Here is a 72,089-nt window from a genome sequence, read left to right on the forward strand (position 1 = left end):
TTTACTTTTTATTTTACATATTATTTTTAGTGGAAGAGATTTTCAAAGTCTTAGATAGGAGGGAAAAGACACTACTTTTTTGAGTATTTATTATAAAATGGATGTATATAAATTTGAATTAGGTCTAATTACCTTTATTTTACAATGAAGAAACTGGGACTCAAAGAAATCAGCTACTGTGACTCAGTGAAAGTGAAAGTGTTAGTTGCTCAGTCATGTTCAACTCTTTGCAACCCCATGGGATGTAGCCCTCCAGGCTCCTTTGTCCATGGGATTCTCCAGGCAAGAATACTGGAGTGGTTTGCCATTCCCTTCCCCAGGAGATCTTCCTGAACCAGGGATCAAACTCACATGCATTGCAGGAGGATTCTTTACCATCTGAGCCACTGGGAAAGTGATTCAGTAAATATCTGTCAAAGCCAGGATTCAAACCCTTTTTACTTTCACTCTAAAACTTTGATCTTTCTTCTGTATCATGCTCATTGATGTTTAGTTGTTGTTGTTACAGTTAAAAGAGAGAGTGATCCTCCTTACTACTCTATTTAGCACATTTTTCTCTAGCTGGTGAAGCTATTCATAATCTTGCTCAGTTGACAAGTAGTACTACTATTTTTGCAGGAGTTTGAGCTCCAAAGATTATAAAGAACAGAATGATTTAATTAAAGGTTTGAAAACAGTTGATTTGAAAATGTGACGGTTTTACATGCTCAAATTTCCTCCCCCAGAACCAATCGCATCTGAAAATAAAGACTAGAACTGAAAATCCTAACTTAGCTTTTCAAACATTCACTGAGTCTGTTTTTGAATACATGTATAATAAGCAACACTTTTGTTACAAGTATATCCCCAAGAGAAAATTAGCAGAGCATATTAGATTATAAATGTTAATAAACTGGTATTAGTATTATCACTTTCAAGCAAAGCACAGGGATCCTTTGGTGCTGTTTCTGAGGCTATAGTGTCTTATCAGCTTCTGTGACAAACCACTCTTAATATCTACTGTCCATGGTAATTAGTTTATAGCCTACCAGCCATGTGTCTACACAGAAGACAACAGAGTCTATTCAAAAATGCTCCCTCCTTCTTATAAAATGCAGAAACAAGCAATTCTTATTTAACATAGATGCTAATGCAGGGAAATATAATAGCGTCTGGCTTCCAGAAGACAATAAAAATATATTACTAAATTAAATTGCACACATTTTTCGAAAGTTGGTATAAAATTTGTATCTAGCTTCAGAACTTCTAAAACACAGCCTTACCTTAATAATCCAATGAATGGGGGGAAAAAGTCTCTGAGAAAGAGAATTAGAATGCTTCAAAATGCCCCAGTCAGCTGCAGGCTTTGTACCAGTGATACCATAGCAGGACCTAGCCTGGTCAATATGTATTTTTAGCTGAACTGCCATTTCCATTACGAGAACATTTTTTTAGCACTTTATAACTAGGACATTTTCATTCTCACCATCCTGAAACTTGACAGAAATTGTCAGACCACATGTGTTTTGAAGAATACAACAGATCTACTTTGACTCATAGCCAGGTCATTTATGAGAACTCTTTACTCCAAAAACAAAGGACAGGTATTAAGATGATTTGGGTAAAAGTCTTCTTTTTTCAAAATAGTAATCATACCATATATTGCATTGCCGCCTTCTCTGATTTTGGCAAAACATCAAAGTCACCTTGTAAAGATAGGAAAATTTATAGGGGTTTGTGACACCAGCTTCATCAATTTGTTATAAGACTAATGGGAAATGACATAGGTCAGGTGCCCAGAACCGGGTCCGGCAGACAGCAGCCATCCCATTCATATGAGTTTATCTTCGCCTCTGAAAAAATAGAAGGCCACTGCTTCAGGTTATTAAAAGAAAGTAAAAGGCAATACAGCAAACCTGCATTTCAAAGGAATTCACACTTAATATGAAGTATAGTGCTTGGTAAAGATTCTGTCACATTTTAGTTAAACTAGAAAAAATATTAGAGCAATTTAGAGACAGAAGCAAATGCTAATAGCCTGGACACTTACTTTTAGCCACTCCTTAGCTAAAATTATGAATTTTATTTATTAATAAGTAATAAAATCACTAGAATTTCTCAGTATGGTTTGCTTCCTGTGAAAGAGCTGCCAAAAGTTCGTGAATAGCTAACTAAAGCAATCACATGTAAAAACAAGTGCAATAAAAAGGAGTCATAATCTCTTAGGATGTATATTTCTAGACTGCTTCTGGGAATTTGAATTAACTCTTTCACCACAAGATGATATAGCTCTATGTGATACAGTATCAGAGTAACAGAGAGCATTCTACCCAGCAACTTTGTAGAGGTGCCAGCTGAGAAGCAGGAAATAGCATAGGCTCTGGTGGAGACTTATCCAGTGTTCTTAGATGACCTATGTCATCTCTTGTCAGTCTTACTGGATAACTGAGATTGGTTTTAATTTTTTTTTTTTTTTTGGTAGATCTAGAAAGGATGTTACATGATTTTTCTGGGGTATCTGATCATGAAGAAAACTAAGGACAATATGACCTTTTTAGAATTGACTGCCACTGCTTAAATTCTGCCCCATAGGGCAAAAGTCAAATTTATTTATTTACTTATTTTCCTTTGGTGGAAAACCAGTAGATGTAATAATCTGCAATGAATCACCCCATTTCCAATGTAGAATTAGCCAAAGTTGACTGTATCCTTGGATCCCAAAGAGAACCAGCATGGGCTCATTTTCTATGACAGTGCCTGTCACTTCAAAATTAAAGTGGAAAATTGAGGCAACAAGTCGTGGAATATAAATTCATCAATACTTGCTCTTACCTCAGTTTACCAGGCTATTTTAAATGAAAGATTAAAGTGTAAACATGAATATTAGTGATTCTAATTAGAATTAGAGATTACAACATGGGGTATCATAATTCTGTGTAAATAAGATATTAAGGTAACCCCCTAAAGTAAGAGTAGATAGATCAATGAATTTGGTGTTTTTCCTCCATGATACCAAGTAAGTGATATGATAAATGACTGAACTGTAAGTCAAGCCATAGTCACACATGAATGGTGTAAAATTTGTTGAGATTAGAAGAGTGAACTAGAAAACCTTTAATGGCTTTTATGACTCAAATCATTTTTATCTTGAATATAGAATGATCAACTAATGATCATTATGCCAAAACTAAGAATAAACCAAATATAAGTGAGAATATACCAAAATTAAGTAGATGGTGGTTAAGGAAACAGAAGAGTCTCATAAATATACTTAATTTTCAGAATGCATTTGTTATTGTTGTTCAGTCACTCAGTTGTGTCTGACTCTTTGCAACCCCATAGAATGCAGCATACTCCCTGTCCTTCACCATCTCCCGGATCCTGCTGAAACTCATGTTCATTGAGTCAGTGATGCCATCCGACCATCTCATCCTCTGTCATCTCCTTCTCCTCCTGCCTTCAATCTCTCCCAGCATCAAAGTCTTTTCCACTGAGTCAATTCTTCACATCAGGTGGCCAAAGTATTGGTTCTTCAGCTTCAGCATCAATCCTGCCAATGAATATTCAGCTTGATTTCCTTTAGGACTGACTGGTTTGATCTCCTTGCTGTCCATGGGACTCTCAAGAGTCCAAGAGCGCAGTTTGAAAGCATCAATTCTTCAGTGCGCAGCCTTCTTTATAGTCCAACTCTCACATCTGTACAGAATTAATGGAAAAACCATAGCTTTGACTATATGGACCTTTGTTGGCAAAGTGATGTCTCTGCTTTTTAATATGCTGTCTCGGTTGGTCATAGCTTTTCTTCCAAGGAGCAAGAGTCTTTAATTTCACGGCAGCAGTCACCATCTGCAGTGATTCTGGAGCCCAAGAAAATAAAGTCTGTCACTATTTCCCCATCTATTTGCCATGAAGTGATGGGACCAGATGCCATGATCTTCATTTTTTGAATGTTGATTTTAAGCCAGCTTTTTCATGCTCCTCTTTCACCTTCATCAAGAGGCTCTATAGTTCCTCTTTGCTTTCTGCCATAAGAGTGGTGTTATCTGCATATCTGAGGCTATTGATATTTCTCCTAGCAGTCTTGATTCCAGCTTGTGCTTCATCTAGCCTGTCATTTTGCATGATGTACTCTGCATATAAAGTTAAATAAGCAGAGTTACAATATATGGCCTTGACAAACTCCTTTCCCAATTTTGAACCAGTCCATTGTTCCATGTTCAGTTCTAACTCTTTTATTAACCTGCATGTAGGTTTCTCAGGAGGCAGGTAGGGTTATCTGGTATTCCCATCTCTTGAAGAATTTTCCACAGTTTGTTGTGATCCACAAAGTCAAAGGCTTTAGCAGTCAATGAAGCAGAAATAGTTTTTCTGGCATTCTCTTGCTTTCTCTATGATCCAACAGTTTATGGCAATTTGATCTCTGGTTCCTCTGCCTTTTCTAAAACCAGCTTGTACATCTGCAAGTTCTCTTAAAAAATGCATAAATATCCTCTTAAGAACACTGTTATGTCTTTATATTTTTAAAAACATAGTAAACTATCTCTGTTACATTGCCAGCTTTCTGTAAAGATTACTTCTATGCAATAGCAACAAAATTTTTTTAATGTTTCATAGTTAAATAAAACCTATAAATATGGTTCATGAATTTATAGTGATGGCAAAATTCTCTCAGTTCCTCAAAGATTTAGATCAGCTCTAAGAAGTTCTGAAAAGAGCACTGAAGAGACATTTACATCAAATAACTCATTTTGAATCTGGTATCCTTTTTAGCACACAGACCAACTCTGGCTGTTCAGAATGTAAATTTTTAAAAATTTTCCTGGCCTTCTGTTTGCTTATTTTCCTTTGTTTGGTCTGTGAATATTTTAGTGAGGATTCACTTTAAAAGCAATCTCAGTCCTTGTTGTTGCTTTGCAATGTTTGAGAAAATGACTAGAGGAGCTTTAATGCTGTCTTGTTCATCAGCGTGAATCAGATAAAAGATTAAAAACAATACCTAGAGAGCAGCTCTTAACTTGGGTTTCTGTCTGTTGAATTTTAATTACATAATAAGATTCTTGTTCAGACAGAAGGTAAATAAATAAATAAGTTCATAAATTCCACTGATTTCAGCAGGCTATGTCACAGGGGATGCAGTATTTTTAAGCCAAAATATCATCAGTGTTTTACATGACTGCATTTGAGACTCCAGCCCTCCATGATTCCTTTCCAAGGCCAGCACCACCTGCGTACCACACAACCACACAAAGTCTTTGAACATTAACGGAGGAAGCAAACAGAGAAGGCAGTAAGCAGTCTCCACAGACGGCTGGTAAGGATGTGACACAGACAAGTCACAGTTTATCTTCTTGGGCCTCTCAGACATTTTAGCAAGTACCACTGGTTTCCACTGCCTTCTCTTCCGTTGTGTCTCCTACTTAGGGAGACAGAGAACAGTGGGTGTCAGAATTGAGGTGGAGGCCATGGAACGTGAAAACAGGCAGCCTTCGGTCCCTGAGTGCCAATCATTTTGCCTCTAGAGCATGTCAGAATTCCTGAAGAGACTGTATTTACTTCTCACCTGGCTGGAGAGGAAAGGAGTGTGGCACGAACATCTGTCAAGGAAATTACATATGCAAGCAATTATTGGGGCTGGGGGCATTAAGGAAAAACAATTATATGCATTTTCAGTCTAATTTGATGAGAGAGCCTTAGGTTTCTGGAGCCTTGCCAGGCCAATTGCTTGAGCTGTAAAACCTGAGGCACCTGGCTTTTCAAAGTTAAGGCACTCTCCGTTTTTAAGTCTATCGATTGGTTCACTGCAAAAGGAATGTAAAGGATGCTGCCTTTTTTAGAAGGGAGTTTGATAGAATTTGCTACAAAAACTTACATTGTAAAACAGTGCTGCAGCAGGTTTCTAGCCTTTACTCTGGTTTGCACTTGGAAATCTGTTTATATCTTCAAGATTTATGTATTTCAGTCACCTGCAAATGTTTGCTGAGTATATCCCCTCATGTCACAGTACAACGATCAACAGCAACAAAAGAAGCATAGCCCCCTTCCTCTTGGATCTCACAGTTGTGAAAGGACTGCATTGCTATACCAGTGATACATACGATAAAAGTTATTAAGGATGTCGTAGAATTATGCAACTGGGGATACAGTTTGGTTGGGGGGGAGTAGCAGAGAAAAGTTTCCTAGAGTAGTGGCTTTTAAAGTGAAGATTAAGAGATGAGTTTGAAAGGTTGTTGTTGAATCATGAGAATACACCGGGATTCTTGGCCCCCGGAGGAGAAGAATTCAATCTGGGGCCAGAGACGAGGCTTGATCGCTCAGAGCTTTTGTGTAATAAAGTTTTATTAAAGTATAAAGGAGACAGAGAAAGCTTCTGACATAGGCATCAGAAGGGGGCAGCAAGAATACCCCCCTGCTAGTCTTCAGCTGGATGTTATATAGTCACTAGCAGTCTGTTAATGAAAGAAAGGAATGTCTTAAAATTCAGAATAGCACCAGGCCCCTCACCCATAAGATGCATTTTGGGATAATCTTGGCACCAAATGGTTTATCCTGGGCCATAAAATGATTAACTTGAATCTTAAAGAAGGGCAGACCACCATACAAATAGTTTCATTTACATAGATTAGGGGAACAATATCTGAGTATAACATACTGGTTTGTCAAGTAGGTTCTGGGCCAAGAGGTGGAACCTACTTGGAGACAGAGTTTGGGGTAAAGGCATAGTACATTAGCATAGCTTAAGACAAACATTTCCATAAGAAAAAGGCATTGGTTATCTCTAGGCTCAAGAATAGCTAACTTCAGGTGAAACCAGGTGTCATTATGGCAACACAGTATTTTAAGAGAAACCTCCCTTTAAATTTGTATGGAGAAGGAAAAAAATATTGCTAGTTTGTTTCCTCCTGCAGCTTAAGAGAGATAAAAATGTCTGACACTTGCAGGCTATTTCCTCCATTTGGAGACCCCTCTCTCCTTGGGGACCCCTAGATTTCCTATCAAGCTGCCTAGGAAATTACTCTCTCAAGTTGACCAGGGGAAGAGTGATAAAGAATATTTCAAGCATTGACATGACGGTGTACATAGGCCCCTCGATAAGGAGTAATTTGGGGAGCAAGTAAAATGGGGAGGTTGGCTCAACAAGAAGCTCAAGATGAGGTCAGAGACCAGCTTGCCTGCCTAGGACTTTGTAGCCCAGAGTAAGGAGCTGGGCTTGATTTTAAGACAAAGAGTAACTGCTGAGAGATTTGAGCATAGTCATTTGAAGAGCAAGTTAATGCAGTAACAGATCTGAGCACCTACTGGATACGTCATTATGCTCAAAATTGGGATATGGTGACCGTGAGTTGGTCCCTGTCTTCAAGGAGCTCACCACTTTACATGGAAAACAGATAAGAAAAACTCTCAGTACAATGAGAGGATTTAGATTTGCATAAAGGCGTGAGCCAGTCTTCCCTTGTGTCTTAGTGGGTAAAGAATTCAAATCCTCCAGTCAATGCAAGAGATGTGGCTTGGATCCCTAGGTCAAGGAGATCCACTGGAGAAGGAAATAGCAACCCACTCCAGTGTTCTTGCCTGGAGAATCCCATGGAGCCTGTCAGGATACAGTCCATAGGGTCAGAAAAGAGTCAGGCACGACTTAGTGACTAAACAACAACAAAGGCATGAATCAAGTGCTATGTGAACTCAGAGAAGAAACCCAGAAGAGACTTTAACTCAGGATTCAAGTATCAGAATGTGTCCAGGGGAGATGGTATTTGATTCAAGTCTGGAAGAACTTGTAAAAATTGACCACATGGATCAAGGGTCAGAAGGGCCTTCCAGATATAGGGAAAAACATACCCAGTGCCCTGTTTGGCACACTTAGAGAACTGCCTGTAGATTAGGATAACTAGAGAAGGTATGAGTAGGAATGAGGCAGGAAATGTGGCTGGAGAAGTTTATGTAACATACTCTTGCCCTGTTAAGGAAAGAGATATTAAGGAATTTATATGTCGTATCACTGTCCAATTTTAGTGAGCAGTCACCAAAGAAAAATTGCAAATTTTACCTTTGAAGAGAAAAAAAGCCATTAAGTGGGCCAACTTTTAGTAATAGAAGTTACTGTCTTAACCATTTCTGTCACTTTTCAAAAGTCTACAGAAATTTATACCTATTCAACAAAATGTTAATTTATGCTTCAGGAAAAAGATCAGTGGAATGTGCATATATGTTAAGGTGATCGCTTTTTCATTTTGGATCTGAGTTCTGCATCAACCTGAAAAACGGAATAAATTCCCAAAAAAAGACATCAAATACTCAACAGAGAGAAAGAAAAAGGTCCCTATTTATCATGTTGCTCCAATCACCACTGAGTGATGTATTGTGATTACAACTTTTTTTAATTGGCAGGCTTCTGGGATGCTGTGGGAATTGGTGACACGATGATGAATCAGTTTCTCCATATTGTCTGGTTGACCCAACAAACCTAAAGCAGATATTGACATTTGTCATTCAGCAGTGGAGTCCTACAGACTTCTCTGCTGATTAGTCAAATACTTCACCTCCCTTTAATTAATGTCTTAAGAGCAGAGCCTTACAGGGATGCTCAAGGGAGCAAAGTTTTACAATATAATGGAAAAGAAAGGTTACACAGTACCAGATGAATCAGAAGAAGTGAGCATGGCGGGGGAAGGAAGAAATCAATGACAATGTTTAAACAGCTTAACCCTGTTAGCCCTGCATGTTAATAGATTATTTATGCATCACTTTGCCAGTGAGAAGTAATTAGTATGATTAGCATTTTCTGTTTATTGACTGCTCATCACAAATTGGAAAAAATGTTTATATGTATTTTTGTTTATTACCTTGAAAAATCATTGACAAGAAAGGTCAGGAGAAGAACTCATCCTCTCATAAAAACTCAAAGAATTTTATACTAAAGAAAAAAAAGAGTGCAAATGAACAGAAATATATTTCTCATTGTGCTGTGAAGAAAAAGGAAACTATTTTATTTCCAGAGAAAAGCCTTTTGAAATAGGTGGTTAAAGAAGGAGCTTTGAAGTTTGACATGAGTCTAATCTCATTCTTTAGTTAATAGTCAAGGATTTTCAAAGAGTCTTTATGATGTTTGCAGAAAATTTTCACCTCTTCTCTGTCTCCCTCCACCCTGATCATTTGGAAAGTTTCTTTTACCATACCACTTCAATCATGCCCTTTTTGGAAGACAGCTGCAAGCTAATCCCATAATAAAAGCAGTGAAACAAAGATACTTAAGGAAGGATCCAGAAAGGGTTTAGATTTCTACCTTAAGTACCTTAAAAATTCACAGATGTAGGTTAGGTATTATTTAGGGAAAATGAATGTTGGCATCTAGAGTCCTGTGAATAACAAGTCCGCAAAGATCTCTGCTGTATTTAGAAACCATAGAAGCAGGACCCAGATGTAGGATCCCAGACTTGGGAGAGATTTCCAGTTGTCCTGTCTTGGTTTTTGGCAAACTAGAAATGTAGACTCTGGAGAAAGATTTGATACAGAGTCTCAAGTAGCTTAATTTCCAGTAAGTAACCTTGGACAAGACTTACAAAGTCGAAGCACCCTAGAGACGAGTTTTATTTTGTTTTGCTTTTTTAAATCTCTCCGTGCCTCCATCTACCTACCTACCCATCATCTGTATAAATACAAGTAAATTGTCCTTCCCTTCACGTTTCCATCCACCTGGCCCAACTATTCATTGTTTAAATGAGACTGGTAGAGCAAAGAAGGGTCATAACACTTCCTGTTGCTGCTAAGCCTCCAACTTGCTAGGAATATGATGATTTTCTTTACTCTTACTGAAGCAACCGCTGAATTCAGGATAGGATTATGCATTTGGAAGTCATATTGTTGAAAAATAAGTGCTTAGGATTCACATGACTTTAAAAGGCAGTGTTACCTTTTAGGAAAATATTTAGGAAGAGTTTCTTGTGATATAAAATCACATTTTCTTCCTAGGAATAAAACAAAGAACTGTCTCATCTATTTTTAGAATATGTTCTTCTGAAATCTAGTCCTGATCATCAGATTGAATACTAATGTCTGAAATCTATGGTTCTCTAAAGTTAAAGGAGATAACTGCCAAAACAAAAATTATGCTGCAAAACCAATATGAAAAGAAAAATCAACATGAGAAAGGTTTATACAGATTTTATTCTTTAAAACATCCTGAAAAAAGCTCTAACATCAATTGTATCTAGTTATAGTTAAATGTGATTTTCATTTTATCAAAGAAACATATGATATACATAGATTATAAAAGGCAAGTAATAGTACAAACCTTATAAAAATCACCACAAATCCCATTTTCAAAAGCAACCCCTTTCATTTTTTATTCCCTCTCCCTCTTATTTCTAATTCTATTATTAAATAACAAAATAACATAAAATTTATTGGTTTTTAATTTTAGCCATTATTTTCTTTTTGTTTTCTATTATAAAGGATTAGCATTTAGATATTTTTTTGTGTGTGTTAATACACATTTAAGCATTTCCCCTTGTCTATAGTATCCAAACCATTTTTGGCTCAATCAATATTCAGTGTTTATCTTATTTTAACTAAGGAAATCTTATACACAGAGGAGTTACATGGTATATTATGATTATATGTTTTAAACATTTGTTTTTCCCTGAAGTTAACAGTTTTGCACATATACACACACACACACATACATACAATTTTCTATTACTGGCTGCCGATTCTGGCAACTTTACCTCTCACTTATCTTTCAAGACCCATTTTTTTTTTTTTTCATTAACACTTTCATCTTTTTCAAATAAATAGAAAGGTTGCCCACATCAAGTATATTTTCTACCCCAAACATACCATTTTTATAGAAAACATGTAAGCTCTGTATGCATATTTTGATTATCGACTCCAGATTTATTTATCTTTGCGGCTAAGGAGACCATATCTTTTCCAGCTTACTGTGAAGAGGCCTTTTCTAATCAGTGTGGATTTCTTTTTTTTTTTTTATTTTAAATCAATTTATTCATTTTAATTGGAGGATAATTACTTTCCAGAATTGTGATGGTTTTTGCCACAGATCAGCGTAAATCGGCCATAGGCATACCCGTGTCCCCCCCTCATCCTGAACCCTCCTTCCACCTCCCTCCCCACCCTGTCCCTCTATGTTGCCCCAGAGCACCGGCTTTGAGTGCCCTGCTTCATGCATCGAACTTGCACTGGTCATCTATGTAGATAGCTCTTTACTGGTAGAATACTTTGCAGATGCAAGTTTAAAAATGAAGAAGGCTAACTTAAAGACTTACCTGGAAATATACTATTTTTTATTTAAACTAGTATTTCACAGTGGTGGCATCAAATCCAGTCTGAGATGAGATGAGAGTTTTTCCAGACCCTGAGCAGTTCCCTACTTGTTCTTTAATAGGGAAACACAGTATTTCTTTTTTGTCTGCATTAATATTGAAAAAAATCTTCAACACTGTCCTCCAGTGATCCATCTCCTTAAACCAGATGACTACTCTAGAAATTCTAGAACTCTTGCTGATATTTCATAGTTTGAATGTATTCTGTTTCCTTTTGTGATTCATTTTGCAGTTTAGACTTGAGGACAAGACAATAATTTTCTGTCACAATTTAAAGGCAGACATGAATGGAGAGGAATTCGAGATGTGACTAAGTGGGAGCCCAGGACCTCAGCAACAGCTGATACAGAAGGAGTCAAAGGTCATAGCAGGAAAAGCCAAGTTTTATTATGCCAAAATCTGAATCTTTTATTAACATCCTCACTGTTTACATGTAACCCATCAGCTAGAAGAATCTGCTGTTAGGTGACTCAGACATCCTGAGTCAGACCTACTGAAATTTGAGAAGCACTGGTCCAGGTCAGTTACTGACATTGAACTTGGTAGAGAGTGAAAATTATTCAAGTATTTTTCTTTATCTAGGTTAGTCAGAGAAAGGTTGGGATTTGAAATTAAGGGAAAGAAAAGAAAGTTGCTAAAACAAACTGGGAAATGTACATGCAAAAGGAAAATAGAAGCATATTAAACCAGCATTTGACATTACTTTGCCAACAAAGGTTCATCTAGTCAAGGCTATGGTTTTTCCTGTGGTCATGTATGGATGTGAGAGTTGGACTGTGAAGAAGGCTGAGCGCTGAAGAATTGATGCTTTTGAACTGTGGTGTTGGAGAAGACTCTTGAGAGTCCCTTGGACTGCAAGGAGATCCAACCAGTCCATTCTGAAGGAGATCAACCCTGGGATTTCTTTGGAAGGAATGATGCTAAAGCTGAAACTCCAGTACTTTGGCTACCTCATGCGAAGAGTTGACTCATTGGAAAAGACTCTGATGCTGGGAGGGATTGGGGGCAGGAGGAGAAGGGGACGACAGAGGATGAGATGGCTGGATGGCATCACTGACTCGATGGACGTGGGTCTGGGTGAACTCCGGGAGTTGGTGATGGACAGGGAGGCCTGGTGTGCTGCAATTCATGGGGTCTCAAAGAGTTGGACACGACTGAGCGACTGAACTGAAAGCAGCATAGTTTTGGAATGAAAAGGAGCACATTATGACTTAAGAATAGAGTGCAGGTTTAAGCTAAGACTGAAGGTGTAGCAGGGAGAATTGATGGACTTCCTCACATGTTTTACTAAGGACTTTAAACTTTCTCCTGTAGAAAATTTGGAATCCTTTGGAGAGTATTAAGAAGCAGAGCTTTGATTATGTTTTAGGCAGGTTAATTTGTCTACACTGTGGAGGATATTTGAGACTTGGAAAAGAGGCTGGAGAAAGAGACTATTTGAGAGAGATTACCATTGCCCAAAAAATGTTGATGATTTGAATTAAAAGAACAATAATGAGAATTGATAAGATGAGATACACTGGGGCCAAGTTAAGGTTGTAGAATATTAGATTTGTGTGGCTTGATGATAGAAGTAGTTGGGCAATAGAATGGATTGCAGAAAAAAGTAACTCATATGATTCTAGTTTAGTTCTCTTGTTGGTAGAGTAAGTTAAATTTTTTCATAGTATTAGTAGACTTAATTGTATCCTCACAAAATATGTGTTCAGCAAGATACTACAAAAATTACTGGAACTACCAGGGACATCATAAGGATAGAGAAATGTCATAAAATATTATAGTTTTGTAGGGGACTCTTGTCAATTGGCTACTCAGCATCCAACGCCTTCTTTCTCCTTTCTAAAGAAATTCTGATTCTGTTCATCTATTAATCTCCTGTGCAGCCCTTTTGACTCAACAGATGCTTACCTCCTTACCAACTCTGGATGGGAATTTTGGTTAATAATATAAGTGCTTGGCACTCGGTGACTCTTTTATTCATCAGGGTGTGGACAAGTGGCCTAAGTTGGTCCGGACTTTATGTTTCATGTTTGAGATAGCCAGCTCTGTTGCCTTCTCCATTTATTCATTAGCCTGTCCTTTTCTCTCTCACCTAATATGAAAGCAAGGTAGAGTTTTCCATTCTCTGTTGGCCAGCTAGGGCCATGAGGAGAACTCGTGTGAAGATGAAATGATATATGAATGAGAGATCATAGATATGAGCACAGCATAGCTCCTTGTTGATATTTCTGAGCTAGTGAGTCAAACAGCTCTGAAGTTGGCCCTACTTACCAACTTACTGTTATATGAGATGGTAAATGTCCTGTTTAAGCAAAAAGAGAGAAAGATGCTTAAGTCCTCAATTCTGGTACGTGTGACCTTTTTGGAAATGGGGTATTTGTAGACGCAAGTAGTTGAGATGAGGTCATACTAGATGAGGGTGGGTCCTGATTCAATGGATGGCATCCTTAAGAGAAGAAGCGAGTGCAAAAAGAAATGCAGAAACAAGAAGGTCATGTAAAGACCGAGGCAGAGATTGGGATTGTGCTGCTATGTGCCAGGGAGCACCAGAAGCTGCCAGATGTTGGGAGAGAAGGCAAAAACAAAATCCTCCTTCGGAGCCTTAGGAGGGAACCTGGCCCAGCCAACACTTTGATTTCTAGTCACCAGAACTGTGAGAGAATAAATTTCTGTTGTTTTAAGCCACCCAGTTTGTGGCAATTGTTATGGCCACCATAGATAGTTCTACTCATAATTTTGGAAGGATCTTTTTATAAATTTGTCTCATAAATGTAATAACAAATTGTCTAGAGCTTGTGATTAATACTCTGTCTCCCCTTTTTGGCTGAGAAAAAGGAGCAAGATGAGGTTTTTCTATTTTAAACTAATCTATCATTGTGACTGAGGAGGAAAGTGGGTAGTTTTAGTTTTCTGTTCTCAGGATAGAAGTTTGCAATGGTTGGAGCACAAACAAAACAGCATGATGTTTGAGGTACAGGTTTAAAAAGATAAGGAAATGTTTTGTTTTACCAAGTATAAGTTTTCCTCTAAGGTTAATGAGGAGAAAATTAATTAATTAAAAATAATCAACCTTCTGTAAGGTTGATAAGATTATCAAGAGTTTCATCTATAAGCTGAATTGAATAACTTTAGAAATATTAAAAGTTTATGTTATATAGTTTGCTTGATTGATCTGTAAAGCTTATTAAAGAATTAGATTGTTATTAATACCTCTTATATTCATAGACTCCATACACTGTGCAGTGTTTGATTCTTTAGGTTAAATTTATCTGGTCAGTAAAGAATGACCTCTGGAATGTCTTTAAATTGCTGGAATTTGCATAGGCTTACACTTTTGCTTTCTAATTTAAAGCCCCTGAGTTCCTTCTTTATCTCGTCTTATTTTTACTCATTACAGTCTCCCTTCATTTCCTTGAAATATGCAAATAGCCACTTTCTTATCACTTTTATAGGGAGGGAGAGCTATGATTCTTGAACACTGTTATTGATTTCTCTGTGAATCTGTACTATTCTATTTAGATGTAATTGTTTATTATTGCTTTGGGATTTAATTTTCTTGCCTTTGGAATGAAAAAACCTAGAAGTACTCCCTGGTTAGTCAAAATATTTATATTGAAAGGATGAGATACTAGCACATATGCAGTGAATTAAGCAGGCCATTTATATAATATATGTATGCATAGGCATAAACACATTTGAATCCTGAGGTACTTTTATGCTAAGGATGAACAAATGCGTATTTTAGGTTTATGTAATTATTTAAGTGTGGAGTTGGAATACACAAATTTTGATTTCTGCTCAGAGAAGGAACAAGCTAGGGTTGCTATCATCACTGCTGCATGGAAATTAACCTGAAAAAACTATAGAAGTGTTACAGGAAAACATATATTTCAGGAACCAACTTCAAAATAGAAAGCTGTAGGGGTAACAGAAGACCATCTTGAGTTGGCATGTATTGGGAAGGGATATTTAGGTACGTCCTAGGATGAAAGCCACTGAGGCAATAGTGAGAACAGGTTGGAAGAAAATGTTTAAAATTTTGTTCTTTCCTTCTCCCCTTATGGAATTGCGACAGTCGCCTTCCCCATCAGGGCAGAGTACAACAGTAACATCTGCAGTTGGCCTAGAGTAGCATCAGTGTATATGTACTGCTGACCTGAAGCTGTAATGAAAACAGGACCTACTGATCAGATCTCCTCTACCCTTCTCCTCTTGTAAGCCCATCATGGCTTATGGATTATAACCTAGTCTTTCTCTCCTAACACTGCTTCTTCCAAAGAGTTTTAGAGTAAATACTGACCGGGTAAGTTGCCAGGAGCTGTGACCACAGAGTCTGTGGTCAGCAGTTGCTCTGTGGTTCATTATTTGTGATACCTGAGGCTTTTCCCTTCTCCTCTGCTTAGATCCAGTGGGACTGAAAAAAGCAGGGGACATGGCCTTTCTCTAACAGATACTACTGGACAGGGTAGCTAAACTTCACAGAGAACGTGAGCTTATAAGCTGCAATAACTGCACATCTGGAAAGGAACCATACCTTCATAAGAGAGACAATGAGCTGGGCAATATATACCAATTGTGATGGAATTAACAATAATTTGCACTAAGGAAGATAAGTATTTTTACATAAATGGAGAAGACAGCTGGACTGTGAAAGCACGCTGCTGCTGCTGCTAAGTCACTTCAGTCGTGTCCAACTCTGTGTGACCCCATAGACGGCAGCCCACCAGGCTCCCCCGTCCCTGGGATTCTCCAGGCAAGAACACTGGAGTGGGTTGCCATTTCCTTCTCCAATGCATGAAAGTGAAAAGTGAAAGTGAAGTCGCTCAGTCGTGCCCGACTCTTCGTGACCCCATGGACTGCAGCCCACCAGGCTCCTCTGTCCATGGGACTTTCCAGGCAAGAGTACTGGAGTGGGTTGCCATTGCCTTTTCCATGTGAAAGCATGAGAAACTATGAAAAAACAAGTAGAAGTAGTAGATAAGAAAATATAATAGTTGAAATAAAGGACACGACCAAGAGCAATAAAATAATGGATTCAGCTAAATAGTGAATTAGGGAGCTAGAAGATAAGGTTGAAGAATTTTTTCAGACATAACAAGAAAAGATAAACTGGAAAAATCTATTGGGGAGCTATGAAATGTGAAAGATATATGTAGAAGTGCCAAGAAATATTTGAAGTAATAGTGACAAATTTTGCAGAGTTAAAGATAGAAGACTTCATTCTGAAAAAACATTGAATTACTTAAACCAGACACATTATAATAAAATTCAAGAATATAAAAAATGAAGAATTCCAGATGTTTTCACAGAATCAGAGAAAGTCCTGCCATAGAGATTTAAAAACAGAAAAAGAAAAAAGTTATCTACTAAAAGAAAAAAAAAATGATTGGAATCAGATTTCTCAAAGCATTACTAGATATTAGAATAAAATAGAGTAATTTTTATTGTGGTAAAATGTACATAACAAAATTTACCATTTAACCACTTTTAGGTGTACAGTTCAGTGACATTAATGTCATTCACACTGTTGTACACCAATAGAGTATTTTTAAAATAACAAGGGGAAATGATTTTAAGCTAGAATTTTATATCTTACTAAAACTTTCTATATACCCTGATGCAAAAGGGATGATGAATAGGATGGTCAAGTTACAAATACATTGATAAAAGTTATTGTGGTCTTTAAATTATGACTAAATTTGTGAAACAAAAACAATTCCAGCATATTAAATCAGGTGTTTTTGTTTTCCATGATTCAGTGTCTGAGCCTTGGATTTCTCTTGCTTAGTTGTTACTTTTTTCTTAAAAGGCTAAAATACTGAAAGCTGTTTATTTTTCTCTGCCTCTACCAGCACATAATGCCATTTTTTGGTCACTTTCTCTCCATTAGATGGTGAGAACTAGAAAAGAGAGACTGTGTTTTGGCATAGAACACAAGTATAGGAAGGCAGGAAATCAACGGGCACATGTGTCTTTGTTTGAGTTTGCTAAGGCTGCCACAACATTCAGATGGTAAAGAATCTGCCTGCAATGAAGGAGACCTGGGTTCGGTCCCTGCAGGGGAAGATCCCCTGGAGAAGGGCATGGCAAGCCACTCCAATATTCTTGCCTGGCGAATTCCTTGGACAGAGGAGTCTGGTGGGCTACAGTTCATGGGGTCATAAAGAGTTGGACACAACTGAGCAACTAACACTATACCATATACAAACACAATACCAGACTGGATGGCTTGAATAACAAACTTTCATTTTCTCACGGTTCTGAAGGCTTGAGGCCCAAGATCATAGTGTGAACAGGTTTGTTTTCTCGGAGCCTCTCTCCTGTCTGGCAGGCAGCCACAGTCTCCCTGTGCCCTGACATGGCCTTTTCTCTTTCTGTTCCTCTGAGGACACTAGTCCTATTGGATTAGGGCCTTACCCTATGACCTTGTTTAACCTTAAGAACCTCTATAAAGACTTTGTCTACCAATCAGGTTACATTTTGAGGTAGTGGGGGTTGGAACTTAAACATATGAAATTTAAGGGAGTATAACTCAGCCCATAACAGTCCTGCTTTAAAAACTTTTGCCCAAAGGACTTAAATGCTAGTATCAAGGTAACAATCCTGAGAGTCTGTGTCAGTAAGTATCAGGCACATATGCTTCTGAAAGCTTCAGGTAAATCTTCTCATTTAATGCTTACAACAAGGCTGCGAAGTAGGTGCTGCCCTCCCCCTCCCTTTTTAAAATTTTTATTGGAGTATAGTTGCATTGGCTTCCCTGGTGGCCCAGAGGGTAAAGATTCTGCTGGCACTGCAGGAGACCCAGGTTCGATCCCTGGGTCGGGAAGATTGCCCTGGAGGAGAGCCTCACAATCTACTCCAATATTCTTGCCTGGATCCCATGGACAGAGGAGCCTGGCAGGTTACAGTCTTTGGGGTCACAAAGAGTCAGACACGACTGAGTGTTCACACAACTGTAGCCAACCAGGCTCCTCTGCCCATGGGATCCTCCAGGCAAGAATACTAGAGTGGGTTGCCAGGCTCTCTTCCAGGGGATCTTCTTGACCCAGGGATCAAACCCACACCTCTTACAAGGCATCTTCTGTCTTGACAGGTGGGTTCTTCAACACTAGCACCACCTGGGAAGCCATAGTTTACAATAGTGTCAGTTTCTACTGTACAGCAAAGTGAATCAGCTACACATGTGTCTTTTCTTTTTGTGGATTCTTTCCCATTTAGGTCACCACAGAGCACTGAGTAGCATTCTCTGAACTATACTCATTAGTTCTCATTAGTTATCTATTTTATACAAAGTATCAATAGTGTATATGTCAATCTCACTCTCCAAATTCATCCAACTGCCCTTCCCCACCCCCAACCTTGGTGGCCATGCATTTATTCTCTACATCTGTGTCTATTTCTGTTTTATAAATAGATCATCTATCCTAGTTTTCTAGATTCCACATATATGTGTTAACATATGATATTTCTTTTTCTGACTTACTTCACTCCATATGACAGTCTCTAGGGCTACCCATGTCTCTTTTTTAATCTTCATTTTACAGTAGACAAAGCAGAATCTTTAGGTACCTCTCTAAAATCAAAAAGGTAGGAAAGGTGGGAACCAGGATTCAAAGCCAGGCAACCCACCTCCAGCACCTCTCCTCTCATTCCTTGATCTTGTTCTGCTCTCTTCTCAAGTTGAGGAAACTGACATACATTTATTTATTTGACTTCACAAGCAGTGTTGTTGTGGATGTTCTCTGTCAGAGCTGAGATGCTAGTTCAAAGAGCACTGGCTCACGATTCTTTGCTCACCTGACCCAAGGGCTTGTTTTGAAAGACCTTAAAGATGAGCTTAATTGAGGAGCACAGTTCTCCATGCAATATATTTTATACCAAGCAAAATAAACTCTGGAGTGTCAGTGGGAGAAGAGTTGAGAGGAAGTTTTTCCTGTTTTTATCTTTAAGAAAATGAAAAATGTGCATCAGAACACAAGCTCAGAAGCAGATCAAGGATGAGAGCTTTGAGGACAGAGGTAAATAGTTACTTCCTTGCTCCTGCAACTCCTTCTGGGTCTAGGAGTTCAGTGATGTTTTTGTAAAACCACAGAGTTCAGCGAGGCGCAATGTTAAGGTATATGTCTTGGGAGAAAAGATCTGAGAGAATTAATTTGTTGTTTAGAGGTAAAGATCAGATCCCGTAGGTTAGCTGTTCTATTTTGGGCCTGGGGAGAAGTGATGAACATTTCTATCTGTTCTAGCAGGCTGTGGAATAAGACTTGGAGTATAAACAGAAGGAAATATCACACTTCTTGCAGACAGAAATCAAAAGCAAATGGGAGCTAATCAAAGTCCAATAAAGACAATTCAGGCATTCTTCTGACCAGTTCAGGAAAGAAAAAAAAAAAAAAGAAAAATGCTGGGATTTAATTCAGTTTAAATAGGTAAAGCACATTTCGGGAAAACATACTTCAGTCTTCAACTACTTTGTAAGAATTACTTAAATTGCTTAATGTATTATATGAGGAATCTGAATTAGAATGCCAGTGAGTGATTTCTTCCTTAACTTAATCTCAAAATCCAACGTTAGACCTTTGTGAATGTATGTAGCTTTATATTCTCTAAAATATTCAACTAGCCTGTGTAAGCAAAAGAAAACTCCACTGAATTGTCTGGCTCATTCCTAAAGAATGAGATCCATGAAATAAATAGCATGAATGGCTTTATACTTTTTAAGTATCATAAGTTATTTATGAAAACATTTTATTTGTAATAGAATTAAGATAAACATATATTGAAAACGTGAGTTTCTTTCCACTCTTTCATATGATGCCTCCAGAGGTATCTACAATTATTAATTTCATGTTTTATTTCCTAATTATTTTTCATATACTTGGTATATACTCACATATACAACCATCTCATCCTCTGTCATCCCCTTCTCCTCCCACCTTCAATCTTTCCCAGCATCAGGGTCTTTTCAAGTGAGTCAGTTCTTTGCATCATGTGGCCGAAGTATTGGAGTTTCAGCTTCAGCATCAGTCCTTCCAATGAATATTCAGAACTGATTTCCTTTTGATAGACTGGTTGGATCTCCTTGCAGTCCAAGGGACTCTCAAGAGTCTTTTCCAACACCACAGTTCAAAAGCATCAATTCTTCAGTGCTCAGCTTTCTTTATAGTCCAACTCTCACATCCATACATGACCACTGGAAAAACCATAGCCTTGACTAGACAGACCTTTGTTGGGAAAGTAATGTCTCTGCTTTTTAATATGCTATCTAGGTTGGTCATAACTTTTCTCCCAAGGATCAAATGTCTTTTAATTTCATGGCCTCAGTCACCATCTGCAGTGATGTTGGAACCCCCCAAAATAAAGTCTGTCACTGTTTCCATTGGAGGTGATGGAATTCCAGTTGAACTATTTCAAATCCTAAAAGATGATGCTGTGAAAGTGCTGCACTCAATATGCCAGCAAATTTAGAAGACTCAACAGTGGCCACAGGACTGGAAAAGGTCAGTTTTCATTACAATCCCAAAGAAAGGCAATGCCAAAGAATGCTCAAACTACCGCACAATTGCACTCATCTCACATGCTAGCACAGTAATGCTCAAAATTCTCCAAGCCAGGCTTCAATAGTACGTGAACCGTGAACTTCCAGATGTTGAAGCTGGATTTAGAAAAGGCAGAGGAATCAGAGATCAAATTGCCAGCATCTGTTGGATCATCGAAAAAGCGAGAGAGTTCCAGAAAAACATCTACTTCTACTTTATTGACTATGCCAAAGCCTTTGACGGTATAGATCACAACAAACTTTCGAAAATTCTTAATGCACAGTACTATATTTTAACTATTGGCACTTTAGAACTTACTCATCTTGTCTAACTTTACACCCAGTGAACAACTCCTCTCCATATTCTCCCTCCTCCACCCACCACCATTCTCATTTGCTTCTGTAAGTTTGACTTTTAGATGCCTCATACAAGAGGAGCCAAGCAGTATTTCTCCTTCTGTGATTTATTTCACCTTTAGTATAATGTTTTCCAGATGCATCCATGTTGTTGCAAATGATACGACTTCCTTTTCTTTTAAGATTGATTGATATTCAATTGTATGCATATACTCAACAAAAGTGATTTATAGATTCAATGCTGCTGCTGCTGCTAAGTCGCTTCAGTCGTGTCCAACTCTGTGTGACCCCATAGACGGCAGCCCACCAGACTCCACTGTCCCTGGGATTCTCCAGGCAAAAACACTGGAGTGGGTTGCTATTTCCTTCTCCAATGCGTGAAACTGAAAAGTGAAAGTGAAGTCGCTCAGTCGTATCAGACTCTTCGCGACCCCATGGACCACAGCCTACCAGGCTCCTCCATCCATGGGATTTCCCAGGCAAGAGTACTGGAGTGGGGTGCCATTGCCTTCTCCAGATTCAATGCTACACCTATCAAAATGGCATCTTTTAAGGAATATCAATGGCATATTTTATAGAAATAGAAAAAAACAACCTTAAAATTCATGTGGAACCACAACAGACAGAGCCAAAATGATCTTGAGAAAAATGAATAAAGCTGGAGATGTTATACTTCCTGATTTCAAAATACATTGCAAAGCTACAGTAATTAAAATAGTATGGAACTACTCCAGTACTCTTGCCTGGAGAATCCCATGGACGGAGGAGCCTGGTGGGCTGCAGTCCATGGGGTTGCTAAAGAGTCAGACACGACTGAGCGACTTCACTTTCATTTTTCACTTTCATGCATTGAAGAAGGAAATGGCAACCCACTCCAGTGTTCTTGACTGGAGAATCCCAGGGACAGGGGAGGCTGGTGGGCTGCCCTCTATGGGGTTGCACAGAGTTGGACACAACTGAAGCGACTTAGCAGCAACAGCCTAAACTTAAACCAATAGATCAGTGGAATAGAATATACAGCCCAGAAATACTCATGAATATATAATCAGCTTATCTTAATAAGGGTGCCAAGAATACACAATGGGAAAATGATAGTTTCTTCAACAAACAGTGCTGGTAAATTGCGTATCCACAGGCCAAAGAATGAAATTGAATTCCTATCTTATACCATACACAAAAATCCACTCAAAATTGAATGAATCATTAAGCATAAGATCTAAAATTGTAACAATCTAGCAGAAAATACAGAGAGAAATCATCATGATATTGGTTCTGACAATGATCTCATTGATAGGAAACCAAAGGCAAAAACAAAAAGTAGACAAGAGAGACTGCATCAAATTCAAAAGCTTTTGCTCAGGAAATATAATGAGCAGGATAAAAGACCACCTAAGGGATGGGAAGAAATATCTGCAAATTATATATCTGATAAGTTGTAAATATCCAAAATGTATAAGGAAATCCTACAATTCAATAGCAGAAAACAAAAAACAAAAATTCCCAAGGCAACCTGATTTTTAAAAGGTCTAATGACACAATTAGACATTTCTCCAAAGATGACTCACAAATGGCCAACAGTTATATGAAGAAGTCCTCAAAACACTAATCATCAGGGCAATACAAATCAAAACTACAATGAGCCGTCACCTCATAACTGTCAGAATGACTATTATCAAAAAAGCAAAAGGTAGGTGTTAGTAAGGTTGTAGAGAAATATGAACACTTTACACGTTGTTGGTAGGAATGTAAAAAACTATTTGGTAGTTGTATGATCTTGGCAAGTTATTTAACCTTTCTGTGACTTGATTTTATCACTTGGAAACAGAGGCTAAAATGAGTACTTGTCTTATAAGGTTGTTAAGAATATACATGTTTATATTCTATAGATGTGCACACCAACAATACTTCCAAAGTGATTACTAAAAATCAGGTGATGATTTATATATAGCTAGATAGTTAGGTATCTGTATAGATATGTATTTATATTTATTTTAGCTTATATATGTCTATATATGTATATTTATATCTATATATGTCTATATATGTGGGTGTGTGTACATATACACACTCAAAACATTTCCTGGTATATACTAGTCAATTTGAAAATATTGTTCTTTTGTATTAGTGCTTAGAACATGTGCATTTTTCTGTATTCTAAATCACACTGAATATCTCAAACTTAAAGAATTTTAAACATGATAATACATGGAAAAAAATGCTATTTTTAAAGATTTCTAATTTTCTGCTCCTGATAAGGGAGTACTGTTTTATCTATGTGGGTTATTGTAATCTTCCTTTTAAGTATTGCTTGCTAATATTTTAGCCATTTTCATTGTTTTATTTACATATTATTATTCTATTTCAGTTTTTCAATATATTCTCTTTTTTGCCAACAAATCATCATATATTTTATTTTTAAAATTTATTTTCATTGAATTATAATTGATTTACAATACTATATTAGTTTCAGATGTACAACATACAGTTTCAATCTTTTTATAGGTTATATTCCAATGAACTGATTCCAATTTTAAGTTATAAAAATAGCTGTTTTTACCTGTTTTGTATATTTTTGTTTTTTTTTATTTATATATAGTATGTTATGCCTCTTAATCCCATACCCTTATCTTGCCCCTCCTATCTGGTAACCAGTAATTTGTTCTCTGTATCTGTGAGTCTTTTCTGTTTTGTTATATATTCCTTTATTTGTTTTATATTTTTATATTCCACATTTAAGTGATATCATATTTGTCTTTGACTAATTTCACTAAGTATGCTGCTGCTGCTGCTAAGTCGCTTCAGTCGTGTCCGACTCTGTGCGACCCCATGGAGGGCAGCCCACCAGGATCCACCGTCCCTGGGATTCTCCAGGCAAGAACACTAGAGTGGGTTGCCATTTCCTTCTCCGATGCATGAAAGTGAAAAGTGAAAGTAAAGTCACTCAGTCATTCCCGACTTTTAGAGACCCCATGGACTGCAGTCTACCAGGCTCCTCCGTCCATGGGATTTTCCAGGCAACAGTACTGGAGTGGGGTGCCATTGCCTTCTCTGAAGCATAATACACTCTAATTCAGGCAACATTATGGCAATGGCAGAATTTTATTTTTCTTTGTGGACGAGTAGTATTCTATTGTATATATGTATATCATATCTTCATTATTCATTCATCTGTTGATGGGCACTTGGGTTACTTTACTGACGTTTTTTGTAGTTAGCTGCAATTATTTTTAAACTTTATTTTATATTAGAACATAATTGATTAACAATATTGCATTAGTTTCAGGTATACAGCAAAGTGATGCATTTATACATATAAATGTATCTAATTTTTTTCATATTATTTTCCCATTTAGGTTATTACAGAATATTGAGCTGCATTCTCTGTGCTATATAATAGGTCCCTGTTAATTATCTATTTTAAGTATAAAAATGCATACATGTCAAACCCTAACTACCAGTCTGAATTTTGATGAGAGCCATCTTAACAGGTGTGAGGTAGTGTCTCAATGGTTTTGATTTATACTTCTCTAATGATAAGTGAGGTTGGACATTTTTTATGTGCTTGATGGCTATCTGTACGTCTTCTTCAGAAAAGTGTCTATTTGAGTCTTATGTCCATTTTTGAGTTTTTTAATATTAAATTGTATGAGCTGTTTATATACTTTATATATTAACCCCTGGATCACAATAAACTGTGGAAAATTCTGAAAGAGATGGGAATACCAGACCACCTGACCTGCCTCTCGAGAAACCTATATGCAGGTCAGGAAGCAACACCTAGAACTGGACATGGAACAACAAACTGGTTCCAAATAGGAAAAGGAGTACGTCAAGGCTGTATATTGTCAGCCTGCTTATTTAACGTCTATGCAGAATACATCATGAGAAACGCTGGGCTGCAAGAAGCACAAGCTGGAATCAAGATTGCTGGGAGAAAACATCAATAACCTTAGATATGCAGATGACACCACCCTTATGGCAGAAAGTGAAGAGGAACTAAAAAGCCTCTTGATGAAAGTGAAAGAGGAGAGTGGAAAAGTTGCCTTAAAGCTAAACATTCAGAAAATGAAGATCATGGCATCTGGTCCCATTACTTCATGGGAAATAGATGGGGAAACAGTGGAAACAGTGTCAGACTTTATTTTGGGGGGCTCCAAAATCACTGCAGATGGTGACTGCAGCCATGAAATTAAAAACACTTATTCCTTGGAAGGAAAGTTATGACCAACCTAGATAGCATATTCAAAAGCAGAGACATTACTTTGCCAACAGAGATTCGTCTAGTCAAGGCTATGGTTTTTCCACTGGTCATGTATGGATGTGAAAGTTGGACTGTGAAGAAAGCTGAGCACCGAAGAATTGATGCTTTTGAACTGTGCTGTTGGAGAAGACTCTTGAGAGTCTCTTGGACTGCAAGGAGATCCAACCAGTCCATTCTAAAGGAGATCAGTCCTGGGTGTTCATTGGAAGGACTGATGCTGAAGCTGAAACTCCAATACTTTGGCCACATCATGCGAAGAGTTGACTCATTGGAAAAGACACTGATGATGGGAGGGATTGGGGGCAGGAGGAGAAGAGGACGACAGAGGATGAGATGGCTGGATGGCATCACCGACTCAAAGGACATGAGTTTGAGTGAACTCTGGGAGTTGGTGATGGACAGGGAGGCCTGGCATGCTGCAGTTCATGGGGTCACAAAGAGTCGGACACGACTAAAGCAACTTAGCAGCAGCAGCAGCAATGGTTATATAATTTGCAAATATTTTCTCCCTCTCCGTAGGTTGTCTTTTTATTTTGTTTATCCTTTCCTTTTCTGTGCAAAAAGCTTTTAAGTTTAATTAGGTCACATTTATTTATTTTTACTTTTGTTTCTTTTGCCTTAGAAGACATATTCAAAAAATATTGTTACAGTTTATGTCAAAGAATGTTCTGCATGTGATCTCTTCTAGGAGTTTTATGGTTTCAGATCTTACATTCAATATAATTTGAGTATATTGTTGTATATGATGCATGTAGTGTTCTACTCTTTCTTTTACATGTAGCTGTCCTATTTTCCCAGCTCCAGTTATTGAAAATACTCTGTTTCTCTATTATATGTTCCTGCCTTCTTTGTCATATTTTAATCTAACATAGTGCATGGGTTTACTTCTGGGTTTATTGTCTGTGTGTCTGTTTATGTGCCAGTCCCACATGGTTTTGATCACTGTAGCTTTGTAGTATAGTGTGAAGGCTTGGAAGATGATGCCTCTAACTTTGTTCTTTTTCCTCAAGATAGTTTTGGCAATTCCAGGTCTTTTGTGCCTCCACATAAGTTTTAGGATAATTTATTCTAGTTCTACGGAAAATGTCATAGGTTTTTTGAAAGGAATTGTATTAAATCTATAGATTGCTTTAAGTAATATGGACAGTACACCAATATTAATTCTTCCAATCTAAGAACAAGGTATAGCTTTCCATTTTTGGTATGATTTTCAAATCCCTTCATTAATATTTTATGATTTCACAGTGTAGGTCTTCCACCTCCTTGGTTAAGTTTCTTTCTAGTATTATTTCTGGTGTGATTGTAAATGGAACTTTAAAATAGTTTCTCTAATAATTCATTATTAGTGTATAGAAAAACAATAGACTTCTAGATATTAATCATGTAACTTTGTTTAATTCATTTATTCAACTTATGTTGAATTCTTTGTTTTATGGTGGAGACCTTAGGGTTTTCTATATATAGTATCATATCATCTTTAAATAGCAGCAGTTTTACTTCTTCCTGTCTAATTTGGAGGCCTTTTATATTTCTTTCATGTGTATTTGTTTTATGTTGTGTGGCTAGGACTTCAAATACTATGTTAAATAAAGAAGGTAAGAGTGAGTATCCATGTCTTTTTCCTAATTTTAGAGTAAAACCTATTATACAGAGTGAAGTAAGCCAGAAAGAAAAACACCAATACAGTATACTAACGCATATATATGGAATTTAGAAAGATGGTAACAATAACCCTGTGTACGAGACAGCAAAAGAGACACTGATGTATAGATCAGTCTTATGGACTCTGTGGGAGAGGGAGAGGGTGGGGAGATTTGGGAGAATGGCATTGAAACATGTATAATATCATGTATGAAATGAGTCGCCAGTCCAGATTCGATGCACAATACTGCATGCTTGGGGCTGGTGCACTGGGATGACCCAGAGGGATGGAATGGGGAGGGAGGAGGGAGGAGGGTTCAGGATGAGGAACACATGTATACCTGTGGTGGATTCATTTCGATGTTTGGCAAAACTAATATGATATTGTAAAGTTTAAAAATAAAATAAAATTAAAAAAAAAAGAGTAAAAGATTTCAGCTTTTCAGTTTCGAGTATGATGTTAGCTATGGGTTTGTCATAAATGACTTTAATTATATTGGGTTTTATTCCCACTATACCAGCTTTAATGAGAGTTTCAATCATGAATGGATATTAAATTTTGTCAAATACTTTCTCTGAGTCTATTGTCATTATCACATGATTTTATTCTTCCTTATGTTAATATGGTGTATCACTTTAATTAATTTGCAGATTGAACTATCTTTGCATCCCTAGAATAAATCTCACTTACATGGAGCATAATCTTTTATATATATAGTGTTCGATTCAGTTTGCTAGTATTTGTTAAGGATTATTGCCTGTAATTAGAGAAGGAAATGGCAACCCACTCCAGTGTTCTTGCCTGGAGAATCCCAGGGACAGGGGAGCCCATTGGGCTGCCATCTATGGGGTCGCACAGAGTTGGACACGACTGACGTGACTTAGCAGCAGCAGCATTGCCTGTAAATTCATCAGAAATATTGTCTTATAGTTTTCTTTTTTGTAGTGTCTTTATCTGGTTTTGGTATCAGGGTAATAATAGCATCATGGAATGAATTTGCAAGTGTTTCTTCCTCTGCAGTTTTTTTAATTAATCGCTATAGCTCTTTATATGATTGGTGGAATTCACCTGTGAAATCATCTGGTTCTGAACTTTTGTTTGCTGAGAAATTTTTTTTTTTTAATTAAAATTTTTCTTTCACTCCTAGTGATTCATCTTTATAGATTGTCTAATTTTTCTTGATTCAGCCTTGGGTGTTTATATGCTTCTAGAAATGTATCCATTTCTTCTAGGTTGTCCTGTTTATTGGCTTGTAACTCTTCATAGTTTTATCTTATAATTTTTTGTAACTCTGTGCAATCAGTTGTTATTTTCCCTCTTTAATTTCTTATTTTATTTGAGGCCTCTCTGTTTACTTATTGGTAAGCCTGGCTTCAGGTTTATCAATTTTGTTTATCTTTTCAAAGAACAAGTTCTTGGTTTCATTAATACTTTCTATTGCATTTTTTGTCTGTATTTTATATTTTCCGGATCTTTATTGTTTCCTTCTTTCTGCGGACTTTTGGCTTTTTTTTTGTTTTCTACTTCTTTAGATAGAAAGTTAGATTGTTCATTTTAGATTTTTTTGTTTCTTGACATACGACTGTAAAGCTGTATACTTATCTTGTAGAACTGCTTTTGCTGTATCTCATATATTTTGGAAAGCTGTGTTTTACATTTTCATTTGTCTTGTCTTTCTTCATGTATTTTCTGATTTCATCTTTGATTTCTTTACTGACCTTTTTTTTTTTTAGTAATATTTTGTTGTCTCCATGTATCTGTGCTTTTCCCGTTTTTCTTCCTGTAATTGATTTCTAATTTTATACCATAGTAGTCAGATAGAATGCCTGATAAAAGTTCTATTCAACTAAATTTCTTGAGACTTGTTTTTGTGTCAAGTATATGATCTCTTCTGGAAAACATTCCATGTGCAGTTGAAAAGAATGTGAAATTTGTTCTTTTGGGATGGGATGTCCATATCCATTAAGTCCTACTCATCTGTTGTGTAATTTAAGGTCACCGTTGCCTTATTTATGTTCTATATGGATGAACTGTTCACTGATATAAGTGAGGAACTAATATCCCTATTTTTGTTGTATTGTTGTATATTGTCTTCTGTATATATTTATGTGTGCCTGTATTTGATGCATCTAAGTTAATGACTGTAATATCCTCTTCTTGTATGAGTTCCTTTATCATTATATAATGCCTTTATTTGTCTATTTTTCGTTTTAAAGTGTATTTTGACTGATAATGAGTACTAATGCCACCTCCTTTCTTATTATTTATGTTTGCATGAAATATCTTTTTCCATCCCCTCTCTTTCAGTCTGTGTGTGTCTTTAGTTCTTATATGAATCTCATAATTAGCATGTAAATGTGTTTTATTTTATTACCCAATCAGCCACCCCGTGTCTTTTGATTTAGTTGCTCAGTCATGTTCAACTCTTTGTGACCCCATGGACTGCAGCAAGCCAGGCTTCCTTGTCCTTACTATCTCCTGGAGTTTGCTCAAACTCATGTCCATTGAGTTGGTGATACCATCCAACCATCTCATTCTCTGTCACTCCCTTCTCCTCCTGCCTTCAATCTTTCTCAGCATCAGGGTCTTTTCCAATAAGTTGGCTCTTCACATCAGGTGGCCAAAGTATTATAGCTTTAGCTTCAGCTTCAGCTTCACTCTGATGAATATTCAGGGTTGATTTCCTTTAGGATTTACTGGTTTGATCTCCTTGAAGCTCAAGGAACTCTTAAGAGTCTTCTCAAGCACCATGGTTTGAAATTATCAATTCTTTGGTACTCAGCCTTCTTTATGGTTCAGCTCTCACATCTGTATATGACTACCAGAAAAACCATAGCTTTGACTATACGGACCTTTGTTGGCAAAGTGATATCTCTGCTTTTTTTTTTTTTAATTTTATTTTATTTTTAAACTTTACATAATTGTATTAGTTTTGCCAAATATCAAAATGAACCCACCACAGGTATACATGTGTTCCCCATCCTGAACCCTCCTCCCTCCTCCCTCCCCATTCCATCCCTCTGGGTCATCCCAGTGCACCAGCCCCAAGCATCCAGTATCGTGCATCGAACCTGGACTGGCAACTCATTTCATACATGATATTTTACATGTTTCAATGCCATTCTCCCAAATCTTCCCACCCTCTCCCTCTCTCACAGAGTCCATAAGACTGTTCTATACATCAGTGTCTCTTTTGCTGTCTCGTACACAGGGTTATTGTTACCATCTTTCTAAATTCCATATATATGCATTAGTATACTGTATTGGTGTTTTTCTTTCTGGCTTACTTCACTCTGTATAATAGGCTCCAGTTTCATCCACCTCATTAGAACTGATTCAAATGTATTCTTTTTAATGGCTGAGTAATACTCCATTGTGTATATGTACCACAGCTTTCTTATCCATTCATCTGCTGATGGACACCATACACAAAAATAAACTCAAAATGGATTAAAGATCTAAACGTAAGACCAGAAACTATAAAAGTCCTAGAGGAGAACATAGGCAAAACACTCTCTGACATACATCACAGCAGGATCCTCTATGACCCACCTCCCAGAATAATGGAAATAAAAGCAAAAATAAAGAAATGGGACCTAATTAACCTTAAAAGCTTCTGCACATCAAAGGAAACTATTAGCAAGGTGAAAAGACAGCCTTCAGAATGGGAGAAGATAATAGCAAATGAAGCAACTGACAAACAACTAATCTCAAGAATATACAAGCAACTCCTACAGCTCAACTCCAGAAAAATAAATGACCCAATCAACAAATGGGCCAAAGAACTAAATAGACATTTCTCCAAAGAAGACATACAGATGGCTAACAAACACATGAAAAGATGCTCAACATCACTCATTATCAGAGAAATGCAAATCAAAACCACTATGAGGTACCATTTCACACCAGTCAGAATGGCTGTGATCCAAAAGTCAACAAGTAATAAATGCTGGAGAGGGTGTGGAGAAAAGGGAACCCTCTTACACTGTTGGTGGGAATGCAAACTAGTACAGCCACTATGGAGAACAGTGTGGAGATTCCTTAAAAAACTGGAAATAGACCTGCCTTATGATCCAGCAATCCCACTGCTGGGCATACACACTGAGGAAACCAGAAGGGAAAGAGACACGAGTACCCCAACGTTCATCGCAGCACTGTTTATAATAGCCAGGACATGGAAGCAACCTAGATGTCCATCAGCAGATGAATGGATAAGAAAGGTGTGGTACATATACACAATGGAGTATTACTCAGCCATTAAAAAGAATACATTTGAATCAGTTCTAATGAGGTGGATGAAACTGGAGCCTATTATACAGAGTGAAGTAAGCCAGAAAGAAAAACACCAATACAGTATACTAATGCATATATATGGAATTTAGAAAGATGGTAACAATAACCCTGTGTACGAGACAGCAAAAGAGACACTGATGTATAGAACAGTCTTATGGACTCTGTGGGAGAGGGAGAGGGTGGGAAGATTTGGGAGAATGGCATTGAAACATGTAAAATATCATGTATGAAATGAGTTGCCAGTCTAGGTTCGATGCACGATACTGGATGCTTGGGGCTGGTGCACTGGGACGACCCAGAGGGATGGAATGGGGAGGGAGGAGGGAGGAGGGTTCAGGATGGGGAACACATGTATACCTGTGGCAGATTCATTTTGATATTTGGCAAAACTAATACAGTTATGTAAAGTTTAAAAATAAAATAAAATTAAAAAAAAAATAAAGAACTACAAAAATAAATAAATAAATAAAAAAAAATAAAAATTTCCAAACATTATAGTTTATCTTTAATGTTCAACCATCTCTATGACATCCACAGTAAAAATGTCTTTATTAAAATGAAAACACCAATACAGTATACTAATGCATATATATGGAATTTAGAAAGATGGTAACAATAACCCTGTATAAGAGACAGCAAAAGAGACACTGATGTATAGAACAGTCTTTTGGACTCTGTGGGAGAGGGAGAGGGTGAGATGATTTGGGAGAATGGCATTTAAATATGTATAATATCTTATATGAAATGAGTCACCAGTCAAGATTCGATGCACAATACTGGATGCTTGGGACTGGTGCACTGGGACGACCCAGGAAGATGGTATGGGGAGGAAGGAGGGAGGAGGGTTCAGGATGGGGAGCACATGTATGCCTGTGGCGGATTCATTTCAATATATGGCAGAACCAATAAAATATTGTAAAGTTTAAAAATAAAATAAAATTAAAAATTAAAAAAAAAAAATAGAACTGCCTTATGATCCAGCAATCCCACTGCTGGGCATACACACTGAGGAAACCAGAAGGGAAAGAGACACGTGTACCCCAATGTTCATCTCAGCACTGTTTATAATAGCCAGGACATGGAAGCAACCTAGATGTCCATCAGCAGATGAACGGATAAGAAAGCTGTGGTACGTATCTCTGCTTTTTAATACGTGGTCTAGACTTGTCATAGCTTTTCTTCCAAGGAGCAAACATCTTTTAATTTCATGGCTGCAGTCATCATCCATGGTGATTTTGGAGTCCAAGAAAACATGGTCTGTCACTGTTTCTATTTTCTTTTCCTATCTATTTGCCATGAAGTGATAGGAATGGATGCTATGATCTTAGTTTTCTGAATATTGAGTTTTAAGCCAGCTTTTTCACACTCCTCTTTCACTTTCATCAAGAGGCTCTTTAGTTTCTCTTTGCTTTCTACCGTTAGGGTGGTGTTATCTGCAAGTCTGAGGTTATTGATATTTCTCCCAGCAATCTTGATTCCAGCTTGTGCTTTATCCATCCCAGCATTTTGCATGAGAGAAGGGGATGGCAGAGGTTTGGTGGTGTCAACTAAAAAAGATGTACAACTTGAAAGCTGTGAATTAAGTTTTATTTGGGGGCAAATAGGACTGTAGTCCAGGAGGCAGCATCTCAGATAGCTGTGAGAGACTGGTCCAAAATGGCAATGGGAGAAAATGAATATATAAGGTTTTGGTGAAGGGGGAGTTCAATACCATGAAGCACTCATTTTACAAAAGGCTTTTTTTGTTAGTCATGAAGATCTGATGTCATCATGAAGCAATTTAGTGCTTCTATAGATATGAGGTACTCATAGTCAATAAGTATGTCTCAAAAACGACAGAATGATCTCTGTTCATTTCCAAGGCAAACTAGTCAATCTAATCACACTAGGACACAGCCTTGTCTAACTCAATGAAACTAAGCCATGCCTGTGGGGCAACCCAAGATGGGCGGATCATGGTGGAGAGATTTGACAGAATGTGGCCCACTGGAGAAGGGAATGGCAAACCACTTCAGTATTCTTGCCTTGAGAACCCCATGAACAGTAGGAAAAGGCAAAATTATAGGATACTGAAAGAGGAACTCCCCAGGTCAGTAGGTGCCCAATATGCTACTGGAGATCAGTGGAGAAATAACTCCAGAAAGAATGAAGGGATGGAGCCAAAGCAAAAACAATACCCAGCAATGGACGTGACTGGTGATAGAAGCAAGGTCTGATGCTGTAAAGAGCAATATTGCATAGGAACCTGGAATGTCAGGTCCATGAATCAAGGCAAATTGGAAGTGGTCAAACAAGAGATGGCAAGAGTGAATGTCGACATTCTAGGAATCAGCGAACTGAAATGGACTGGAATGGGTGAATTTAACTCAGATGACCATTATATCTACTATAGCGAGCAGGAATCCCTCAGAAGAAATGGAGTGGCCATCATGGTCAACAAAAGAGTCCGAAATGCAGTACTTGGATGCAATCTCAAAAACGACAGAATGATCTCTGTTCGTTTCCAAGGCAAATCATTCAATATCACAGTAATCCAAGTCTGCGCTCCAACCAGTAATGCTGAAGAAGCTGAAGTTGAACGGTTCTATGAAGACCTACAAGACCTTTTAGAACTAACACCCCAAAAAGATGTCCTTTTCATTATAGGGGACTGGAATGCAAAAGTACAAAGTCAAGAAACACCTGGAGTAACAGGCAAATTTGGCCTTGGAACACGGAATGAAGCAGGGCAAAGACTAATAGAGTTTTGCCAAGAAAATGTACCGCTCATAACAAACACCCTCTTCCAAAAACACAAGAGAAGAATCTATACATGAACATCACCAGATGGTCAACACTGAAATCAGATTGATTATATTCTTTGCAGCCAAAGATGGAGAAGCTCTATACAGTCAGCAAAACCAAGACCAGGAGCTGACTGTGGCTCAGACCATGAACTCCTTATTGCCAAATTCAGACTTAAACAGAAGAAAGTAGGGAAAGCCACTAGACCATTCAGGTATGACCTAAATCAAATCCCTTAAGATTATACAGTGGAAGTGAGAAATAGATTTAAGGGCCTAGATATGATAGATAGAGTGCCTGATGAACTATGGAATGAAGTTCATGACATTGCACAGGAGACAGGGATCAAGACCATTCCCATAGAAAAGAAATGCAAAAAAGCAAATGGCCATCTGGGGAGGCCTTACAAATAGCTGTGAAAAGAAGAGAAGCGAAAAGCAAATGAGAAAAGGAAAGATATAAGCATCTGAATGCAGAGTTCCAAAGAATAGCAAGGAGAGATAAGAAAGCCTTCCTGAGCGATCAATGCAAAGAAATAGAGGAAAACAACAGAATGGGAAAGACTAGAGATCTCTTCAGGAAACTTAGAGATACCAAGGGAACATTTCATGCAAAGATGGGCACGATAAAGGACAGAAATGGTATGGACCTAACAGAAGCAGAAGATATTAAGAAGAGGTGGCAAGAATACACAGAAGAACTGTACAAAAAAGATCTTCACGACCCAGATAATCACGATGGTGTGATCACTGACCTAGAGCCAGACATCCTGGAATGTGAAGTCAAGTGAGCCTTAGAAAGCATCACTACGAACAAAGCTAGTGGAGGTGATGGAATTGCAGTTGAGCTATTCCAAATCCTGAAAGATGATGCTGTGAAAGTGCTGCACTCAATATGCCAGCAAATTTGGAAAACTCAGCAGTGGCCACAGGACTGGAAAAGGTCAGTTTTCATTCCAATCCCAAAGAAAGGCAATGCCAAAGAATGCTCAAACTACTGCACAATTGCACTCATCTCACACGCTAGTCAAGTAATGCTCAAAATTCTGCAAGCCAGGCTTCAGCAGTACGTGAACCATGGACTTCCAGATGTTCAAGCTGGTTTTAGAAAAGAGAGAGGAATGAGAGATTAAATTGCCAACATCCGCTGGATCATCAAAAAAGCAAGAGAGTTCCAGAAAAGCATCTCTTTCTGCTTTATTGACTATGCCAAAGGCTTTGACTGTGTGGATCACAATAAACTGTGGAAAACTCTGAAAGAGATGGGAATACCAGACCACCTGACCTGCCTCTTGAGAAACCTATATGCAGGTCAGGAAGCAACAGTTAGAACTGGACAGGGAACAACAGACTGGTTCCAAATAGGAAAAGGAGGACATCAAGGCTGTGTATTGTCACCCTGCTTATTTAACTTCTATGCACAGTACATCATGAGAAACGCTGGGCTGGAAGAAGCAGAAGATGGAATCAAGATTGCTGGGAGAAATATCAATAACCTCAGATATGCAGATGACACCACCCTGATGGCAGAAAGTGAAGAGGAACTAAAAAGCCTCCTGATAAAAGTGAAAGAGGAGACTGAAAAAGTTGGCTTAAAGCTCAACATTCAGAAAACGAAGATCATGGTATCTGGTCCCATCATTTCATGGGAAATAGATGGGGAAACAGTGGAAACAGTGTCAGACTTTATTTTTGGGAGCTCCAAAATCACTGCAGATGGTGATTGCAGCCATAAAATTAAAGACGCTTACTCCTTGGAAGGTTAGTTATGAACAACCTAGATAGCATATTCAAAAGCAAAGACATTACTTTACCAACAAAGATCTATCTAGTCAAGGCTATGTTTTTTCCAGTAGTCATGTATGGATGTGAGAGTTGGACTATGAAGAAATCTGAGCACCGAAGAATTGATGCTTTTGAACTGTGGTGTTGGAGAAGACTCTTGAAAGTCCCTTGGACTGCAAGGAGATCCAACCAGTCCCTTCTAAAGGAGATCAGTCCTGGGTGTTCTTTGGAAAGACTGATGATGAAGCTGAAACTCCAATAGTTTGGCCACCTCATGTGAAGAGTTGACTCATTGGAAGAGACCCTGATGCTGGGAGGGATTGGGGGCAGGAGGAGTAGGGGATGACAGAGGATGAGATGGCTGGATGGCATCACCGACTCGGTGGATGTGAGTTTTAGTGAACTCCAGGAGTTGGTGATGGACAGGGAGGCCTGGCGTGCTGCAATTCATGGGGTTGCAAATAGTCGGACACGACTGAGCTACTGCACTGAACTGAACTGAACTGCACAGTAGTTTGAACATTCTTTAGCATTGCCTTTCTTTGGGATTGGAATTAAAGCTGATCTTTTCTAGTTCTGTGGCCACTGCTGAATTTTCAAATATGCTGGCATATTGAGTAGAGCACTTTAACAACACCATCTTTTAGGATTTGAAATAGCTCAGCTGGAATTCCATCACCTCCACTGGCTTTGTTTGTAGTAATGCTTCCTAGAGCCCACCTGAGTTCATAATCCAGGATGTCTGGCTCTAGGTGAATCACCACACCATCGTGGTTATCTGGGTCATTAAGACTTTTTTGGATAGGTGTTCCGTGTATTCTTGCCACCTCTTCTTAATATCTTTTCCTTCTGTTAGGTCTGTCCTATTTCTGTCCTTTATTGTGACTATCTTTGCGTGAAATGTTCCTTTAATATTTCTAATTTTCTTGAAGAAATATCTAGTCAGTCTTTCCCATTTTATTGTTTTCCTCTATTTCTTTGAATTGTTCACTTAAGAGGCTTTCTTAGCTCTCCTTGCTATTCTTCGGAGCTCTGCTTTCAAATGGATGTATCTTTCCTTTTCTCCTTTGCCTTTCACTTTTCTTCTTGTCGTCTAGTTGTTAAGGCCTCCTCAGACAATCGTCTTGCCTTTTTGCATTTGTTTTTCTTTGGAGTGGTTTTGATCACCACCTCCTACACAATGTTGTGAACCTCCATGCATAGTTCTTAGGCACTCTGTCTATTTGGTCTAATCCCTTGAATCTGTTTGTCAGTTCCACTGTATAATTGTAAAGGATTTGATTTAGGTCATACCCAAATGGTCTAGTGGTTTTCCATACTCTCTTCAATTTTTATTTATTTTTTTTACTTTCTTCAATTTAAGTCTGAATTTTATAATAAGAAGTTCATGATCTGAGCCAGAGTCAGCTCCTGGTCTTGTTTTTGCTGACTGTATAGAGCTTCTCCATCTTCGGCTGCAAATAATATAATCAATCTGACCATCTGTTGATATCCATGTATACAGTTGTCTTTTCTATCGTTGGAGGAGGGTGTTTGCCATGAACAGTATGTTCTCTTGGCAAAACTCTGTCTTTTGATTGGTGCATTTAATTCATTGTTATTTAAATTAATTATTGATAGGTATATTTCTTTTCTTTTGGTTTGGTTATTTTATTTAGCAGTATGGTTATATTCTCATTTTTGTGTATCTGCTATAGTTTTTTGATTTGTGTTTATCATAGGATTTATGTATGTTGACATATTTGTTTGTTTTCTACAAGTATTCATTTAGATTCAAACACTTTCTAAAAGATCTACATTTTTTTGTACTCTTTTCCCCCACACTTTGCATTTTGGGTGTCATATTTTATACCTTCATGATTATACTTTATTGATTTTTATAATTTTACTTGATTTTCCAATTTTTTGTCTTTTAATGTTTATGTGGGACATTCAAACGGTTGATTGTCAGCATTTGCTATATATTCACCTCTACTATTTTAATTTTTTCTTTCCTATAGACATTTACTTCTTGTTAGTGTTTTCCATTTAAAGAAGATCCTTTAACATTTATATTAGGATCAGTCTAGTATCAATAAACTCTTTTAGTTCTTGCTTGTCTGAGATGCTCTTTATCTCTCCTCTACTTCTAAATGATAATCTTGCTGTATAATATGTCCTACAGAGCAGGTTTTTTTTTTTTTGGTCCTTGTTGTTGTTGTCAATTTTAAATATATCATGCTATTCTCCTCTGGCCTGTAAAGTTTCTGCAGAAAGATCTGCTGATAGACTTATAAGGATTTCCTTGAATATGATCTTTTGGTTTTCTCTTGCTGCAAATGGGATTTTCAGTTTATTTTACTTTTATCCATTTTAACTGCAGTATGTCTTAGTGTGTGTCTATTTGGGTTCATGTTGTTTGGGACCCTCTGTGGTTATTTTCCTGGATATCTGTTTCCTTTTTTAGGATTGGGAACTTTAATTATCATTTCATATGTTTTCAACCTCCTTCTCTCTTTTCTACTTTTGTAACCTATAAAGTGAATAAGTAAGTAAGTAAGTTTGATGTTATCCCAAAGATATTTTAAAATGTTCTCATTTTAAAATTTGTCTTTTTGCTGTTCTGATCGGATAATTTCCATTATTTTATCTTCTAGATAGCTTATGTGTCCTGTATCACCTACCCTACTGTTCATTATTTCTAGCCTGTTTTTCATTTTAGCCATTGTATCTTTCAGTTCTGACTAGTTCTTTTTTATATTTTCCAGTTTCTTGTTAAAATTCTCACTGTATTCATCTATTCTTTTATCTAATTTCAGTTAGCATTCCTATTGCCAATTGTTTGAATTATTTTACTGGTAAATTATTTATTTCTGTTTTATTTATTTGTTTTTAGGTTTTTTCTCTTGGGTTAATTGAGACAGATTTCTCGATCTCCTTATTTGGCTTAACTTTCTGTCTGTATAAATAAGCCTAAACAGTTACCTGTTGCAGCCTTGAATGGGTATCCTCCTATGGGAATATCCCTATATAGTCTGCATGTTCCCAGTAGCTTTGGTGGGAGAGCTAAACTTGACATAAGCACAAGTCCCATCTTTGTTCAGGATGTTCTGGCAGCTCTGTCTTGGCAGCAAGAGGAGTTAGGGCCAGAGCCATGTATGAGCTGGGCCTTCCCCTCTCCTCAGTGGTCATCACTGCCGTATCAGGGGTGGGGTCATTTCTTAACCTGTGGGCCAAGGAGCCCTGAGCGTTGGGTCTTATCAGGCTCAGTTCACTGTAAGTGTTACTCATCCCTCTCCCAGCACCAGCACACTTGCCCCAGGGTGCTAGAGCAAGAGGGGTTGGTGTGGGTATTTGCCAAAAGCTGGGGCATAGGCTGTGGGGGTCTGGCAGCCCTTTGAGGGCTGGACTGTCTCTGATATGCCACCTGTGCAGTATGCCACCTGGGGCCAACCACTCCTTGCTCAGATGCTGCTGAGGGGTTCAGTTGCCTCAGCACTTCATGGCCAAGGTCTTTCCCCATTTGTGGCAGCTCACACTTCAGTGTGAAGCTGCCATGTACAGCAAGCAGTGCTGGAACGTCCACTCTGCTCAGACTGGGGTATGCACTGAGGTGGTTGTAGAAAGCCCGTCAGCCACCCATGTAATTTAAATCCACCCTCTCCACTCTGCTTTGGGTGAACACAAGCATTTGTGCACTATTCATGTCAGGAGTCCAGGCTTCCCACAGTAATTCTCTTAGTCCCACTGGCCCTTCAACCCTGTCAAGGGGACTCGTCTTCCATTTGTCAGAACCCAGAGCTAGGGCACACAATATGTGTCTCCCTTTCCTCACTCCTCACGGAGGGTTTCCACCCATGTAACGTCCCTTTTCCTTCTAGTTCCATCCCAGGACACAGATTCCAACCTGATCATGTTCCCTCCCTTCCTGCCTGATTCCATGTGGGTCTTTCTTACAGCCTTGGTTATACTGGAGTTTTTCTGCTAGTCTCCAGCTAGTTTTCAGTGAGAATTATCCCACCTGTAAATGTATTTTTGATGTCTTCATGAGGGTGAGTTCCATGTACTTTTACTTCAACATCTTGATTTGAGTCCCACCTTTTTCAATATATTCTTGACCTTAAACTTTTGTGGTTTGTACATATTCCAAATAATTTCCTCTGTTACATAACTTATCCTTTAATTTTACTTGGAATTTTTGTAGTTGCATGTAAGGATTCAGTTTTCATTCAAACAGATATGTTACCTTTTTCTTTTATTGTTCTGGAGGGTTTTATTTCCTTTGGAAGGTCCTCCATATTCTCATATAAATATACATTGTATTTTATTCTAATGCTTTTTGTTATTTTATTATTAAAACAATAACTCTTTAACCCACATGGAATTTAGTTTTATGTACGTAATGAGTTTGGTATATAACTTTATTTTTTCTCCAAGGGGTTAGTCATTTGTCAGCAGTCCCTTTATTGTATGCCTAGTTTTTCTTATTGATCTGAACACACACACACACACACACACACACACACACACACACACACACCCCTACTGTTTCTCTTCCATTAAACCACTTATCTATTCTTATTGCAATACTGCACCTTTTTAATTTCAGTTATTTTTCTGATGTTTTTATAGAGAAAGCCTGCCTTCTAGTTCCTTTTGATACTTGATATTTTGACATTGGAACCAGGTTAATTCCCTAACTTCAAATCCAAGGGCCTTTGTAACAAAGCAGTTGGACTCCTGTTTGATAGATTTATTAGGTTGTTACTGTTATTACTGTTATTATTAAGGACTGCAGAAGATTAGGAGCCAACATGGAAACATTCACCTTTACTTTTAGATGGGGACTTTGAAACAGCTTGTCAGTTCCTACTTCTTTAATACCATTGGAGAGAGGCCAGAAAGTGAAGTTTAACTAACTAGCTGGTCTTATGAAACCATAAAACATATTTATTGAACACATTACCAACCAGGCGCTCCAAATATGTTATTTCATTTTATCCTCCTGACAATGCTATGAAATGAACATTTTCATCCCTATTTTCTGAAAAAGAAAATGGATTCTTAGAAGTTAAGCCCCAGATCTCACTACTCACACATCTCATACTCAGAACTGTATGAATTCAGAATTTTTTAATATGACTGTTGTATGCTTTTGACTATTTTTTCCATCCATATCTTGTCCCATTAGCCCATTGGTATTTTTTAAGGTCACATAAGTTTTATAATATAAACCAAACTGAAACTGATGATGCTGGGAAGATTTATATTGGAAGATCAAGGCAATTCTCTTCATTTCACAATTAATATATAGGGCAGGGATTGGTCCTATAAAGGACCAAAGAGTATGCATTTTCTTGTAACGAACAGAGAGTAAAGGACCAGAAGTAAGTACTGTAGACTGGGCCACAGGGTAGTGTGAAAGCAGATGCAGCTCACACACAAACATGCGTGACTCTGTTCCAGTATGTTCCAATAAAACTTTATTTACAAAAGAAGTGGTAGGCATGATTTGGCCCATGTTCTCTACTTTTGGAGCACTCACATAAAGGACTAACAGTGCCTTTTGAGGGTAGTCCCCCTTCTTTTCCTTCTGTGATTTCCAGTTCTGTTCAATAAGCAGTTCAATCCAGTCAGCGTATATTGAGCATCTCCTAAATGCCTTGCTGAACTTAGAATAGATATTGTGAAGACAATACTTTCCCTATTCTCAAGGAGCTCAAATTCATTTTCTTTTCCTGTTCTTTCCACCTTAAACTTGTTGCTCAGATTCTTTCCGTTTGTAGTTTAGCTGCAAGGTTTTTATTTAGTTGCACTTTGCTGGTCTTTTATGAATAGTCGTGTTTATTAAGTAATAGCTTTTTCTTTTCTGCATACAACACCTTTTATACAACCTTTTAAAACACTGCATTATCATGAGACATAAATGTGTATTAAATGAAGAAAATATTTTAGTAAAGACGAAGTAATTAATTGCTAAGATTACTTACCTTCGCTCTAGTTTTAATCTTGCCTTGTGAGTGATGATAAAAAAGATTAAATTCTTTCTACTCACGAATTCATCTACAATTCAACCTGGTAGTTTGCTGCTATCAAAGTCTTTTTTAAAGTCTTGGTTAATACATATGTATGATCTCTCCAAGGACAAGTTTATTTGATTCATCCTGCAAGCAGCTCCTGTTGCATATGTAACTTCAATAAGCTTCAGAGGATAATGAGGTTGTGTGGTCCACTGTGTAGAGCAATTACTGGGCTTCCAGAGCTTCTTAATCCTTGCTGAGGTTCCAGGAAAACTCTCCCCGGGCCCGTGGACACGGGTGACAGTGTGTGCTATCCTCAAAGTAATCAAGAGGTTGGAATTCCATAGTGATTCTTTACTATGTCACAAGGCTTGGCTCAAAGACTTTATAGAATTCCACAGGTGGTCTTCCCACTCAGTCTTTTATAGATTTTTATTTTACTGTGTTACCTCTTGTGGGATTCACAACAAAATATACCATCCAAATTTCCTTTAGCCATGAAAAATAAATGGCAGCGCTTCAGCCAGACATCAAGGGGTTTGCTCCACTGACCAACATCAGGTTGATTAGTCAGCTATCACATTGTTCATCCACATAAAAGAGGCTTGTGTGTGTGTGTGTGGGAATTGATAGGATTGCTTTGTACTTTATTATTCAAATATGAGATCTTTGGACTGCCTAAGAGAGAAGGAAGCTCCGAAAGAGACAGGAGTGGTGAAGAAGAAAGGCAACTGAAAGGGGGCCAGTATTTATTGGATACAATGCAGGCATTGTAAAACTTAGATTCTGTGGATAGGTAGACCCAAGTTCAAATCTTGGCTTCACCACTAACTCACATATGTCTTGTGCAATATCTTTACCACTCTGTGCCTCAGTGCTATATCATTCCTATATCATTCATAAAATGGAAATAATAATAATACTACCTAACAGAAAGGGTGCGTGGGGTGTCTTTAAAACACACCTGATTGAGAGTAATTGTTATTTTAAGGTAGTCTATTATCATTAGCTATTGATCCTCAGTTATAATCATCATTAATAAAAGTCATCACAAACCTACTTATTTTTATTCAACAGATGTTAATAAATTGTTGCAATTTGCTAAAATCTGTGCTGTAGCTATTTTGTTACAACAATAATATAATTCCTGCCCTGTAGAATTTTAAAGTCTATCAGGAGATGTACACACACAAACTCAATATTGCAAACCTGCAAAAAATGTTAATTATACGAGTTTGCACAGGGTTTTAAAGTTAGTACACAGGAGAGGTGTTTAATCTAAAGATGGATGGGTGTTAGGAGAGGCATACAGGAAATAGTGACACATAAATTGAGAACAGGAATATGGATAGGAAGTAGGTGTGTGATGGATTAAAGAGAGAAGTATTTTAGGCAAAAGGATATGCTGGGAGAACATTGCTTATTTTGGAAAAACAAATATTTCACCTTGACCAGATGAAGAATGGGAGTAGGGAACTGATGCTAGATGTATATAAAGAGGAAATCAGAAAGAAAAAAAAAATCAAGGTTCTTAATTTAGGACTGTGGAATTTGATGCTTATTTTGAGAGCAGTGGAAGTTTCAACCAGGAGAGCTGTCTCCCATAAGACAGGTATTATACCCATTTTACAAGTGGCAAAACTGAAGTTCAGAGATGATACATAATATTACAAAATTATAGGAGACTCTAATCTGCCACTTTTACCATGGAAGGAGACAAATGAATGCCAAGAACACTTCTGGGTCTGTATTGTGGTGTTGGAGAAGACTCTTGAGAGTCCCTTAGACTGCAACGAGATCCAACCAGTCCATCCTAAAGAAATTAGTCCTGAATATTCATTGGAAGGACTGATGTTGAAGCTGAAACTACAATGCTTTGGCCACCTGATGCGAAGAGCTGACTCATTTGAAAAAACCCTGATGCTGGGAAAGATTGAAGGCGGGAGAAGAAGGGGACAACAGAGGATGAGATCGTTGGATGGCATCACTGAATTATGGACATGACTTTGAGTGAACTCCGGGAGTTGGTGATGGACAGGGAGGCCCGGCGTACTGCAGTCCATGGGGTCGCAAAGAGTCGGACACGACTGAACTGATACTAACTAGGTGTTTTATGTTCTTGTGTCATATCTCAGTTGAATAGTCATGTCTCACTCTTTGATACCCCATGAACTGTAGGCCACCAGGCTTCTGTCCATGGGATTCTCCAGGCAAGAATACTGAAGTGGGTTGCCATTTCCTCCTCCAGGGGATTATCCAGATACAGGGATTGAACCTATGTCTCTTGCATCTCCCGCTATGGCAGGCAGATTCTTTACCACTGCATCTGCTGGGTGTTTTATGTGATATTATCTAATTTAAACCTACCATTCCATTTGAGAAATGTTCACAAAAAAGCCAATAAAACACATTCTTTAGGAGTACCTCCTGATGTGGCTTAATGTGGGGAGGAATGGGGTCTCAGTCCTCTGGTGGAGACAGAGAGGAAGGAAAAATGATATAATTGCTGATACACAGATAATTACCCATGAGGATGACCATAGCTGTCCTTTAAACTTACATCATAGCATTTAGATGGCTCCAAATGATCTGACTTCACTGGCACCTACATCAGGGGCAATTCAAGAGAGAATGGCTCTGATGTATGGGCAGGCACCTAGGCATGGCTTTTCATCCATAAACAGGGTGTATTATCACTTTATCATGTGGAAGATCAAACGAAGAGGCCTAGGACGTAAAACCCTAAGGTACATACTTATGAGGATCCCACAGGATCCTATACAAAGCAGAAACATTTAATCTATGGTGACTTTAGGAATTTTGTTATCATGTATCAAGAGACTCCTCCTGGGAGGAAAGCAACTGTGATTTTCTCAATCTTACCTCAGAAAAGCATACTTTGATCAACATTTATATAGATTACAGAAACCCCTTTTTGTGTATGTGTGTAAGGTGTCATTATACAGGTGGTCTTTTATCTTTTTGGTGACTTTTAAAATCTCTTTCTTTTTGATGATTGGCCACTTTAATCTGATATGTCTACATGTATTTGCCCCGTTTAGAATTCATTCTTCTAGCTGAGTCTGCATAGTCACATGTTTCATCAATTATAGAAAGTTATCAGCTGGTATCTTTTCTCCCCCTAGGCTTTCCATTCTTCTTTAACTCAAATGAGATTTATCTGCCTTTATGTGTCTTTCATATTTTCCATCCCTTTGTTCCTCTGAGATAGTTTGTGAATTTCTACTATCTATATTACAATTCAGTATTTATCTCTTAGTTCTATCTAATATGCACATTCTGTTTTAATTGTGTTTTTTTTATATTTTTATGCCTAGAACATCTGGTTAATTTTTCTCATATGAGCCTGGTTGTCATTTTTAATATTCTATTCCTCTGGCAAGTTTTGATAACTTATACTAACCCAAACATTTAAATATACATAGACATTGTTTTAGGTTTTTTTTTTTTTTTCCTGGTGATTATATTATCTGCATTTCTTTGAGATCTAACTGTGCTCTTTATTTTTCTGCTCATCCTCTTGGGGTGGCTTCTTTCCTCATGTGTGTTTCGGTTTTATGGTATTGTGAGTTCATATATGCTGAAGATCTAATGGGAACCCTCACAAGGCCTGAAATGAAGATGGGCATTCCAGAAAGAACTTAGTTTCTGCCAGTTGCCCCAAGAAACTACCAACTAAAGACTAACCTAACGTGTGCTACTTTTTAATGTTCACTTTCCATAAAAATAGCCAAATCTGCCAGGTGGCACTAGTGGTAAAGGATCCACCTGCCAAAGCAGGAGAGGTAAGAGACTGAGGTTCCATCCCTGATTCAGGAATGTCCTCTGGAGGAGGAAATGGCAACCCATTCCAGTATTCTTGCCTGGAGAGGCCCATGGATAGAGGAGCCTGGTGGGCTACAGTTCACAGGATCACAAGTCAGGCATGAGTGAAGAAATTTAGCATGCATGAGTCGGGGAATTTCTGAAATGTTAAATTCTCAGGGTAGACCTTTAACTTTTCTTAGCAGACTAGAGGCTAAGATAGACAAGTTTTCCTGTCAACTAATCCCTTTTCTCATGAGTCTTTTCTAGTCTATCTTTGAATAGGGGAACAGTGCAACTCCATTCCTGCCCTTTTGATGTAAACTCTGTTCTCACACATCACCTTGCTTGGGCTCAAGGTCATTTCTGCTGGTCTGGGCACAACCATTAAAACCTAAACTTCTTGGTTACTGACATTGACAAGCTCCCTTAGGGCATCCTTGGCATCAGCATCAGCCTGCCATTCTGATTCCTATCTCTCTTTTGAATTCTACTCTCTGGAGACTCTCCTTACTTTCTAGTTAGTTCAGTTATGCATTTGGAAGGATATTTGTTATATTTTATCTAGCATTTCTAGATATGTTAGCATTGGGATGTTTTTGAGAATTTAGTTGAAAAGTGGTGCCAGAAACAAACTTGGAAAGTAGGAATTAGAGGTTTTTGATGACTTCTGTTCTAGAGTCTTTGTGGCATCCATAATTAATTCCACATCTAGATATTTTCCAGCCAGCTCAGATTGGAGTTGGGGTAACAATTCTCTTTTTAATGTCTCAGTTTTTATGAATTTCAGAGATCTGAAGGACCATCACAAGAATATTGGACACAAGCAAGTTTTTTTTTTTTTTTTTCTCTCCACAATTACCTAGTTAACCAAAGTTAACCAAAAGTAATAAAGTCAAGTCTAGAGGTGGAAAGCTGAGCATTAAAATGTTTAAGCTTTAAGGTAATTATTTCCTTATAGTGGGGAAGAATGTGAATGTTAATGTGTTTTTACTTGTCTGCATATCTTATTACATTCTGTTTTAATATTAATTTGTGTAGATTGATATTTATAATAGTAAGAATATTGATGAGAAAGTTTGTGTTTCTAGAGAGAAGGGGAAGAGGAAGAAGTAAAAAACTGGCATGAGATTCATGCCAGTCATCGTTTCCCCATAACAATTGGTAATCACAAGCTGGAATAGGAGTGTTGGAAATATAGCAGGATCAACATGTGTCCCCTTTATCAATCAGTATAGTCCATATTTTGTTTATAATATAGTAAACATAATATAAAAGTAAAACATTTTAAAATGCATATGAGTTGATTGATAGCAATATAAATATGGATATAAATGTGGTTTAGTTTGTAAAATCATAATATATCCAGACTGACAAACACCAAGCACAATGCAAGTACAAGAAAATCTTAGTAGACAAAGCAGTTCTTTGAAACTTTATCTTATTGAGAGTTGAACAAGTACAGTTATGGAATACAATTCACTGAACATCTCCTCTATTTCAACATGATAAGTCATCTGGCTGGGAGTCAGGACTCCCCCTTCTTAATTAACTTAAGCTATGGCAAAGGTTCTTTTTATACAGTTCATGAGATTTCTACGGCAGGTATACTGGGGTGGTTTGCCATTCTCTCCTCCAGTCAGTCTTAAGAGAAATCAACCCTGAATACTCATTGGAAGGACTGATGCTGAAGCTAAAACTCCAGTATTTTGGTCACCTGATGTGAACAGCTGACTCATTGGAAAAGTCCGTGATGCTGGGAAAAATTGAGGGCAGAAGGAGAAGAGGGCATCAAAGGATGAGATGGCAGGATGGCAAGACCAATGCAAAGGACATGAACTTGGGCACACTTCAGGCCTGGTTTCCTGAGGTCCACGGGGTCACAAAGAGTTGGACATGACTGGGTGACTGAACAACAACAGCAGAGGTTGAGATAGGCAGATAGTAAATTTTGGCTAAATCAAAATATATTAATCCTTATTCATATAAATTAGAATACTCAGTGTTTTCTTTGTGCATCTAGATTCTATAGTTCATCAATCTGGAGCTAGTCTGATACATTGCACAAGTTAAAGGGCATCGTTCACATTTTCCAAACCTGGACTCCTGTATGTGATGGTCCTGCCTGCATAAGAAGATTAATATCATGTTTCTTTATCATATTTTTGCCAGTATAGGGAAATCTTTTTGTTCTGTTCCAGAATTCCTTCTCCCATCATTATTCCAAAATGGCTGTCTCTTTTTTTCTTTCCGTCTCTTCCTTCCTTCTTTTCTTTTTCTTTTTTTGTCTTGTCTTTGTCAGAATCAACCTGGACTTAATGCTTGTCCTTTTGTGGTCAGACTCAAGCCTGTACAATGAAGCTGCCACCGCTGCTGTCTGAGAGCCAATGGTAGGCAGCAAAATGAGGTGCTGCGGCTGAAGCTTAAGGCAACCACAAGCTGGAACGTGAGCAGACGTGTCTGATCCACTGGTGGTGCAGCAGGCACTGCCCTTTCTGCCATGGTTGCTGGTTTTCCACAGCCAGGCCATACTCAAAGCCAAATCAGTGTTCCTCCATTTGACTTGTTCTAGGACTTGGGTGCATCTTCTGAATGCAGGGATCCTGCCATCACTATGATTAGGAGCTTGTCACAGCCTAACATGTGCAAGGGACAGTCCTTTGCTAAAAGCTCAAAGAGAGGAATTCTGCAGTTGCTGCCACTGCTGCTAAATTAATGTTTGCACAATTTGATGTTGGTGCCTTTTTCCTGAAGACACTGTGAGGGCACATTGCTGTTGAAGATCTAGAGAAGGAGCAAGAAGAGACCTTGCTCAGTGTTAGTATAGCTACTGCTGTCTCTTGCCTCTATTAGAGTGGGATCTTATAATTGCATATTTTCTTTTATTTCCATGTGCATAGTCACAGCTAGAGTGTTCCTGCGGTGCTAATGTTCTTCAGTCAGAAAAAAAGTCTCAGTTTCACCAGATATGAAAGTATATCTGTCCTTACTGTTCTCATGATGAGTACCTTCTTGAAGATAGCAGCTTTCGTTAGATATTATCTCATTTCACCAGAAGTATGCTTTCTATGAGAGAACAGATGGGCCTTTTCCCCTGCCTCTTCAAGATAATTAATGTATCTTGACTAACTTACCCCAATGCCGTTAAAAAAAAAGCCAAAACAAACAAACAAACAAACAAAAAAACGCCAAATAAGTTTCCTTATATCTATTACTCAGAACATTGTTATCTACTTTCATTTTAGTTTCACTGTCGGATAGACCATTCAGATAATTCTCACAAGAACAAAGGAAATTGGCTCCGAAGTGACTTGTAAATGAAATTGCCTGGCATAAATATGGCTGGCAACTTTTGAATAGCATATTTCTGGGAAAGAGAGAAAGATAGCAATAACAGGAGGAATAAAAAAAGGACTTGTACATTACTAAATACCCTGTGGGAGGAAGGTATTATAGTAGGTACCCTGCTATAAATTCACTCTTTACCAGAGAGACACCCTTAGAAAGAAAAGGATGTGAGTGGGTCTAATCTCATTGACTGGACTCCTGGGTAAATAAATGCTTTAAGGAAGGACTATTATATGCAGAATGCCCTTAGCAGGGTGTTCATGATTAAAGAATTACTTACTGTGGTGTTGGAGAAGACTCTTGAGAGTCCCTTGGACTGCAAGGAGATCCAACCAGTCCATTCTAAAGAAGATCAGTCCTTGGTGTTCTTTGGAAGGAATGATGCTAAAGCCAAAACTCCAATACTTTGGCCACCTCATGCGAAGAGTTGACTCATTGGAAAAGACTGATGCTGGGAGGGATTGGGGGCAGGAGGAGAAGGGGACGACATAGGATGAGATGGCTGGGTGGCATCACTGACTCGATGGATGTGAGTTTGAGTGAACTCCAGGAGTTGGTGATGGACAGGGAGGCCTGGTGTGCTGCAATTCATGGGGTTGCAAAGAGTCTAACACAACTGAGTGACTGAACTGAACGGAACAGTAAATAAACCCATAGTTTATATGACATTGCTCCCTTGAGAATGTCACTTAAGCTATATAGCTCTGTGTGTGAAATGAAAGTTTTTTGTTTTTTCTTTTCATATCACTTTGTTTCGTATTGCACCAGGTGGTACAGTGGTGAAGAATCTGCCTGCCAATGCAGGAGAACTCTCTAGGGATGAGAGTTTGATCCCTGTGTTGGGTAGATCCCCTGGAGGAGGAAATGGCAACCCACTCCAGTATTCTTGCCTTGAAAATTCCATGGACAGAAGAGCCTGGTGGGCTATAGTCCACAGAGTCTCAAAGAGTCGGACATGACTGAGCGACTGAGCACATACACACAAATACTCCTATTGTAGAAGAAATATCACAAAACCTCACTAGGAGAGTGTGGCTGTTATTCTGTGCCAGAGAGTACGTGACCAATGTAAAAAGGAAGGGCCTGGGGAAATACCCTTGGATGTTTTCACATGTTAGAAATATTTAAAAGAAAACTGAGCAAAATTCCAAAGTCTCTGAAGATAGGTGGAATAAATATATGTGGACTCCCCTCTTCCACATCAATTTCTCTAATAGCTTGTGAGTTATAAGTGTAATGGGATAAGAACTTTTTTTCTGATGCAATAAATTAATTATAAAAGTATATGATTGATATGAATGGAAGCCATCCTAATGAGATGGTGATGAGAATTGCATGAAGTATAATGCATGACAAGTGTACCATTATAAGGTTGTATTTCTATTGAGGGATTTAAGAATTTTATACTTATTATTTATAAGATATTAAAAAAAACCCCATTATAAATACAGCTATAAATTTATGCATTTCCCTTGAATTATCCTGTATAGTGTATTGTGTGGAATTTTAAAGCTGGTTAATATGTATTATGTTGAAGTTAATAGTGACTTGAACACTACTTGATGCATTTCTCCAGATGCTGTGACATACTCAACAGGGATAACTCATTTCATTTCATATTTGAAGGCTAACATGCAAAGAATACATGGACTTTTTTAGTTTTCAAAGCCATTTCTACTCTGTAATGTTTTCCTGAATTACATAATTATTTAACTATTTAAATGCCATGCATGCTTTTTTCAAAATGAGGTACAGATGATATAGACATAACAGATAAATGAGCATGTGGTCTATGTTCTTTAAGAGCACACTGATCTCAATGAAATCATAAGGTTATAACATTAAAATATAGCAAAGTAATGTTTGGGGATAATATGAGAGACTTGACCCTTTCCTAATGAGATTTTGTGAGATTTCTCCTACAATAGGAATTATTTGTATGTATGCGCTCAGTCGCTCAGTTGTGTCCGACTCTTTGTGATCCCGTGGACTATAGCCCACCAGGCTCTTCTGTCCACGGAATTTTCAAGGCAAGAATACTGGAGTGGGTTGCCATTTCCTCTTCCAAGGGATCTTCCCAACACAGAGATCGAATTCTTGTCCCTTGAGTCTCCTCCTAAATTTAAAACTGTAGTAGGTTTTATAGGGCTTTTGCTTGTAAAATATCTTAAAATAACTAAAATCTTTATTATAATGTTTATTGTGAAATGCCTATGAGAGAGCAATGCTTCATAGATAAGATCAGAGTCTTTCTTTATTGAGAAAAGAAAGTATAGTTTTTCTAGTGAGGAATGGCAGTACACCCCATGGGCTCCACATACTATTTCATTCAGTCGAGAAGTGAGGTGCAGCAAGATCTCAGGATTAGCCCAGAGATGATGTGTGAGCAGTACACTGGACTAGGGATCAGAGGATCTGGGCACTAATCCTCCCTGTGCTGTTGCTGAAGGAGGAGAATTCTCTGCTGTGAAGGAGGGGATTGCAGTAAAACTTAGCAGCCTGATTCATCAACCTAACTCTGCGGGGTCAGATGAGAGCAGCCCTATGGAGGGAAACTTCCTCAAGGGTTGACGTGGGGGCCAAGTAATCAGATGTCCCCTATGTTCTGTCTTTTCTTCCTTAAAGGAACAAAAAGGATTTTTCTCTTCGGTGAATAAAAACCACCAAATTCACCAACTTATATTATCAATCGTTGATGAGTTAAAGCAAGTAAAAATCTTTCATGAGAAGGTCAAGGATAGACTAGGGCATTACAGTAACAATACATGAAGCAAGACAGATTGCAGGAAGGACTACTACAGAATACCTGTCTACCTAAAAGACATTCTAAGATGCTGTGACCTCTCAAGGTCCCTCACAGGTCTATTATTCTAAGAATTTTATCTTCCTTTCCATTTTAATACTGTCCTAGGTCTGCTTTTCTTTCCAGTTTATTTTCTCTCACTTTCTTCATCTTAGCTGCGTTTTGATCTCTATCTCCACTTTCTTGGGGGAGATCGATAGCTTGTTAAAAAAAAAAAAATAGATAGTGACACCTGAAAGGGCAGGGCTAATAGTCCTACTCAAGAAATCATTGTGCTAACTGGATTTATAAACCGTATCTAGTCTCTTCCTTTCCGAAAGGACCAGGGATTCAAATGAATGATAAAAAGAAGAATTATTTTGGTGGGTGGGAGAGGGACAAGAGAGGAAAGATGAAAATTTTTACAGTAGTTTTTAAAAATACTGGAAGAGACTTTTTAAGCCGTTAAGAAAAACTTGTTTTTAAAGAATTAAAATATAGTAAGGGAGCATAGTCCTCTAAAACAAGGACTATAGGAACACTATACAAAAAATTATTGAAAATGCCTCCTTTTGAATGAACTATATTTCTAAGATGTTGCTTTCAGAAACAGGAATATAAAATTAGATGATTTGAAAATAACAGTATTATGTTTTTACTTTATTACAAAAGCAGTAGAAAACTAAGGAAATAATCAGAAAATCAGAAGTATCTATCTCCTCAGAGATGACTGTTAGATTACCATTTTAGACATTTTCCAGATAGATGACAGATGTTTGATCAACAACTCTTGTAAATTTTTATTTTTCACTTCATAGAGCCAGAATGTTCTTCCATATCTTAAATGTGATTCTACAAAATGTAGCTCATAGCTACATAGTCTTACCTGTGCTGCACCAACCTTTATGTATGTGTTTCTTCATGATTGCAAAAAGAAGAAGACAGTGGTGGGGAAAGAGAGCAAATGGAATAGAGGCTGGTGAAGGCAGAGGAGTAGAGATAAGCAGATTGTAGAGAACAGAAACAGAGAAGATAATTAGGATGCAAATCCTGTGGATTTTGGGTTTGGGTCTCCATTTACTAGGTCTCCTGATCCAAACCATCTTCTGTTTGTTATCTAATTTCCTAGTGGGCTTCCCGGGTGGCTCAGTGTAAAGAATGCAGCTGCCCATGCAGGAGAGGCAGGTTCATCCCTGGGTCAGGAAGATCCCCTGGAGAAGGAGGTGGCAACACACTCCAGTATTCTTGCCTGAGAAATTCCATGGACAGAGGAGCCTGGTGGAATGTACAATCCATGGGGTAGCAAAGAGTCAGACATGACTTAGCAACTAAGCAACAACATTTCAGAGTGGCTATTTTCTGCTTAATTGCTCAATGTATAGATTAAGACTCTTGCAAAATTCTCCAGCTTTGCAACCAGAGAGGTTATAATTTATTAGTAGCTTTCTCTCCTGCGGTATTCACCCAGACCCTTAGATCTCTGGTTTCCTCCCTGTAGATCTGAGATTTAGCTTGTAAATTTTAAATTGCATTTGGTAATGTCTTTAGAGTCTTCAGGCTTCCCCTGTGGCTTAGTTGGTAAAGAATCCACCTGCAATGCGGGAGACCTGGGTTTGATCCCTGGGTTGAGAAGATCCCCTGGAGAAGGGAAAGGCTACCCACTCCAGTATTCCGGCCTGGAGAATTCCATGGACTGTGTAGTTCATGGGGTCTCAAAGAGTCAGACATGACTGAGTGACTTTCACTTCACTTAGAGTCTTCAGGAGACTGATAGATCCTAGGTGAGCACTTTGCAAATATTAGACTCAGTTCAGTTCAGTTCAGTCGCTTAGTCGTGTCCGACTCTTTGCGACCCCATGAATCGCAGCATGCCAGGCCTCCCTGTCCATCACCAACTCCCAGAGTTCACTCAGACTCATGTCTATTGAGTCAGTGATGCCATCCAGCCATCTCATCCTCTGTCGTCCCCTTCTCCTTCTCTTGCCCCCAATCCCTCCCAGCATCAGAGTCTTTTCCAATGAGTCAACTCTTCGCATGAGGTGGCCAAAGTACTGGAGTTTCAGCTTCAGCATCATTCCTTCCAAAGAACACCCAGGACTGATCTCCTTTAGAATGGACTGGTTGGATCTCCTTGCAGTCCAAGGGACTCTCAAGAGTCTTCTCCAACACCACAGTTCAAAAGCATCTATATTAAATTTCTGTGTTTCAGGTCACAAAGATTATATACTGGCAATTTTGTGTAGTTCAACCTTACATTGACTGTGTCCTTTTAAACAGCTAGGAAGACATAGACCAGCACTCAAGACACCTAACAGTACAGTCCTGTTCGACAGTCTGCTCGGACCCTGCTCCTGCTCTCTTGCCCATGAACCAGATCCAGTTTTGCACTCCTGAAAGTAGTGAAATGTTGCACTACCAGATGTGAAGTATGGCCTGCTAGTCACCTTACCTGTGTGTATTTCCTCCTCTTGCCAGAATGTTGGGCCTCTCACTGAGACCTGGGACCAGGTCAACTTCCACTGGACCCATTCTACCACTAATGGAGCTATAGCTCTATTTTCTCCCTTGATGGCTATCTGGATTTCATTTCAGTTGAGCTCAATTTAAACTTATCATGGCTCAGGAGCACTATGCTTTCAGGAACTAAATAGTCTACCCTTCAAGTGGCAATAATTAAAAACTGAGCATTGTTTAAATGGAGCCTGGGCTCACATCATAGCAAACATCTTATAGTTTCTTGAACTCAGCATGCTGTGTCTGTGGTTTTGCCTGTTCCTCTGCGGGCAGTGCCTTTTTTTGTTTTTTTTTCCCCCCTCTTTTGACTTAACAAACTCCTCCTCCTTCAAGTGATAGTTCATATGTCCTGTACTCCGTAAAGGCTTCTCCAAATTCCATAGGCCGACAACTTGCACTGCCCCCTTATGCTAATGACCCCTGTGTATAGCAGTCTTGGCAATCACCATGCTATATTTGGGTCAGCCTCCCTATTAACTGTGAGCTCCTGGAGATCAGGAATAGTGTCTTTACACTGAATTATTCCCAGTGTTTGGCACTTTAACCGAAACACAGTGGGCACCCTCTTAAAATATTTTCTCAAAATATAAATGAATGAACCAACCTCTTCTAAGGGCCCAAGAGAAGATCACTTGTGTGCGTGTATCTGTGTGTGTGTATGTGTATGTGTGTGTTTTAGCTATGTCTTCTTTCCTCCTCCCTACCTCCCTCCCTCCTTGGCTCCTGTTTTTCCTTTCTTTTTAATTCAGGGTTAAAAATTCCCAGATTATTTCACTGTTCAGAAGCTTATGGGAGTTTTGAAGGTTCTGAATTGCCCAGGTTTACAGAATGAAAAAAAAAAAAATCACACACAAAAATTAAGTGATTCCTTGGCATCTTTCAACTGATGGCTGTATTATCTCCTTTAATAAGATGACTTAGAGTCTGCACATTTCCCTGATAAGAATAACTGCTGTCATATTTTTTGTTTCAATTTGAACATTTTTAAGGCATTTGCTATTAGCACTAATTAGATGTAAAAGAGCCTTCCTGAGCAAAGTAGATAGTCACAGCTAATTCATAAAAAATTAATAATGGTAGCTAAATTGCCACATAGATTTGCACTTTGAGTAGGGCTAAATTACCAAATAATGTGAATACTGTTTAAAATAAATGTAATGTTTAATGCAAGTCTAGTTTTACTAAGTTCATGGTAATTTTGAAATTTTCTCAGTATTGTTCCCAATGAGCATCTGTATAAAATATCTTTAAAGTAAATAAGCTGCTGATGTGAAAACACTAGTATTGGAGATAATAACATTAGTGATTTGTAGAACACATTATTACTATTATTATTACTCTCATAGTTTTGATTTTCTATTTGTTTAAATGTCATAGATACAGTTCAAACCAAGGTCCTCAGTATATATGTTCAACATTTCAGACTATTCTTAACTTTTTTGAGTCATTAGAATATTGATAGCTGAAGCCAAATATGATTTCTTACTAGCCTGAAAATGATCGGCATACTTGTGTGCATGTCTCAAAAGTTATGCAGCTTTCTCTTAAAGTAGCCTATATACTGAAATAATATAAGTATTTACTTAACCTTTTATTAAATACAAATTGAGTTGTGGTCCCATTTATTAAAAAGGAAAGCTAGAGAGAGTTTTAAAGCAAGAGTGACACCCAAAGTTAAGCTGCTGACTGAAAGAGCGCTCAAAGAGTAATAGAAACAGGACCCTTACAAACAGGATTTGAGCCCTCGTCTACAGTTACTTCCTGCACTGGAGATCATTTCTTGGTTTAGAGAAGGCAGCCATTTCAGCAAAGCAGACCCACAGCCCACTTTTTGCATATGGATCCTACTTTTCTGCTGATATATACAAGTGGGGAATAGGATAAAAGGGAATTGAATTCACCCTTGTGTCTGCCTACTGTCAGCCAAGTTTTGTTCCAATGCTTTACCGTGTTACTGGGCTCATCTCAGCGTTGGTTGCCTAGTGGGGGGAAAAGAAGGATCTCTGAGAGCATTCACATTTCCATCTTTCATTCTGACCATTCTCATAATGATGGCCCCACATTCTACCAGGTTGAAATTGTTCTTAACACATGGTTTTGAGTCTAGTCCAGAGTATCCCGTAGACAGAAGGAAACAAGAAGACTGCTAGAGGTCAATCCACCTGGCCAATGGATCAGGTTTTCTCTCTATCCACTTTGCTAGGGACCTGGGCAGTACTTGGAACACAGTAAATTATGCTTAGTAATTGTTGACTGAGAGAATAAGAACATCAAATATAAGCATTTGGGTTTGGTTCAATGATTAGAAGGTTGTAATTGACACCATTGCTTTGCTATTGGAAAAATTAAGTTTTGGTAGTCAATGGCATGCAGTAGCAAAACCAATTACTTATCAATTGTAGCTACTGGGATTAAGTACTTATGATAGGGAAGCCTGAGGAAGACCAATTTTTTTTTTTCTTTTTTACAATAGAATGTTGTTCAGTTTCCCGGTTGTGTGTGACTCTTTGCAACCCCATGGACTGCAGCACTCCAGGCTCCCTGTCCCTCACTGTCTTCTGGAGTTTGCTCATGATCATTGCATGGGTGATGCCATCTCACCTCATCTTCAGACTCTTTCTTCTCCTTCTGCCCTCTATCTTTCTCAGCATCAGGGACTTTTCCAATGAGTCATCTGTATGCATCATACTGTGTAAATACTGGTTTCAGCTTTAGCATCAGTCCTTCCAGTGAATATTCATGGTTGATCTCCCTTGACATTGACTGGTTTGATTTCTTTGCTGTCCAAGGGACATTCAGGAGTCTTCTCCAGCACCACAGATTGAAGACATAAATTCTTTGGCATTCTGCCTTGTTTATGGTCCAGCTCACAAGCACATATGACCACTGGGAAGACCATAGCCTTGACTATGCAGACCTTTGTCAGCAGAGTAATTTCTCTGCTTTTCAATAGAATATTAGGGTGAAATTAAGTGGAGTACCTTCTTCTGACTGTCCTATAAAGCTTAAATTTAGCCCTCAGATAGTGACACAGAGAACTAGTCCTAAAATATACTTTATTTTATGTATCTAGGAAGGTTGAGGCTTTTGAAAATTATATCTTGTTTGATCATGTAATTGGCTCGGTTACAATGTAAATTGGATTCATAGCCTTATCTGTTCTCTTATTTAAAATATCAGGGCATTTATCAGAATTAAGTAGAATTCTGAGAATTAAATAACATGTTCACTAAGTTTATATGACTATATAAAGTTTTTATCCCAACAAGTTTATAAGAATAGTTTTTTGTTTACTTGGGATAATATGGTGCACTATATTAATATTTAAGTTCCTTGAATGCTGTGAACTCCTCAAACATATCTGAATGAATGACTGAGCCTTTGTAAATTAAGGGACACTTGTGTGAATAAAGTGATTTTATGGTTTTAACTAAGGTCAGGTCTAAGTAGGTCTTGAAATAGGATAAGACTTTGCAAGCTGTCCAGGTTGCTGTTAAAATCTCACATTAGGACAGTATCATATAACAGATCTGATAGTGTCTGAACTAGTTTATGGACACTGTATGGTGCATTTGATAAATATTAATAAAATTACAGCACAAGGCAGCACCCTAAGGTTTTGGAGCCAAGTCCTGCTGTCTTATACATATAAATATTATCCTTTTGATAATTACTTCCCGGCTGCTACCAAACCCTGGAATTAACTGAAATCTTGACAATGGGATGCATTCAATCCAAGCTGCTCATAATGTAGTGGATGGACCTGGGTCATAAAACAGGGCATGTAAAGCAGCATTCAGTCATCAAGGGTGACTTCCCTGGTGGCTCAGACAGTAAAAGCATCTGTTTACAATGCAGGAGACCCAGGTTCGATCCCTGGGTCAGGAAGATCCCCTGGAGAAGGAAATGGCAATCCACTCCAGTACTCTTGCCTGGAAAATCCCATGGACATAGGAGCCTGGTAGGCTACAGTCCATGGAGTCACAAAGAAGTGGACATGACTGAGCAACTTCACTTTTAGTCATCAAGTGTAGGTGACATATGTGAGATTTGAGTCAAGTGGGAAATGAAGACATAAGTAAACATAAACGTACATGTGTCTCAGGCTTCCACGACATGTATTCCTGCTCCATTAGCATCTCTCCCTCAACTCATACACTATGGCCTCTTGAGTAACTCCCTATCACTTGCTGAATGTGAAAGGGAAAAAAGTGGCCTCCTATATAGATGACTGTGCATGATATGCTGATGTAACCCTCAAGTGTGTGATTGTGTTACTAAAGCTTCTTTTAGGGGTGGTATTGAAGATCAGAATGGGAGGGCGTTCCATCAGATGGGCAGAGTTTTGTGCCATGCATCTGTTGTTCACTTACATGAAAGAAGAGATGGCTAGAGATAGAGATCTAAATCAGTTAGTGGGCAATGATAAGCGTTTGGAAGAAACACCACTGGAAAACTGATGAAGACTTAGGTCAATAGATCTCTCAAAATGGCAATGAATGGAGGTATCTGTATCCTGTAAGAATATTCACCGAAAGACATCCCATCCCAAGGAGATTTTCAATAGATGAAAAAACAACAGGCTTTGTGTATTCTCAGTGGATTTATGGACAATGTGATGGACTGTAGTAATAGGGGTGGAAGTTTATCCGCAGGACCAGTAGACATAGGTTATCCTTGCTGCTAAGTCACTTCAGTCGTGTCCGACTCTGTGCGACCCCATAGACGGCAGCCCACCAGGCTCCCCCGTCCCTGGGATTCTCCAGGCAAGAACACTGGAGTGGGTTGCCATTTCCTTCTCCAATGCATGAAAGTGAAAAGTGAAAGTGAAGTCGCTCAGTCGTGTCCGACTCTTAGCGACCCCATGGACTGCAGCCTAGTAGGCTCCTCCATCCATGGGATTTTCCAGGCAAGAGTGCTGGAGTGGGGTGCCATTGCCTATCCTTAGGTAGGGATTTTCCAGCTGCCATCACAATTGCATCTCTAATCTCAGAAACCCATGCTGGGCCTCTGATACAGTATCTTTTCTAAGAGCAGGACAGAACCAGCCATATGGGGACAAGATAGTTGGATCTCTGCCGTCATAAAAATGGCAGCAATTTGTCCTCACTGGAATAGATTCTTCTTCCAGATATAGAGTTGCCTTCTCTGTTCAAATCACTTATTCTCACATTTCCTTGAATTGTTTAAGATCAAACTGTCCCAAACAACAATTTGCTGTTAAATGAGTACACATTTAACAGCAAAATAAGGGAGGGAGGCCATTGACATCCCTGGAATTCACTCGCTAACTCTATCAGACCTTAACCAGTAGCCTGGTGAAAACAGTGAAATGGTGTGATGAAGTCTCATTTGTGGCAATTCTTGAGTAACAACATGAAGAGCTGAAGTATTGTGCTACAAATGAGGTGTGTTCTTTGATTCTCTAATACATGGTGCTGAAAACTCGGCCTCTGTGTACTGGTGCCAAATCGAATCTCACGGGCAGAGTTTTGGGTGAAGTGGTAAAGAGTAGCTTTATTGTTTGCTCTGCGAAGGGGGACACAGAGGACTTACGCCCTCAAACACTGCGTGCCTGTCCCAGCCTGGAGGATCTGATGAGTTTTGTAGCAATGGTTCAAGGACAGGCTTGCTGATAAGATTAGTGCAGGGCATGCTCTCCTTTAATTTGGTCTTAATTAGTCTTCTGATGAGTTTTTCTGGTTCCTTTAATCTTGCCTCAGGTGGTCCTCTCTGGAATGAACAATGCTAACATCTTCCATTTGTTGGGAGTTCTAGAAGGAGCTCAAAGATATTGTTCCCTGTATCCCTTGAGGGGAACCAGGATTCTGCCCCAAGGCTGCACTATTGTTTCTTGACTGCTTCTCTCTCATCTCTGCATCCCCTACCCTCCCTGATTAGCAGCTGTTTGAAACTGTCCTTTGAAACTCAGGGAAGGTCATAGAGGCTGGAATCTGTTCCTTAAAAAGAAGAAACAGGGGACACAGAAAGATGTCTGTACCCAGGAGCCCCATAGGGTCCTGCTCAGTTTCATATGTGGCTCCATTTCTCCCATATGGAGGAGGGAAAAAACACATAATTTGAGAACAAAGGATGAAAATGGAGGTGGTTTCTCTTTTTATTGCCACAAAAATCTCAGTACAAATTTTTGCTTTCTGTCCCTACAACTTTGAGTTTGCTTGTTTAGGGGATATAGTAACAGTGGTGTACCTGTCAGGATGCAGAGTATCACTACTCTACTGACTGAAATGATTGCCCCAACAGGCCATGGAGGAAATAGTCCGGAAGTCAGGAGGTTTCTTAGAACACTTCATAGTACTTCCTCTCCAATAGTAGCATTTAATGAAAGGCTATCATCAGTTATAGGCAGAATCCCAGATGTTTCATGAATGACAGTATGCTGCTGCTGCTAAGTCACGTCAGGCGTGTCGGAGTCTGTGAGACACCATAGACGGCAGCCCACCAGGCTCCCCCGTCCCTGGGATTCTCCAGGCAAGAACACTGGAGTGGGTTGCCATTTCCTTCTCCAATGCATGACAGTTTAGGTCACCATAAATAGTAATCAACAGAGGTGCAAGCACAGGACAAGGGAAATGTGGAGTGGGCAGCAGAGGCAGGAATTATGGCAATATTTCTACTTGCAGAAATGAACATGGTAGTTTTATTAATATTTTTCGTATTTCATTATGTATTTTTTTATATATCAACCATTTTCCCTCTCCATATTATTTGTTATAAGCTGTGTTAATAATGTTGCTGCCGCTAAGTTGATTCAGTCGTGTCTGACTCTGTGAGACCCCATAGACGGCCTCCCACCGGGCTCGCCCGTCCCTGGGATTCTTCAGGCAAGAACACTGGAGTGGGTTGCCATTTCCTTCTCCAGTGCATGAAAGTGAAAAGTGAAAGTGAAGTCGCTCAGTCGTGTCCGACTCTTAGAGACCCCATGGACTGCAGCCTTCCAAGCTCCTCCATCCATGGGATTTTCCAGGCAAGAGTACTGGAGTGGGGTGCCATTGCCTTCTCTGGTTAATAATGTTAACACTGATTAATTTTAGAAATTTAATATTAAGTTACAAGATAACAAAGGGTGATCTTGACTGTGCTAGAAAAATAATTATAGCCAAATATGAATATAGGAACATAGTGGAATGTCCATCTCAATCTTTTGGGAAGAGGAAGGGCAAGTCATCATTTGATCAAGGAATAGTTCCATCATGCTAGATAAAGGAAAGGTATTGTTTTTGTTGTTATTTGAAAGTTTAATTGTATCTTAAAGGGTCAATATGGATGTTGCATGGGCCAAACTGCATTGCAGAAGAGATCCTGTGAACTACACTTCCCAGAATCCATTTCCTTATACTCTCACAGATTCTTGTCTGTTAATAAGAGGCACTAGTGAGATTTAGAAGACAGAAGTGGAAAAGCACCAGAGGGAGTAGGAGATAGGTGACTGGGGAAGACAACGGGTGTCAGGTTCAAAGTAATGGTGTATACTCAGGATACATAGAATGACGTTTTTCTTGCTGAAGCCAGGCTGATTCAGTACAGGAGGGGGGAAAACATTCCCTCCTCTGGATTAAAAATAAAATGAATATTCCTCATCAGCTTACTTTCCTCCAGTTCAAACCCTGGAGGCATTTAAATTTGTGACCATAGAATGCATGATAATTTATCATGGGTGATAAAAATGACTCTGAACTAGTTCTCTGCTCTCAAGCACCTTTGGGAACAGAACATATACATTAAGAGAGAATAAAAGTATTAAGTACAATGACTTAAGAATGAAATGAAGGTACAGAGGATCCCTCTAAACTTTCAGGAGGTAGACTCAATTTCTCCTCACTTCAGAGCCTTTTCAGGAACTTTTTCTACTGCCTGGAGACAACTTCATTCAAAGGTCAGTCCTCTTGCATCCTTAAGGTCTCAGCTTCAGTGTCAGTTCTTCTAGACTGACCACTCAATCTGAATATAGTTTTCTTTTTCTTTTTTTGAAGCACCTAGTGTCTTTGCTGGAGAAGGCAATGGCACCCCACTCCAGTGCTCTTGCCTGGAAAATCCCATGGACGGAGGAGCCTGGTGGGCTGCAGTCCATGGGGTCGCTAAGAGTTGGACACGTCTGAGCGACTTCCCTTTCACTTTTCACTTTCATGCATTGGAGAAGGAAATGGCAACCCACTCCAGTGTTCTTGCTTGGAGAATCCCAGGGACGGGGGAGCCTGGTGGGCTGCCGGCTAAGGGGTCGCACAGAGTCAGACACGACTGAAGCGACTTAGCAGTAGTAGTGTCTTTGCCTTCACAGTGTTAATTACTTTATCTCCCTATCTATGTTCTTAGCATGTGTCTATCTCCTCTATTAGACTGTAAACTGAAAGAACTAAGGTCATTCACACCTTTTTATGAACCGCTTCATATCCATTGTGTAGGGCTTCCCGGGTGGTGCTAGTGGTAAAGAACCTGCCTGCGTAGGAGATGAGTGTTCTATCCCTCAGTCGGGAAGATTCCCTGGAGTGGGAAATGGCAATCCACTCCAGTATTCTTGCCTGGAGAATCCCTTGGACAGAGGAGCCTGGTGGGCTATGGTCCATGGGGTCACACAGAGTCAGACACAACTGAAGCGACTTAGCACAGCACAGGGAACAGTTAGGTGTTCAGTAAATATTTGTTGAATAAATAAGTGAATGAATAAGTTTTTATTGAAGTAGAAATAGTAAGGGATGGTGAAAACGAAGCATCTTCTCAAAAAAGAAAGACATTGGTATTTGGTTCAAGGATATCAGTCAATAATGTGAAATAATGATAAGGCTTGTTCCTTCATTCCCTATGTGCTGAGAAAACAGAATAGTGGCATTCTAAAAGATAGACTTTCTAGGAAGTAGTCCATATAGTGTTCAATTTCTATTGCAGTTTAATTCCAACTGATTTTTTTTATTCATAAGCCTTCATTTTGCATAGTATCTGTAAAATAAAAGTGTTTTATATGATATTTATAGAAGAAAAGTTCTCAGGTACACTTAAAATAAATATATCTGGGGTTACACATGGAATTATATAACAGTTGCTATTTTTCAGAAGGTTTTTAAAATAGAAAAATTTTGCTTGATAAAAAAAGAGAAAAAGTAAAACAGTGTTTTGATAATTTCAAGATATATTGTTTACACCATGAAAAGACCTGCCTCCTTGTTTGAAGCTGTGCTGATCAATGCATTGACCTCTGTCTGGAACTGCATTAACCTCTTTCTACAGTGAAGAAATTTGAGAGCTCTGCTATTTTTCTTCTGTAGAAGCTTTCACAAAGATACAAAGCATTTTTTGGCAGGTTGTGTTATTTCCATTTTCTCTTAGACAAGAGTGAGCCTTGTCTATGTCTGCATGTAATATATAAAGCTACAGTTTGTCTAATCCAAACTACATTGTGAACATGTGTACACCCATGGCAGATTCATGTTGATGTATGGCAAAACCAATACAATATTGTAAAGTAATTAGCCTCTAATTAAAATAAATAAATTTCTAAAAAAATAAAATAAAATAAATAAAAATTGAAAATTGGCATTATTTCAAAAAGCCTTTACAAAAATGTGAATTCATCAAAAATAACCATAAAAATTCCAAGGTGATAAAGGCACAGTGGAGTAATGGTCCCAGCCCTAGGAAATTGTTTTGTTGAAAAGAATAAAACTCTTTTCTGTCACAAAAAAAAAAAAAGAAAGGACTCTTTGACGTCTTCAGACCCAAAGCAAGTTTGCACAGTTCTCACAAGCAGGGTGTGTTTAAATTGTGTGCATCATCATTACATTATTTGTAATAAACTGCATCCACTTCATATTTACAGACAGAATCTTCTACTTACTTGTTCCCTATTAATCAGTTGAGTTCAGTCACTCAGTCATGTCCGACTCTTTGCAACCTCATGAACTGCAGCACGCCAGGCTTCCCTGTCCATCATCAACTCCTGGAGCTTGTTCAAAATCAGGTTTTCAGAATGAAAACCATAATCCCTACTAATGGACTCTCCCAAGGACATGACATTTTATTTTGATTAGATCAAATTTAAGAATATTTAAGCTAGGAAGTCCTCTGTAATTACTGGATTCTAATGGCCCTCTCTTTTTAAACTTGGACATGTCTTTTGAGAATGAGGTAATAGTATTTATATTACCTTAAAAAACTAACAATACAGACAATGCAATACAGATGAAGTATTACATGTTTGGTTAACTTAGTTTTAAGTGTAGATTAAAACTAATTAAATAATTTTAAAATTGCTGTTTTAATTCTCTTTATTTATGCTTTCCTGGTGGCTCAGACAGTAGAGTCCATCTACAGTGCAGGAGATCTGGGTTTGATCCCTGGGTTGGAAAGACCCTCTGGAGAAGGGAATGGCTACCCACTCCACTCTTCTGGCCTGGAGAATTCCATGGACAGAGGAGCCTGGCGGCTGCAGTCCATGGAATCACAAAGAGTTGCACACAGCTGAATGACTAAAGCTTTCACTTCACTTTCATTTATAGTCAACCAAAGGTTGTCTTTACTGATGCTGTTCTGGCCCCTTAAGAAGTTTTACATTTTCATGATTTGAGCAGAGAGCAACACTGGCAAGACTATATTACCTTAAGTCCACTTCCAGTGTGTCAGTCAACTACTGACAAATTTTGTCATGTAACAAGCAATTGCAAATGCTTCCAGGTCATTTAACACTAAGCATTCCTTTCTCTCACATCTAAGTGAGCTGGAGTGGCCCTCCAAGCTGCATTTGGCTGCACAGGGGTTCTGCTCCCAGCCTGTTTAGGCTGGGTCCTGAGACGAAGGGAGAGCAACCATCCAGAGAAGTTGCTTTCATGACAGTGATGGGAGTGTGTGTGTGTACGTGTGTGTGTGTGTTAGTTGCTCAGTCATGTCCAACTCTTTGCAACTCCATGGACTGTTGCCTACCAGGCTCTTCTGTCAGTGGGATTCTCCAGGCAAGAATACTGGAGTGAGTAACCATTTCCTTCTCTAGAGGTCTTCCCAACCCAACAATCTAACCCTGGTCTCCTGCATTGCAGACAGGTTCTTTACTATCTAAACCACCAGGGAAGCTCAACGATGGTAGATCAAGAAGCAAACTGGAAACAGACAAAGCCTGTCAATGCCAAAGTTTGGATCTAGCACTCTGTCACTTATGCCCAAATTCCTCTGAGCAAAGCAGTTCTTTGGCTGAGCTCCAGGGTTACTGAAGCCCAGTTTGTATTTTTGTAAGAGGAACTACAAAGTTGCCTGGAAAAGAGGACATGGAAAAGCAATAATAGTTCAGTATAACTGCCAACAACTACTGACTTTCATTGTCTTCAACCACCTGTTAGGCCTTAGGTAAATAGTGTTCAAGATAATGTTCTCTGTTAAAATCATGGCAACCCCAAATCCTTTGGATATGATGACAGGAACAGCGGCAGGGACAGTATTAACTTCACTCTACAGAAAAGAAAAAGTTCAAAGGTTAAAATTAATAATGACTTAACCCAAAATTAAAAGAAAACAATTAGCAGAATTCTTAACATATAATTAGCTCTTATATTTTGGTGTCTTTTTTGTGTTAAATTGGAGACAGTAGGACCCAGAAGAAATAATCCTCAGTTTTATTCCCTTAGTCTGAAATGGCCATTTACCAGCGAGTTCCTATAAGATAAATATTTACTGCTGGGCATTTAATATTTTATTACCTAGGAATCTCTGAAGGACAAATAGCATTTTCATTATTTTATTTAAAGATATTTCATAGTTAATTTACCTGTTTTTAGTTTTGTTTATAGTTTCATAGCTAAGTAATCAGGTATATTTTTGAGCATGGGTCCCCAGCCTTCAGGCCACAGACCAGTACCTCCTATCAGATCAGTGGTGGCATTAGGTTAGAAATGAAGTACACGATAAATATACTGAGCTTGAATCATCTCCAAACCATCCCCCCGACCCCAGGTCTGTAGAAAGATTGTCTTCCACAAAATTGGCCCCTGGTGACACAAAGGTTGGGGACTGCTGTTTTTGAGGATATTTCTAAAGGTACATTAGATATAATAAAAAATTTTTGAGGATAGTACTAATGATATCGAACTTTTAAAATGTGTTGTTCAAGGAAATATACCCATTCAGTTTCCTCATATTCCTTGTGAATGGTGCTCATTTATCTGAGATTGAGTTAGCTTAAGAAACTTTCCTCAGTGCATTTCTCTGCACTCCTCTGGAATATTTGTCCCCTCTTTTCCTTCTTCTCCTATGATTGCCAGCTATCTCAAATGAAATATCATGCTACTCTTTGCACACTAGGGAATATCATGACAAAAATGACCAGATATTTTTTGAACCAGTTAAGCAGTATACTAATATACCTAAAGTATAAACTCATTTTAAGAGACCAAATTCTGTTCATTTTCTAAATTTTCTTCCATGAACAATTTATTTTCCAAAATATAAGGAAAGAAACCAACAAAGAATATTAGCTTATTTATAAATTTATAGTAGTCATTATTCAATGCAGATTTTTTTCAGCTCTGAGAGAACTGAGATTCTCTGCTGCTGCTGAGTCACTTCAGTCATGTCCGACTCTGTGTGACCTCATACATGGCAGCCCACCAGGCTCCCCGTCCCTGGGATTCTCCAGGCAAGAACACTGGAGTGGGTTACCATTTCCTTCTCCTATGCATGAAAGTGAAAAGTGAAAGTGAAGTCGCTCAGTCGTGTCCGACCCTCAGCGACCCCATGGACTGCAGCCTACCAAGCTCCTCCGTCCATGGGATTTTCCAGGCAAGAGTACTGGAGTGGGTTGCCATTGCCTTCTCCGAACTAAAGGGCTAACCTCTGTCATTTCAGGGACTTGTGGGACCCTTCTCTGCACTAACCCTATGAGGCATATATGCTGACTAGTCAACTCCCAAGCCATACTGTTTTTTTAAAAATAATTTGATTGGAGTTTAATTGCTTAACAATGTTGCATAGAAAGTGTCATGCAGAATGAAAGAAAAAAACAAATATTGTATATTAATGCATACATATGGACTCTATAAAAATGGTATAGATCTTATGCAAAGCCATACCGGGTTTTAAATATTTTTAGTATCATCGTTGTAGAGATGGGGAGAAAATGTTTCATAATAAATGATATTTTATGAAGGAAATAGGAAGAGAGAGACTTGACTCCTGGGCAGGAAGTGGTAAGGTGACTGTGAGAAAAATCACAGTGTGTAGGACCTGACTGGTGAAGTCAGTTGGTGTTTGGCATGTACCAAGGTCATGTCACATAATAGTTATATGTTCTTGGTGAGAATTCAACCACACACTGAACCTCAAGTTTCTCATCTTTTCTTTTTTCCACTAGGCCAATTTTATTTATTTTATTAGGGGATCATGTTGTTGTAATCTCTACTGTGCATCAGTGCGAATCAGTCATGTTGCTCTTCAGTTGCTCAGTCATGTCCAACTCTTTGTGACCACATGGACTGCGATGTGCCACACTCCCCTGTCCTTCACTAACTCCTGGAGTTTGCTCAAATTCTTGTCCATTGAGTCAGTGATGCTATCTAGCCATCTCACCCTCTGCTGCCCTCTTCTTTTTCTTTCAATCTTTCCCAGCATCAGGGTCTTTTCCGATGAGTTGGCTCTTCGCATCTGATGTTCAAAGTATTGGAGCTTCACCATCAGTCCATCCAATGAATATTCAGGGTAGATTTCCTTTAAGATTGACTGGTTTGATCTCCCTGCTGTCCATGGGACTCTCAAGAGTCTTCTCCAACACCACAGTTCAAAAGCATCAATTCTTAGGTGCTCAGCCTTCTTTATGATCCAACTCTCACATCTATATATGACTACTGGAAAAACCATAGCTTTGACTATAAGGATGTTTGTCAGTAAAGTGATGTCTCTACTTTTTAATACATTGTCTAGGTTTGCAATAGCTTTCTTTCCAAAGAGCAAGTGTCTTTTCATTTCATGGCTGCAGTTACCATCCTCAGTGATTTTGGAGCCCAGGAAAATAAAATCTGTCACTGTTTCCATTGTTTCCCCATCAATTTGCCATGAAGTGAAGGGACTGATGTCATGATCTTAATTTTTTGAATGTTGAGTTTTAAGCCAGCTTTTTCACTCTTCTTTAACCTTCATCAAGAGGCTATTTAGTTCCTCTTTGCTTTCTCCCATTGGGGTGGTATCATCTGCATATCTGAAGTTAATATTTCTCCTGGCAATCTTGATTCTAGCTTGTGTTTCATCCCGCCCAACATTTTGCATGATGTACTCTACATATAAGTTAAATAAGCAGGTGACAATATATAGCCTTGTCATACTCCTTTCCCAATTTTGAACCCATCAGTTATTCCATGTCCAGTTCTGTTACTTCTTGACCTGCATACAGGTTTCTCAGGAGGCAGATAAGGTGGTCTGGTCTTCCCATCTCTTCAAGAATCTTCTACAGTTTGTTGTGATCCACACAGTCAAAGGCTTTTTGCATAGTCAATTAAGCAGAAGTACATGCTTTTTTCTGGAATTCCCTTGCTTTCTCTATGATCCAACAAATCAGTCATAATTATATCCCCTCCCCCATGCACTTCCGTCCTCTCTGCATTCCACCCCTCTTTTTCATCACAGAGCAGCATGCTAGGTGCCCTGTGTTACACAGCAGCTTCCCACTAGCTAGCTATTTTACACGATAGTGTATATATGTCAATGTTACTTTCTCAATATGTCCCATCCTCACCTTCCCCCACTGTGTCCGCAAATCGGTTCTCTATGTCTATGTCTCCATTTCTTCTCTGTAAATAGGTTAATCAGTACTATATTAATGCATATATATATGCATATATATATGTACACACACATATATATGTACACATATGTATACATATATGTACACATATATATACATATATATGTACACACATATATATATGGAATCTAGAAAAAAAGTTTCTCATCTTTAAACTGAGCATGATGAAACCTATTTTGCCTAAGATAATATTTGAAACATGAGATAATGTTTAAAAGGGCTGATCCCATTGTAAACAGCTAAGAAATAACATCTATAATCATCACTGTGCTCAATATAAAAAAGCAAGTAGAATTTGCATCCTTAGGTTCCTGATACCTCTCCTTCAGGCAGTGCCCTGAACACAGCTGTTGTAACAAGCATTGACAGCAGAGGGGGCTTCTGTTTGGCTCTGAAGAGTCTGGCATCTAAGGTTTGATGGAAGACAAAGAAAACCCTATTTACTTCTCCTGACTTGCTGCAGGGTATTGGCAGTCTGGTTGTCTGTGGGTAAACTTAATATCTTGATTGGCTCTCCTGAGAATGCCTCTGGAAATTGTTATATGAAGTGGGAGGTGGAAGACTAGTTAATGCCTATGGTGGCTTCAAAATAGTCTGCAGAGATCTGTTTGCTTGGAATTGTAAGATGTTTGTTACCTTGACAACCACAGGCAGCTCAAGGCTGGGTTTTGAGTGACTTTAGATGCTTTTGCAATTCCTTATGGGGATGAATGATTTGTATGTCTAATCAATGAATGGCAAAGACATGTTATTTAACAAGATTAATAAAGCATTCTGTATGCTATGCCCAAAGGCATGGCTTCCTTAGAAACTCAGTTAACATTTCTGGAACATTGGCTCCAGGGAAAACCAAAACCATCTTTAATTCCAGGTGAAATTCCAGATTGGGGGCATAAGTATATTTTCAGTTCTCTCTGATATATAATCTCAGAATTTGGATTACTCTCAAACACTGTGAATAAGATTTTTTCCCTCTTTTTTGTTTCTTTTAATTGTTGATGATTTGGATAAGACTTGGATGACTTCTACACCTAGTACCTCACCTTAATATATTGATTTTGACCCCATGCTTTTACATTTGACTAACAAACAATGAAAACACGCTTGATGTCTTTTCTCTGGGGAAATTCTGGACTCTCACTTTCCTTGTCCTGGTCTTGACTTTCTGTTCTTTTTGCGTGTGTGTCTGTGTTCAGTCCTGTCTGACTCTTTGGGACCCTCATGGACAATTCTGTCCATGGAGTTTTCAGTCAAGAATACTGTAGTGGGCTGTGATTGCCTGCTCAGTTGTCTATCATGGTCTGGTTTTTATCTTCTTTTCTCAGGCTCAGTCTTTTCAGTCTGACTGTGACAAACACAAATCTCAGTCTATAAGCACAGAAATGTACTCCCATTTATCCATAATTTAAATTATTTTCTTGGATGTTGTGTAAGTTATTTCTTGCTGTGCAGCAAATTATCCAAAATCTTAACAGTCAAACAGCTGACACTGGTTATCTCATACAGTGTCTGAGGATCAGAAACCTGGGGGGCCCATAAACTGGGGGATTCTGCCTCAAGGTCTCCCATGAGGTTGCAGTTAATCTGTCAGCTGGACTTGTGATCTCTAAGACTTGACCAGCATGGGAGGATCCACTTCTAAGGTTAATCATGAGGCTGTTGACAAGAGTCGGTTTCTCTCCACAAAATAGGTCTCTCTGCAGGGCTGTTCTTTACCATGGCAGCCAGCTTCCCCCTAGAGGAAACAATGAGAGAGATAGCAAGAAGGTCTCTTTTATAGCCTGATCTCAGAAGTGGTGTACCATCACTTATGCTTTATTCTGTTGGTCACACAGACCAACCCTGATACACTGTGGAAGAATACCAGACAAATGATGGAGGTGGATCATGGGGAAACCACACGTATTTTCCCTCCCCAATTTGCTAGATATAGAAACTTTATTACAGTCAATGGAAGATTCCCCCAGACTCCATTCCTGGAGCTGTGTGTAAATCTTTACATAGCAAGAAATCTATTTTTTTTTTTTTCCTTTAAGAGAATAGGGTAAGGGGCAGGTATATGTGGCCTTTAGTATTATTATATATCTACTCTGTAAACCAATGACAAACTATTATAAACATTGGTAGCACACCTCCCACTTAATATTCTAGGATTGTGAACTGTTTATGCCCTTGTAGGTTTACTCATCTCACTTTTAATGTAGTAAGACAGTGCTAAGCACTCCTTGTTGAAGATGGAGGGTGGGGAAGCTCCAAATCTGTCCTGTCCAATATGGTAACTACTAGCCACATGTAACTGTTGACTGCTGGAAGTGTAAAATATGCATCTATTTGGAAGACTTTACCTGAGAAAAAGCAAAATATCCCATTACTAGTTGTATATTAATTACATGTTGAAATAATATTTTAGTTACATAGAGTAAAAATAAAATGCAAAATTCATTTCATGTTTTTTTAATTGGAAAACATAACATTACTTACATGGCTTGCCTTTGTGGCTCACCTTACGTTTCTCCTGAACAATGCTACTCTAGAGACTCGGGTGGAAGATGGCGACATGAAGGAAATGCCTTTTTCTTCAATACAAGAGCCTAAAGTATCCCTTCAAAGGTCATATTTGGTAGAATAGGCATAGGAAGGATCAGACTCAAGTAAGAAAAATCAGAAGTCAACATCATAGAGTCTGAGGACAATGGTATGGCTAGAAGATACTGTCAGCTTCTTGCCCATATGCCTCCACACTCATCATCCCATAGACGCTGACTACTGCTTCCTAAAAACACTCAGACACTTCCTGAAGGGTGTCCTGATTGCAGGAATATCCTCAACGTGTAGGGACAGACAATGGAGGGGCTATGC

The sequence above is a fragment of the Bubalus kerabau genome, chromosome 4, assembly GCF_029407905.1.
Source record: "Bubalus kerabau isolate K-KA32 ecotype Philippines breed swamp buffalo chromosome 4, PCC_UOA_SB_1v2, whole genome shotgun sequence".
In the NCBI taxonomy this organism is placed as follows: Eukaryota; Metazoa; Chordata; class Mammalia; order Artiodactyla; family Bovidae; genus Bubalus; species Bubalus kerabau.